At 48.0% G+C, this 70849-nt stretch overlaps 2 protein-coding genes across 2 annotated transcripts; both read left to right on the top strand.

Annotated features, from left to right (window-relative positions):
* Nucleotides 1-5152: 5152 nt before the first annotated feature.
* LOC131895344 (sentrin-specific protease 2-like) lies at nucleotides 5153-7065 on the top strand. The gene has a single exon (XM_059245784.1). The coding sequence runs from the start codon at nucleotides 5153-5155 to the stop codon at nucleotides 6782-6784; it is 1632 nt and encodes a 543-aa protein (XP_059101767.1). The 3' UTR covers nucleotides 6785-7065.
* Nucleotides 7066-25247: 18182 nt separating this feature from the next.
* Nucleotides 25248-65327, top strand: Gns (glucosamine (N-acetyl)-6-sulfatase). Its single transcript, XM_059245741.1, has 14 exons — nucleotides 25248-25448; nucleotides 31199-31258; nucleotides 35527-35733; nucleotides 37637-37702; nucleotides 38304-38402; nucleotides 39608-39775; nucleotides 42126-42208; nucleotides 43108-43226; nucleotides 45976-46079; nucleotides 52905-53006; nucleotides 58172-58279; nucleotides 58943-59053; nucleotides 60228-60388; nucleotides 63079-65327. Exons 1-14 carry the CDS (start codon nucleotides 25263-25265, stop codon nucleotides 63158-63160), a joined length of 1656 nt encoding a protein of 551 aa, XP_059101724.1. The 5' UTR covers nucleotides 25248-25262; the 3' UTR covers nucleotides 63161-65327.
* The last annotated feature ends 5522 nt before the right edge of the window (nucleotides 65328-70849 follow it).

The following is a 70849-nucleotide window of genomic DNA, read 5'->3' as shown; positions in this document are numbered from 1 at the left end:
CTATACTTAAAAGGAGCCCACACATCACTCTCCAGGTCTTTACCATCTTGCCTTTGTGTGGGATGGCAGGCCCCAGCATGCTGAATAATAAAGGCTCTTGTTGATTGCATATGTGGAATGTGGTCTTGTGGGACTTCGTCAGGACCCTAACACAAGCCAGAGGGGTCGAACTAGCAAGCAGCATTCCTCTGTGGTCTCTGCCTCAGTCCCTGCCTCCAGGTTCCTGCTTTGAGCTCCTGCCCTGGATTTTCTTGATGATAAAACATACTGTGTAAGATGAAATAAACCCTTTCCTCTCCAGGTTTCTTTCGATCAGTGTTTTATCACAGCATTATAAGAGCTAACTAGCACAGTGCTCATTGACAACTACCTAAACGAGACTCTCAACATTTTGATAATTTTTTTTAAACAGGTGCAGATACACACCTGAGAAATGATGAAAGCTATGTATTTGGAATTGATACTCTGTAGCTAGAGTTTTCCTGCCTGGCCCACAGTCAGGGCAAATCTCTCTCACCTGCCAGTCCCACAGCCACTCAGACCCAACCAAGTAAACACAGAGACTTATATTGGTTACAAACTGTATGGCCGTGGCAGGCTTCTTGCTAACTGTTCTTACAGCTTAAATTAATCCATTTCCATTCATCTATACCTTGCCACATGGCTCATGGCTTACCGGCATCTTCACATGAGGCTTGTCATGGTGGCGGCTGGCAGTGTCTCTCTCACCCAGCTTCCTGTTCTCTCAATACTCTCTAATATCAGGCAGTGAGCATTTTATTGTTGTCCTTCAAGAATTCCTCCTTGGCCAAGTCAGAAGAGAAACACAAAACAACATTGCTAACCAGTTAGTCCTCATGGGAACTCAATTTTGCCCTTTAATTTTGCTGTTTAAAAATCAGTCATGTGCTCAGAACACCATACAGTCTGGATTTTCAATTCAGTTACTAAGCATGAGGAAGATTCTTATTTCTCAATCTAAAGAGATGGGATGGAGGGTGACAAGGGTGTTTTAATGCTTTTGAAAGCCATCAAATCTTACACAGACTTCAAGACATACAAGACAGGTCTCTTCTTTACATAACGGGAATTTCAGTCAGGGCCTCACACACCCTAAGACTAGAGGAAGCCATAGTGGAGTACAGAGAACTGGCAGGAAAGGACTCACAACCTCCCCTCTGCACACTCCAGAACCCCAAGAACCCTAAGGTGACAGGCCAACAGCTCCCACTGAGGCCTCCCATACACAGCAGTACATGGAGCCTTCTGAAGCCAGAGAGATCTGAGAACATCATCTTTCAACTCAACACAGCTATCCCAGCAAGTCACTCTATAAATCTGGACTGCTCTCTGTCTTGGCCAGAGAAGTTTCTCTCTGCGGCAGGCAGCATCATGTAGGGACTCATAAATGGTCAAAGTGCTGAAAATAAGTGACCACAAGCCCTCAGTCCTAAATGGGACATCTATGTCACACCACACATGCACACACACACACACACACACACACACACACACACACACACACACACACAGTCACACCCTGCCAAGGCTCAGGAAATATCACAGAAGAGGGAAGGAAAGAATGCAAAAGCCAGAGAATTCGGAGATGAGGAGGAGTGTGGTAGAATATTAATTTAAGATGTGTTACATTTGTTTATGCTGTGGAACATTTGTTTAATGATGGCAGGATGTATTGCATTCCTTTATGTTGCATTTGTTTAACTCTGCAAAGCTGTGTTACTGTGCCTGTCTAAAACACCTGATGGTCTAATGAAGAGAAGAACAGCTAATAGTAAGGCAGGAGAAAGGATGGGAGGGGCTGGCAGGTAGAGAGAATAAAAAGAAATTTGGGAGGATAGAACAAGGAGAGGAGGATGCCAGGGGCCAGCCACCCAGTCACACAGCCAGCCACAGAGTAAGCATGAAAGTAAGATATCCAGAAGTAAGAAAAGGAAAAAGCCCAGAGGAAAAAGGTAGCCGGAATAATTTAAAATTAAGAAAAGCTGGCAAGAAACAAGCCAAGCTAAGGCCGGGCATTTATAATTAAGAATAAGCCTCCATGTGTGATTTATTTGGGAGCTGGGTAGTGGACCCCCCAAAACCAAAAACAACAAACAATAGAGGATCGCTGTGAAATACTGCCTTTCAGACACAGCAATTGCACTCATGAACCCACAGCTGAGGTAGTTCCCAGCAGTTAGCACCAACTATACTTAGTGGGGAGAGATGGCATGAGAGCAGGAGAGGGAGAGAGGAGGGTGGACATGAAAGAAGTGGTGAGTTGGGAGGGAGAGAAAAGAGATGTTGGGGGAAGCAGATAAATCAAGATACACTATAAATACGAAATTGTCAATGAATAAATAAAAATTCTAAAAATGTATACATCTGTTTAGTTGATTTTTTTCCCCCCGGAGCTGAGGACTGAACCCAGGGCCTTGCGCTTGCTAGGCAAATGCTCTACCACTGAGCTAAATCCCCAACCCCTTTTGTTTATTTATTGGTTTTTTGAGACAGGGTTTCTCTGTGTAGTTTTGTTGCCTGTCCTGGATCTCACTCTGTAGACCAGGCTGGCCTCGAAGATCTCTGGCCTCAGAGATCTGCCTGCCTCTGCCTCCCGAGTGCTGGGAGGTCACGATTTTATTTTGTTCTCGGGAAGGCATTTTCCTCCTAAACAGGCTCATCCCGGCCTTTCCTAGACCAGCCCACATTTCCTTCCTCACAGTCCCTGCCTCCTCCTTCCATCTGTCTGTCTGTCCTCACTCCAGCATGTCCTTCTGTGATCTGCTGTAACTGCTCAAATGACCCCACTAAACTGCACACAACACACGGGGAGAATGAAAACCACACATGTGTCCTCTGTGGGTTTGTTACTCATACATTCAGCCAACCTTTGGGCAGTTTTGCAATTAACTGGAAAACACAAGAAATGGATGCAAAACCCATCAGCTTTCCTGAAGGCCAACTTCTACATCCTCTTCCCTAAAGTATATATTTATTGAAAAAAATTCATACAATATATATTTTTGCTTTGTTTGTGGTTTCTGAGACAGGGTGTTTCTATGTAGCCCCAGCTGTCCTGGAACCATGTAGATAAAGATGGCTTTGTACTCAGAGATCCTTCTGCCTCTGCCGCCCACATGCTAGGATCAAAGGTATGCCACTGTGCCCAGCCTTACTTCTTAAATTTTTATTGAGTCTACTTCTGTCTGTCTCGTGTGTATGTGTGTGTGTGTGTGTGTGTGTGTGTGTATGTGTGTGTGTGTGTGTATGTGTGTGTATGTGTGTATGTGTGTGTATGTGTGTGTATGTGTGTGTGTGTGTATGTGTGTGTATGTGTGTGTGTATGTGTGTGTATGTGTGTGTGTATGTGTGGCGCGCGCGCACACACACACACACACACACACGCACACACACACACATGCGTACTCGTACTCAGCCAACGAGATGTCAAAAACAACTTTGGGAGTTAGTTTTTTCTTTCTACTGTTGGATTCCAGGTTAAGCTCAGGAATTACCCATCAAGCTTGGTAGTAAGCTCCTTTATCTGCTGAGCAATTGAGCTAGGCAATACTTCTAACACGTTTGGACTAGTCTTCACAGAGACAGAGTGACCTTAATGTAGCCGAGGCCGAGAGTCTCATGCCCCTGCCTTATGAGTATTATAGTACAGGCCTGAACCATCACACCAGCTTTATATTTTTAATAATGTCCTTCGATTTAATTCTCTGATTGTCTAAGGATTGGATACAGGGTTTCTTTTGTTACCAGGATGTCAAAGAAATGATGTATCTTTTCCAGTGCATCCAATCCATGGTGATATTTATTCTCTTACTGGCTGATCTTTGGTAAGTCACAATCAGCCAGGTTTGCCACTGTCCAATTCTATTGTTTTCCTTCATGATTAGTAAGCATGTAATGAGGAACTACTTTGCAGTTATACAAATCTCCTCGTTCTTATCAGTATCTTCTACCGGCTGGAGAAGCACTGGAGAGCACTCCAGGGAAGGATGATTATATTTATTTGGTCTCCTGTAATTGCCCATGTCAGACAATAAGGCTCACCCCTAAGAGTAAATGTCACAGTCAAGGTGAGCTCGGTTATCATACTGAGACAACCAACAACCCCCTCGGATCTCAGCGGCTCAACACAGCAGAAGTTTATCTCCTTAGTTTTCATTAACAGTTTTGAGCTCACTCAGGGTGTGAACTGAGGTTCCTGGTGACCCAGTGTTCATAACCTGAGGGACTCAGGGACTGAGATGAATTCGGCACTGGCTAACCTCTGCCTGGAAAGGCCTCCTATCACTTGTACTACACCTTCTTCAACAAAATGAACCACATAGGTGGGTCATCTAAAGGAGTCGAGGAAGATTCCTAGCCCGTGTTGGCCAGAGAGGAGCGGGAATGTATATGTAAATAGTTCCGGGGACTCCAATCCCGTCTCCGGGATTTCAGTTCTCAGCCAAACAAAGTACACTAAATAGGACCATTCTTCCCTATATTTTTCTCTCCCTTGTGAAGATGAGGGTATAACCTCTTCACCTCTTGAGTTCCAATTTGGTCTTGAGATCGCTTTGGCCATTGGAACCCCGGGCAGGACTGCGAGAAGGGGGCCGCTCTGTAGAGAATGCTTACAGACCCTGAACATGGACAGTGGTGGGCGGAGCCTCGGCCCACAACCGAACGAACGAGCGAACGTTGACTCTTCATCTGTCAAATCGCATCACACCAGAAAAAGAACCAACCTCGGAGACCCGGAGCTGAGACAACCCCCGGGGAAGGCATCAGTCTGGGGCTCGCCCTCTTGACTATCCTGCCAAGGCCTGCTGTCCTAAGTGGGCTGGCTAGTTCATCGAGTGCAATTTTCAAGGTTTCCGGGTTGTGCTCCCCACCCCCACCCCCACTCCCACCCGAGGCCCTCCGCAGGAAAGAGCCTGAACTCTTCGGAGTTTTCCCACAGTGGGAACTGGTGAACCGTCACCTTAAAGACGGCCTTAGATTGACTGAGTCACCAAGTGAAAAGTACCTTTGATACTGTCGCCTCCATCTGACTTCCCATTCCGACTGACCCCCCCCCAACACTAAAGGCGACCTCCTCTGATAAAGAGGAAATCTGAGCTCTTCACCCGGTGCTTTCTGACCTTGGACCAACATGTCCAGTGTGGACACGACATCTCCGAGTGGACTAAGTGATCCTTCAGCCATCAAGAGGACAACAACCCGAGGGCACCCACCGAGACTCCGGCGGACCTGCGCTTGCTCTTGGAAATCAGAAGGCTGCAGCACAGCACACAGCAGACACCTGAGCAAAGGCAATGCACGTCGTCCCTGTGGATGGCAACCTCGCCAGCACCATGACATGATGAGCCCCGAACACCCCCGGAAAGGGCAAAAGAGGAAACGCCAGGAAGAGTGCGGAACCAATGAGCAGACTCAAGAGCCAGCTGAGCCTAGGAGGAGGGTGAAACAGGAACAGGGTGAAATTGAGCTTGGGTGTGAAGAACCCGGCAAGGGTCAGATACGGAAACCCCAGGAAGAGGATCGATCACAGCTAAAGCCCCGAGAGTGCGCCAAAGGCTCTCAGGAAGAGGCCGTGACTGAGGTGAAGTCTGTGGATGGTGGGAAGGGTCGCAATCGTTCCCACTGCAGCACAGAGGAAGGTGTTCAGGAACACCACAAGTACCGAAGGCTGTTGGAACACCTTCAACCCGGTGATCATGTGAGCTCTGACCCTCACAGTGCTCACACGAGCCCTGTGGACACATGGAAGATCAAAGACTGTGCAGAGGGACAGATTCACAGATCTGAACCAACTCACTCTGAGCCAGAGCAATCTGCCTGTGCTCTCGCGAGAGAAGATCAGTCACCAGTGAACAGTGAGAAGAAGTCTTCAGAGGAGAAAATTTCTAATACAGAGGAGATAGTTGGAACAAACCTCAACAATGACATCAGGGGACACCACCCCCAGCCCAACTTTCTGGGAGGAGCCCAGGTCCAAATCTTCATAGACAGTGTCAGCAACGACATTCTCACCAACAAAATACCAATACCTGAGGCCAAGGGAAAGGCTCTTGCAGATCAAGAGATGGGCAGAGGACTGGACCATGGCCCCGATGTCACAGCAGACATGGAAAAGGAAATCAGGAGTGCATTAGGCCCAGGGCCAGAAGATGAGGTCTTGAGTTGTGCCTTCAAACTGCGAATTACTCGAGGAGACATGCAGACACTAAAGGAGACCCAGTGGCTCAATGATGAAGTCATCAATTTTTACATGAATCTTCTCATGGAGAGAAACCAAAATGAAGGATACCCATCAGTTCACGCATTCAATACCTTCTTCTACACTAAATTCAAGTGTGGGGGCTACAGGTCAGTCAAAAGATGGACCCAGGCAGTAAACCTCTTCACAAAGGAACTTATTCTGGTGCCGATTCACCTGGATGTGCACTGGAGCCTTGTGGTAGTAGACCTAAGAAAGAAGCATATTGTCTACCTGGATTCGATGGGACAGAAAAGACCAGATGTCCTCCAGATGATTTTCCAGTATCTGCAGGATGAGAGCAAAGCCCGAAGGAATATTGATCTGAACCCTTTGGAGTGGAGGCAATACAGCATGCCAGCAGAGCAGATTCCTCAGCAGCGGAATGGGAGCGATTGTGGGATGTTTACCTGTAAATACGCAGATTATATTTCCAGAGGCCAACCCCTCACCTTCTCTCAGCAGCACATGCCTCTGTTCAGGAAGAAGATGGTGTGGGAAATCCTGCATAAGCGCTTACTGTAGCGGCACCCCCTGGCTGCTGAGGCTGCTCTGCAGTCTCTCGGGATCCATGGTCTACAGAGCTACAGCCAATGGCCTCTGCAGAAGTGCTAGAGAAAGGTGTCCTGGTCATTCATTTCAAGTCATTTTCTTTTCTGGGATTAAGGAGATCTGCCTTCTTCATGGAAGTTGACTGAAATAACTATAATGTTGAATGTTCATCTTGTATCCCAAGTCTCCTTGAATATAAACCTCAGCCTTGTAAGGGCTGGACTGGACTAGTTATTTTAAAATTCTCTTCAATTGACCGGGGGCGTTGGTGGCGCACGCCTTTAATCCCAGCACTTGGGAGGCAGAGCCAGGCGGATCTCTGTGAGTTCGAGGCCAGCCTGGTCTACAAAGTGAGTTCCAGGAAAGGCGCAAAGCTACACAGAGAAACCCTGTCTCGAAGAAAAAAAAAAAAAAAGAAAAGAAAAAGAAAAAAAATTCTCTTCAATTTAAAGCTATTCTTAATTGGTATATATATATATATATATATTCATTCAGCTGAAATAATGTTTTACTCCTTAAGATTAATATTCCCCCATTCCCACTGTGGAAATAAGCATTTTGTATTAGTGTTGATACTGCCAATTATAAAATAATTTTACATAATATTTTTTATTTAACTTTTCTGTTTATTGTTAGTCTTATAGCTGTGTTTTTGCAAATTTTTATTTAATATAAAATTTAAAGTTAAAGTTGTTCAGAACAAACACATTGCAAGGTCTGGTGCCTAGTGTTGCCTTTTTTTGGGCGGGCGGGACACAGGGTTTCTCTATGTATCCCTGGCTGTTCTGGAACTCTGTGTAGACCCAGCTGGCCTTGGACTCACAGAGATCTGCCTATCTGTGCCTCCAGAGTGCTGGGATTAAAGTTGTGTGCCACCATGCCCAGCTCTTAGTGTTGCTTTCATGGTGTAATAAGAGATGGTCTGAGAACCTGGAAAGCAGACGCCAGGGTATGGTCTGTCTGCCAGCGTAAGTCACTCATACTTATCCCTGCATGTCTGTAGTCAAAAGTTTTCTCCGGTCCCACCAGGAACCTCAGTCCCACAGCCGCTTATAAAATAATCACTCAGAGGCTTACTATTATTTACAAACTGTATGGTCTATGGCAGGCGTCTTGCTAGCTAGCTCTTATATCTTAAGTTAAACCCATTTCTATTAATTCATTTTTTACCACATGTTCTATGGCATTACCAGTCTGCTGGCATGTTGCTCCTTGGGTATCAGGCTGGTGTCCCGCCTTTCTCTTTCCTGGCTCTCTCCCTGGATTTCCCACCTGCCTCTAAGCTACCTTGCCGTAAGCCAGAGCATCTTATTTATTAACCAACGGGAACAACATACATTCACAGAGTACAGAAAGATATCCCCCAGCACATGTCAGTAATTGTTCTTTTGTTCTGAGCCTCCACAGTGAAAATAAAAAACCTCAGTGAGGACCTGCTCTTCTACCCTGCACTGTGGAAGAGAAAGGTACTTGGAGCTTTGAGCAGAGCCTGGCTGAACCCTGCAGAGTTGTGGCAATGTACACAGCCTGGAGGTAATGGGATAGGAGGAATATTTGTCATTGGGAACCACTGTCCATGATTATAAATGGGATCAGGTCTACTGAAAGCAAAACAAAACTAAACAAAAAAAAAAAAAAAGGAGATTGAAACTGAAAAAAGGAAATGATTCATTTATATTTTTCCCCAGGATTAGAGAGAAAATGCTTCAGTTCTATCTCCTTTTCTATATATGTAGCAGTTTGACCATGTATAGAAAAAACGAGAAGGTTGGGAAATGGCTCAGCTGGCAGAGCATTTGCTATGCAAGTATGAGGAACTGAGTGTATCCAGAACCCCATTAGGATAAACAGTGGAGTAGCTTGTGATTGTAATCTCAAGAATGGAGAGGTGGAGACAGGGGGATTCCTGGTCAGCTTGATCTAATCCCCAAGTTCAAGGTTAGTAAGAGACCCCTATCTCAAAAATAAAGAAAAGGGTATCATGACGAGGATGGACATCTTAGGTTGATTTTAGGTTGATCTCTGGACCTACATGAATAGGCATACATACTCTACACACACATGCACCCCACACACACAGGTACATACACACACCATCTAAAATAAAGCTCATACTATGCAAAGGAGACAAAAAGCCCATTCTATGAGACACAGAAGCCCTGATCCTTTTGTGATCATGTGACCTCTCTACCAGCCTCCTTCTCTTGGAAGTATATCTTTTCCTAATTAAATATATAAATATAGATATTTTCCTGTCCTGGGCTCTTCTGAAGCTGTCTCTCATCAATTTCCTGTTTTGGAAAAGGAAGAAGTTGGAACCCTTTCAGAGTGTCCTTAGAACCCTGATATCATCCAATATCAGCCATGTCTGGGTATCTTCAAGAGCTAACTGTGTGATTTTCTTGAAAAAGCACTACAAACTGTGAAATTCCAAGAGCGATTAACTCCTAGACTCTGAAGTCAGCTGACTATAACTGGGTCTTTGCCACAGTAAGTCCCTAGACAGGAATGTGTTCAATGAGTACTTTAGTGAAACTTCAGAAGTTTGTCACACAGGCTATGGGAAAAACTCTGCATTTGTTTACACATTTTGCCGAAGAAGTCCTTTTAGCAATAATTTGGGACACAACAGGAACCTGGCGGGTGTGCTAATGGCTCCTTCTATTGAAAACCTATGGGACAGAAGTGGCTGGAGGTGGCAGGTTCTTTAAGTTTAGACTTGAAGAGAATAGACAACCATTTCTGAGGTTGTCTCAAATACAACTCTACAAAATTGTCCTCTGCTTATCACACACATATCATGGTACCTGTTTACACTCACACACACACATGCATACATGTACCATAGTAATAATAAATTATCTTTTAAAGAACAAGTACTTCTGGGAACTTACTTAGTTGATAGAGTTCTTGTCAATGCATAAAACCCTGGTCTCTATTCCCCAACACCACATTAACCCAGCATGGTGGTACAACCTGGAAATCCAAGGAAATAGAGGCAGGTGAATCCAAAGTTCAAAGCCAGCCTCACTCAGCTACACAGCAAATTAAGGCACATCCTGGGTGACAAGAAAGTCTGCCTCAAACAAAAGAAGGGTAGGCTAATACCCACAGGATTGCCATGGTAATATCCCCAAAAATTGACAATGTGATGTTTATTTCTGGATTCTGTAGTTAGTTAGAGTTTTCCTGCCTGGCCCACGGTCAGGACAAATCTCTCTCACCTGCCAGTCCCACAGCCACTCAGACCCAACCAAGTAAACACAGAGACTTAAATTGCTTACAAACTGTATGGCCGTGGCAGGCTTCTTGCTAACTGTTCTTATATCTTAAATTAATTCATTTCTATAAATCTATACCTTGCCACATGGCTCGTGGCTTACTGGCATCTTCACATGCTGCTTGTCATGGTGGCGGCTGGCAGTATCTCCCTCCTCAGCCTTCCTGTTCTTTCAATTCTCCTCTCTGTTAGTCCCACCTATACTTCCTGCCTGGCCACTGGCCAATCAGTGTTTTATTTATTGACCAATCAGAGCATTTGACATACAGACCATCCCACAGCAGGATTCCTCATTCAGTCTGATTTACCTACCTGTTTATACAAGTACCACAAGTGAGTTCATTCTTTTAATTGTAAGCATTAGTGGTTGAACTTTGTTATATATTAAGGTTGTTTTGATTATTTCTAGTCTAAATTAATACATAGATTTTAGGATTGACTTATTTTCTGCTAAAAGGCCGTTTTAGATTTTTATAAAGAATACTTCAAATCCCTAAATCAATCCAAAGTAATAGAGCCAGACAACCATGGACTGAAGATATTGAAGCCATGAGATAAAATAAACAACAGCTCTCTTTGAATTGTTCTCCCAAGTGTACAGGTCATAGCTACAAAAAGCTAATGTAAACAATTCCTCAGGTGTAATCAGACATTTTCCATGTCCCGACCACTGGTCCCAAATAATCAACTCAGAGGATGAATATGAATTATAAATGCTTGGCCAATAGCTCAGGCTCGTTATGAACTAGCTCTTACATTTTAAGTTAATCCATATTTCTATTTAGCTTTGCCACATGGTAGTACCTTTATTAGCATGGTACATTCATCTCCTACTCCCCTCTGCGTCTGGCTGGTGACTCCTGATTCTGCCCTTCCCATCATCCTTAGTTTGGTCACCCTGCCCATACTTCCTGACTGGCTAATGGCCAATCCGCACTTTATTAAACCAAAATTCGAGTGACAAATCTTTATAGTGTACAAGGGGATTATCTCACAGCACTTGGGCTTTTATTCCCCCTGTGTTGTTTTAATAGCAAACTTAGAGGAACTACATGGACAACAGGAAGGAGACATTTAAAGACCCATGTGCTTGCATGCAGGACATCTCACGAGGTCATAGTCACAGGATGGCAGCCACTGTGCAGTGAACATGCTATAGTCAGGAATGAAGCTGCAGCTGTGGGTCGGGCTAGTGCCCAGTGTGCATGATGCCTTGGGTTTGATCTTCAGCATTGCAAGAACACTAACTTCTCCCCACACAAAAAAAGCCTACAAATGTCACTTGGTGGACATCAATACCCAACTCGTTTCAAAAAAATCTAAGCCAGGCATGGTAACAATGCTTTTAGTCCCAACACCCAAAACAGGCAGGCGGATCTCTGAATTTCAAGGCCAGCCTGACTATATAGCAAGTTTCTGGATAGCCACGGCTACACAGTGAGACCCTCTCTCAAAACAAAATGAATAAATCTAAATAGGACCAGCAAGATGGCTCAGCAGGTAAAAGACCTTGCAAGAAAAAGAAAAAAAAAATGCTTGGGCTATCTCCCAAAACAAACCAGTGAGCATGTGTGCTTACTTAAAAGTTGTGGCGGGAAACTGGAGAGATGGATCAGTGGTTAAGAGCACTGGCTGTTCTTCCAGAGGATCTCAGTTCCAGTTCCAGCATCCACATGGCAGCTCACAACTGTAACTCCAATCCCAGGGGAGCTAATGCCTTCTTCTGGCCTCCTCAGGCACCAGGCACGCGCAGGTGGAAAACAGACACACAGGCAAGCAAAACACCCAGACACACAACATAAAAATAAATCTTTAAAAAAAAGAGTTGTAGATGAAGAGAATCTTGGAGACACTGAAACAAATTCATCCAAACACTCAGTAGACATCCTCGCACTCTCACCAGTAATTACACATTCCAGGTGGCAAACACAGAAGAGGAATTACAGTCTAGTGCTATGGTTCTCAACCTGTGGGGCTCAACCCTCTTAGGAGTCCTGTTGTTTTTAACAAAAATCTCAGTTGTTTAATTTTGCCAGTAAAGACTCAGGAGCCATTGCTGGGGTGAAAGCCTGCTAGCTCAGAGTGAGTCAGAGAAAGCACCCAGTTGACCTTCCTCCTCAGCTGTCGTCACTGAAGCCTCTCCTACACCTGGTCTTACACCAGCTCCTCAAACTGAATGTCCCTCCTTTCTACTTCCTGAGCATCTCTATCCATCCTCCTGACACCCTCTTACTCTCTATGGTTTTTTTTCTTAATGATCCTACGTTCACTTCCTGTCAACTAGTTGCTTGCTCTGCCTCTTGACCTGTGGTTAACTACTTAATCCTGTTTACAATACTCAAGAGGAAGCTCTTGGATTAAAGGTGTGTGCTATGGCTGAGCCACACCACAACCAGGAACAGGGTTTTCCAATAAATAATGCAATCTGAGAGTTCACAGTGTGGTCAGCTATCTTGCAACAGGGTTGCATATCAGATGTCCTGCATATCAGATATTTATGTTATGATTTATAACAGTAGCAAAATTACAGTCATGAAGTAGCAATAAAAATAATCTTATGGCTGGGGGTCAGCACACCATGAGGAACTGTATTAAAGGGTGGCAGCATTAGGAAGGTGGAGAACCTCTGCTCTAGTGTGAGAGGCAAACAAGGGTTCAAATCCATTCTGCATCATGTTTATTCAAATAATTTACACCAAAAGAAATCTCTATCATTCCTCAACCAAACTCTTGATTTTTTTTTTTTTTGAAATTCATTACAGAGAGTTCCAGCTGGGTGGGACATTCTTCTAGAAGGTGATGCTGGTCAACAGCAGCATCTCAGAACCACCGTGGTGGATGAGTCCACTTAGCCGACAGTGGATCTCAGGAAACGCAGAGGAGGGACAGGAAAGAAAAAGTAACTCCTGTAAGAGCCTGAAAGGACCAAGCAGACATCATGACAGGCTGCTCAGTCTTCTCTCAGAAATCAGACCCCAATTTCAGTTCCCTGAGACTTGAGCAAGCAGTTTCTAGGAGGGCCATGAACAAAAGACATAGTCCTTGTGGTAGCTCCCTTTCTGCACATACTCTGACAGTTCAAGGTTCAGTCAATTGCTTACTGTCTGGGACTCCTCACCAACTTAGAGCTACGTGCATGAGTCAAGGACAGAGCCTGGGCTGCTGAGTCAGCCCCTACAGTCAAGTACATGCCAGGCCAGCCAGCCTCCATGGCAGCTCAAGGACAGAGCCTGGGATGTGTCCAGGCCTGCCTAAAAATGGTAAGTGTAACCCCCAACTAACCATAGCCAATTAAAAGTTATTAGCATGATTGCCGCTCGCATAAACCAATCCCGAGTCTGTTCCTATTTAGTCTGAAGACCCCTCCCAACCCCCTTTGCTTTAAAAACCCTGCCCTATTGCTACTCAGGGTCTCTCTCCTGCTCTGCTGCTGCGTCAGACAGACGGAGAGTCCCAAGTTAACTCGTAATAGTAAAAAGACTCTTTGCTTTTCCATCAGATTCGGTCTCTTGGTGGTCTTTGGGGGACTCTGAGTACAACAAGTCAAGAACTTGGTACTTTGAATATAATCAGAAATAAAACAATACAAAATGTACCCCCAAATAACAGCAACAAAATACGTGACTAGTGGATCATGCCCATGGAAGGACAACCTACTTGAAAGGAAAAACAGACAACCTAAACACCTGAGAGACCCAGCATCAAAGTGCTGGATTATCTCAGTTTCTCAGAGCTATTTCATAGAGCACCTCTATGACACTGGGCTCACCACCCTATCAGCCTCCTATGCTATCTTAAAATTTTTTTCCATTAACAATTTTTGTATCTATTCATGGGATACTTTTCATAATAACCAGGGCTAATGCTAAAGCACATGGAGATGGACTACACACACTTCAAGCATTTTACATGAATTAGTAACCTCCATATAATAAAAAGAAGCTGTTAGTTCCCAACTGCCAGCTGCATGCACTGAAGAATTTTGTCCACAGTTCCAGGGCTCCCAATGGCCAAACCCATTAGAGAGTCCCACCGTCTGGAATCCAGAACCTATACGTTAAACCACAGTACTCCATGGTTTGTGTTGTTTTGAGCTTTGGTTTGTAGTCCTGAGCATCAGACCCAGGGCCTTCCACCTGCTAAGAAAACACTCCTAGCACTGAGCTACATATCCAGCCCTAACAATAAGTTTAAACTATTGAATATTAAACATCTGAACAGTTTGTCCTGGGCCTTTCAGTTGTTTCAAATTTCTTGCCATTAAAAATAATGCTTTCCACATGCCTTTAATCCCAGCACTTGGGAGGCAGAGGCAGGCGGATCTCTGTGAGTTCGAGGCCAGCCTGGGCTACAGAGTAAGTTCCAAGAAAGGCGCAGAGCTATACAGAGAAACTCTGTCTTGAAAAATCAATAATAATAATAATAATGCTTTCAAGCCAGGTATAGTGGTATGCACCATTAATCCCAGCATTCCAGCAGCAGAGGCAGGTGGATCTCTGAGTTTGAAGCCAGCCTAGTCTACAGAGAAAGTTCTGGGCCAGCCAGGGCTACATTGAGAAACTGTCTCAAACAAACAAGAAGTTTAGTATAGTAGAAAAGATGATTTGCCACAAACAACTGTAATTAGATGGCTACAAGTTGAGGGTAAGGTTCACTAGTACATAGTCACCAGGAAGGCTGCAGACATCTGAAGAAATGGTTGTGTTCAACAACAGACCAAATTCAATGTCCCTTGGGGTCAGATATCCTCAGATCCACCTGTCCCCACACCCACTGAGTTTCCCCATTGGTTTTCAATCTTGACATCACCTGCTTCAAAGCTCCAAGTCAAGCTTATCTAAATATCAAGAATATCTTATCTAAAGAGAGCAGGCAAGAATGATAAAGGTATGGGTGTATACAAAGAGTAGCTGCTGTTCAGTCTTTACGAAGAAGGGAAGCCTTCCACTTAAAAAGCATATTACTGCAGTGAAGTCCGTCCGTCACAGAAGACCCACAGCATGGCCCCACTCACGGAAGTACTATCTAAAGCAATCAGACCTGCACATGTGCAGTATATAAGTTCTGTAAGTGTGGGTACGCCATAACATTTCCACAGGAGACCAAGAAAGGGTGGTATGAGGAGACAGAGGCTGGAATGCAGGCAAAAGGACATGGCTTGTCAAAGAGGAGATGACACTAATTGCTTCTCTAATTTCAGCTGTCACAGTGCATAAATATTCATAAAAGATGATTGATATTGGAAGTGTAAACTCTAACTGAAGCTCTGTGTCTGCACAATGGCATTCTAATAGTACAGAAGGTCACTGAGATGTACAGAGTTGGGGATCAAGCCATGTGACATTTTTATTTGTGAGATCATTACCATCAAGTGATTTTTTTTTTAGATTAAAAAATAAAACAAATAGACAAACTTTAAGCAGCAGCCAACAGGAAGGTGGTTGCCAAGGGCTGGGAGGAGGAGGGAGCGAGAGTCAGTGTTCGGTGAGTGTGAGTTCCAGTTATACAAGATGAACAAGCCTGGAGACAGCACATTGTACCACAGTGAACAATGGGCACTGGACGCTTACAGTTTGATAAGAGGACAGATGTCCTGCTAAATGTCCTCACCACACACTAGAGTGATGAGAACTCTCAGAGAGGATGAAGTTTATCATCTTGATAATGGTTTCAGTGTTGTAAATATGCACATATGTCCAAAAACATCAAATCGTGCACATTAAATATTCCCAGGGTTTTCTGTGTATCTATTTTTACCTATTTCTCTATTTCTGTATATCTATATTTACCTCAGTAAAGCTGTAATATATACACACATTGCATATATATGTGTCCAAATGAAAATTATGTGGTCCATTAAGGAAAAAAACATGTACGTCAAACTTGCCAAGTGATAGATGAAAATGAAGATTCTCAGAAGCCTGTATCGAGAAATTGATTTAGCTGCTTTTCATACTCAAACTCTGATACAACTTCCCCCCTTCTTAATTTTTTTAAAGCTGTATTTGCTATGAGTTCTTTAACCATGGTAATGTTTCTGATAGATTTTTATTAGGCCAATATTCTCACCAAAACTGCTACTATCCAAAGGAGTCAAGAACATAGGTGTTCTTTCACAAAAAATATCCTTCATTAGCTTACTCTGAGAAAAAAGCATTTTCAGGATTTAGTGTTTCGCTTTCATTAGCTTTAACTCCTGATATTAGCAGCTGTGATATTTAACATTGATTTCTTATAAGGAACTTTCAGGTGAAGCAACTCCATTTTTTAAGACAGCTAGATTTTCTGAAGTGTTTCCCATCTATAAAGTAGCCATTTCTTTTTGAATGCCTGTTTCCTTGTCTCCTTATTAGATTTGCAAAGTAATCACTCATTGCAGGCTGTTTGGTCAAGGCAAAGAACTTTTAAATTTCACATAAGTTTCTTCATATCTAAGACAACGTTCAGTGTATAAACTGCTTTCCCTTGTTTTAAGGATTTTAAAGTGGCTTGTTTGCTCTTATAGGTAGCTTTTTGTCTGATCTGAGTTCTCAAGAGGTAAGATTAAGCTTTCTAGCATTGCTTTGAAAAGAAACTTCTGAGCTGAAAAGTTTTTGGACAGTATCGCCATCTTTAGCTGAAAAACTGCATTTCCCAGAATGCATTTCTCTTATATCAGCCCTTCCTTGCAAGCTAGCTTTCAGACTTCATTTCCCATAATTCTTTTCGGGGTCTAAAAGTCAACTTCGGGCTCTCCCTTACCGGCTCACTTATGAAGTTTTTGCCCTGGAGGTTCGAACCAAGTTTTTTTGCTTTTGCAGCGGGAGATTTGAACAAGCATTTTACGTTTTTTAGTTATGGGACATTGGGAGATTTCTGTTCTCTCCTCAGCTGGCTTCAACAGGTGTCTCTGCTTTATTGGACACCTGCCCGGATCAGAACTGCACCTGCCTGGTTAGTGTGCATTGAGGTGGGCAATTTCTGATAGCAACTTCTCTCGGGGCTTGTGTTTTTCCTTAGCCAGTCAGTGAAAAACAAAAGCATTTACAGCAGAGCTTTTCCATAGCTCCTTCAGAGAGATTTTCTCCCACTGATCTTTATCTCATTTTGCTTGTTCCTTCCCCCCAGATGCAGAGCGCTTCAGATATCTCAGGCTGTGGCTCTGCTTCTCTGCTAGCTGCCTTTGGAGGTAGCAGCTTCCCTCCCCTCCCCCAATCTGCCTCAAATTCTAGCAGCTTTCCTTAGATCTTTGCATTTTCTGGGGAGGAATATGTCCCTTCTCAGCTTCTTCAGAGAATCTTTCTCCCAGACAGTCCCAAACTTGGTCTCCGTTTATTCCTTCTGCCCCAGAAACAGTTTCTGGCACTAAAGTGACAACTTTTCTGTTACTGAAGGTAGGGGCTTTTTGTCTGTTTCTGTTTTAGGGGTCTGTGAGGTTTGTGTTCATACATCAAGCTTAGCGAGGGAGGTTTTTGCCATCTCTAAGCTCGAATCAGGCCTTCACTTGGCCCAATTCCCCAGTGGATTGATTTCGTTTGTCCTTGCTCTCAGAACTTACCGCCTGAGGCAGTCAACCCCTTAGGGCTACACTCCATCTCACTGGGAGTCAGTTGAATCAAAGCTTTTCTCATAAAGATGCTTTCTCCGATAGAAAAGAACTTTACTCCTGGATAGTTCTCCATTCTGCCCTGGCTAGGCTTTTTCCCCAGACAGCGTTCTGACGCCGCAGAACAACTACAGATACAGTTTGGCTTTACTGCTTTCCCCAGAAAGGTCTCTTTCTCTGCTAGGAAAGCTTTTCTCAGATTTCTTTTTGCAGCTGCGGACACTGCGTAATCCCACCTAACAACTCAGGACTTTCAGGAAAGCGGACAACTGTGCCGTTCTGGCCAGCTTTAGCTTTGTTCATTAGTAAACTTGCCCTGGGTCCTGTACCTTCCTGCTTCCGCTCTGTGCTCCAGGAAGTTCACAACTGCAGGAACCCTAGTATCCCCAGAATGCACTCAAACTCAGACGCTGGCCAGTTGCTTCTCCGTTGTTGGTTAGAAGCTAGCATACAATGCTAACAGTTTGCATTGCTTCAGGGAATCTTTGCGTTAGGGCGATTAGGAGCACCTTTTCATTCTGAAATGTTCACTCAGAAACAAAACCTCAGCTCAGCTGTAACTGAAAAGCTTGGCTTTTTTGCTTTTTCCTAGGTAAACAGTTTCCTGCCCTTTTGGGCTCTCTGTGGCTCTTCACCAGAACTCTCCCAAACGTTTTTCCCTCAGGGCACTCTGACCCGCTGCCTTTTACTGGCTTGAAGAGACAGAACTTAGGAGAGAGGTTTTTAGAAACTCCATCCTGCCTCCTGCATTGCAGGGAGGATTTTTCTGGCTTGAAAGAAAGACAGAACTTAGAGACATTTTTGCTATCTTAAGAGGTTTACTGTTTTCCCTTAGAGCTAATCATAGGTAATTCCCATACTAATATCTTCAGGTGATTCTAATTTTTGTCCTTCTGAGAGAAAGTTAAAGGCTTTAGTTTTTAAGTTTTTTAAGAAAGCTTTTAGTTTGAGAGAGATTAAGGCTTTTTAGAGAGATTTCCCCCCCAAAAAAAAAATTTTCCAAGAAATACTTTTAAAGATTTTTTTTTTTTCCCCAAGAGAGACCAACTTTTCCCAAACTTCTGAACTTTAAACTTTGGCTTCTTACACCCTCATTTTTGCCTCAGGGAGAAAACACTTTCTCCTGCGGCTTGGACTTAGCATTTCAGCTGTCCCCAGGTCAAAAGCTTCCATAGGAAACTTTCTTCCCCATAAGCTCAGAGAAGAGCTTTTCTACTATGCATAAAGCTCAAAGATTTTTTCCCCCCAGTTTGCCTTCATAGCCCCCAAAGTTACAAAATTGAAGAGTTTTTCTGTCTAATTGCCTTATTTTTTCTACACCATCTTACACAAAGTTTTTCCCACACTATATTTTATACTTATTTTTCACAGAAATTGAAAAAGAAAATGTCTGATATTTTTGCGCTGCAGCATCGGACATCCTTCCACTGTTTTTTCCTTTTCTCTCGAGGATAAAACCCCCTGCCTCTTACTATTCATATTTCATATTCTATTACAACACCAGACATGTCCCTTTCTTTCCACTGGCAGGGCCTAACTCACACTTTAGCCAATAACTCTGTAATAAAACTATTATTTTCCTTTGTCTTTATTCCCTGTTCATTTGTCTTTAGTTCCCACCACCCCCTTTTTTCTTCTTTTTCTTTAATCCCTGTTCATGGCGCCATTCTGCAGGGCGTTTACCCAACCACCCCACAGTTCCCCAGAGTTCTCTTGAGTGCAAGCAGCAGGAAATATCAGAAAGATTTAGGTTGTGGAGAAAAACAGAAAAATAAAGGATAGCCTCGAGAGGGCCTGGAACCTGACTGTCTCTGCCCCAGGGTATTTATAGAGACGCCAAGGGGTGGAGCAAAAGACCTCCTCCCCCCAGCACAGCCAAGTGCAGACCATCTCAGACACCTGCACTCAGGCCGGTGGTCCTAATCATCCTCTATTCGGACCTGCCGGGTAAAGCCATGAGGAACCCGAAAACATGCTCCCACAGGCACCAAAACTACACAGAGAAACCCTGTCTCGAAAAACCATTTTAAAAAAAAAAAAAAAAAAAAAAAAAAAAAAAAAAAAAAGGCCTACAAAATGCTCTTCTCAGCTACAGTAACAGTTACATCCTTCAGAAGACAGATCCTTCTCAAAGTTCAAAAATTTAGCATTTTCCAGAGCAACTGACATCACTTTTAATTATGTCAACAACTGAAGATGAACTTGATGAAAGATATGGTGACCCTATCAAAAAAAACGAACTTGCAGAAAAATCGTATAGTCAATCAAATACCATATTAATAAAATCTTATTATTGATTTTCTATATAACGCCAAAAATGTCTTTTGTATCTCTTCCAATGACATTATTAATCACATACCTCTGTAATGTCTATTGTTTTTGAAGACTTATTTTTAAAAAAATATATGAGTATGGGTATGTGCCCGTAAGTGAAGGTGCCCATGGAGGCCAGAGGTATTGGATCCCCTGGCGCTGGAGTTACAGGTGGTTGTGAGCCACCCCATGTGGGCGCTGGGAACCAAACTTAGGTCCTCTGTAAAAGAGTGGGAGCTCTTAAATGCTGAGCCATGTCTCAATCCCTGTTACATTTTGTGTGCAATGAGATATTTTTAAAAAAACAAGCTTCATAGGGTTTATTCTTCCTTTTGCAATAGGATTTCAGGCCGGCTTTCCACTTGCAACCCTGTCTCAACACCTCCTGAGCTCTGGGACTACAAGCTTTATGTCTTAGTACATTTAGCAACGTTTTTTTCCTGCTTTTTGCAAACTGGGCCCTACAATGTTGCTTCCCATTGGCCTTCAGATTATGTAGCCATCCTCGCCTGGTACCATGCACTTTCCTTCTCTCGACCTCCCTCAGAGCTGACAGTCTTTGTGGTGCTCAATACACAGCTACAGCTGTATACTTAGGTGTATAATATTTTGAGGCTATGACTTAAAGAATGCTACCAGACACCATGAGTCTCTACTGTAAGAAACACAAGATATAGCAATTTTTTCCATCTGAAGATATATCCTGGCACTTTGGGACTCTGAAGTTTGGTGATGGGTTAATCCCTATATCTCATGGAGGACCTGAGTTCCCAGCACCCACATAGGGTAGCTCACAACCACCTGTGACTCCAGCTCCAGGAGAGCCAACGCCTCTGGCTTCCATGGGCACCTACGATGTCTCCATCTCCCACACCCTGGAGCATATGACATCATCAAGGTTTCCAGCGTGCTAGCCATTTCTTGTTTAGCGTGGGTGATCATCCTCATTAAATGTAATCGGCAGATCAATGTTCTGTAAGACGCACAAAAGTCTACATCTGGTTAGACCACGTTGTGACACACAGTGGCACACTGTTACACGTGGGATCATTTATATCACCTTGAAACCAAGCTGTAAATATATTTTGCTATGAATTTCTCACAAGCAGGGACTACTTCGAATCTGTTGTTTTCTGATTGAGTTAGAAAAGAATTTGTATTTCCTCCAGCAGAGATGCTACTTTGCTGCAGTTACCTAACCGTTGGCTGAGATCCTGAGAGACCATAATCATCTCCATGGTCCTTTCTGCTGGGGCCAGACTGCCTCCTCCAGTGGAGCTGTGCTGGGGGATGCCACAGCTTGTCGGTTTCATTAATCTTCCCAAAGAGGGGGCTGGAGAGATGGCTCAGAGGTTAAGAGCACTGACTGCTCTTCTGGAGGACCTGGGTTCAATTCCCAGCACCCACATGGCAGCTCCCAACTGTCTGTAACTCCAGTTCCAGGGACCTGACACCCATGGCAAAACACTAATGCATATTAAATAAAAATATTTTTAAAAAAAGAAGAAAGAAAAGGGAAAAAAAGAAACATTTTAGCTAGTGAGGCGGGGTGGTGGTGCACATCTTTAATCCCCCTTTAATCCCAGCACTCAGGACTCAGAGGCAGGCGGAGTTCTGTGAGTTCAAGGCCAGCCTGGTCTACAGAACGAGATCTAGGACAGGCTCCAAAACTACACAGAGAAACCACGTCTGGTAAAAACAAACAAACAAACAAAAATCTTTCCAAAGAAACAGGTTTTGATCCTTCTATCTTTCCTTGATTTTTCTCTACTTCTTATTTCATTAATTTCTGTCATTAACCTTCTAAGTGATTTTTACCATTTGCAGTTATGTGCATATATCTCTGTGTGAGGATGCACATGTGTGCGTGGGTACCTGAAGAGGCCAGGAGATGATGCCAGAATCCCTGGAGCTGGAGTTACAGGCAGATTGTGAGCCCAACTTAGGAGGTGCTGGGAACCGAACCCAGGTCCTCTGCAAGAGCAGTTAGTGTCCTTAACCACTCGGCCATCCTCTCTGCAGCCTGACATCTTACTTTGAAGCAAACTGAGCTTGAAGACATACTTTATGTTTTTGAACCTGCATCCCTGAAAGCATATGTGGATAACCCAGCTGAACCTCACGGAGACAGTACTGTGTGGTGGTATTGTGTTTTCCAAAATATTGTGCACCCTAATAAACTTATCTGGGGTCAGAGACAGAACAGCCACTAGATACAAAGGCTAGAAAATGGTGGCACTCACGCCTTTAATCCTAGCATTCCAGAGGTAGAAATCCCTCTGGATGTCTGTGATTTCAAGGCCACATGGTCAGGCAGGCATGGTGACACACGCCTTTAATCCCAAGAAGTGAGCCTTTAATCCCAGGGAGCAATGGCAAAAACAGAAAGATACATAAGGCGTGGAGACCAGAAACTAGAAGCTTTTAGCTGGTTAAGCTTTCAGGCTTTGAGCAGCACAGTTCAGCTGAGATTCATTCTGGATGAGGATTCAGAAGCTTCCAGTCTGAGGAAACAGGATCAGCTGAGGAACTGGCGAGGTGAGGAAGCTGTGGTTTGTTCTGGTTTTCTAATCTTCCAGTGTTCACCCCAATAACTGGCCTCAGGTTTGATTTTATTAATAAGAACTTTTAAGATTCCTGCTACAGTGCTGCATGGAGGTTGACATGAAAAATAAAAAAATAATAAAAATAAAGAAAGAAAACTTCTCCAGTGGTCTCGTCTGAGCAGCACTGGCCACAGAGAGTGTTTTTCATCACGGCTGACCCTGTAATGGCTGGAAACTCTGGCAGGAGTTAAATCTGCATGCTCAAAGCCATGCTGCTAAAGCAGAGGGCTAGGCATCGCAGGGGCCAGGGGGACTCACCTGCTGGTTTTCCTGGAGTCCTTTGTGATCGGTAAGCATGTTTCTTCTGCTGCTTCTACCCCTTTGTCCTTCAACACTTTTTACTATGATGCATCTATTAATGGATCCTTAATTAGTTAATTCATTTGCCAGGCTGGCTTCAGACTAGCATAGTAGCTGAAAATGACCTTAAACTTCAGGCCCTCCTACCCCCCACCTCCTAAGTGCTGGGGCTACAGGGGGACGGCCTGTGTGTGACACCAGTTTATACCATCCTGGGATTGAACATGGAGCTGAGGATGTGCTCGGAGACATTGATTTCTTCTTCTTCCTTCTGTACTGCCTGCCATTGACACCACGGTGCTGAACAGCAGGGTGAGAGTGAACACCCTTGTCTCAGCATGGAAGCTAACATATAGCCTTTTACAGTGAAGTAGGCGGTTAGGTAGAAGTTTTTTTTAGACTCTTTTTTCCCCCTTTAGCCCAGGTTAGCCTCGAATGTGTGATCCTCTTACCCCAGCTTCCCAAGAGCTAGAATTACAGGTATTTGCCACCATGCCTGAGGGGAAAATGTCTCTGATTATTCTGCATGGGGTTGAGCTTCTAGAATCTTATTTTCTCCAAATTTAGACATTTTAAACTTTCCTAACTCCCATTTTATGAGTGGTGGACTACATCGTTGTCTCTCTCTCTCTCTTTTTTTTTTTTTAAGATTTATTTATTATGTATACAGTGTTCTGCCTGCATGTATGCCTACGCTCCAGAAGATCTCATTACAACAGATGGTTGTGAGCCACCATGTGGGTGCTGGGAATTGAACTCAGGACCTCTGGAAGAACAGCCAGTGCTCTTAACCTCTGAGCCATCTCCCCAGCCTCCTGTTGTGTCTCATAGATCACAGAGATCTTGTACATTCTTATTGTCATCTCTGCTTCATTCTGGACATTTTCTATTGCTATGTTTTCAAGTTCACTTTCCTCCCATTATTTAATCTGTTAATTCAGACCGTGAGTTATTTTGGGTATCGTGCTAGTAAGTTACATTTTAAAAACAAAATCCCCTTGTTTTCATTAGGTTCATATGTTCCTGTAAACAACAAACCAAAAACTTGAACAGTTATACTAGGTGCTCAGGGCCCTCGCCTACTGCCCTTTCCATCTCTGCCACTTGTCTCCAAGGTAACCGTTTCCTCCTGGTTGTGAGTCACGTGCTTGTGCTTGGTCTGCTTTGAGACCTCTGTAGTAAGTTTTACTGAATGTAAAACATCATAAATTTCCTATGATTACCTAGTTTTTATAGTCTTAAGATTTTGGGGTTCTGGAAGGTAAGTGAGGTCTTCGGATTTCCCCAGGAACTGGGCAAGCATAGTAACATACACGCAGGCAAACACTCATACACATAAATCTTATATATATATATATATATATAATATCATATATATATGATATTAAGTCCAACACATAACCAAATGACAGAGTACTTTCTGTCCTGCAGGAAACAAATACTCATGTGGTATATTGCACACTCATCTCCCAGAAAGCCCTAACAGCAATTTAACTTTTCAGCCAACTGGAAGTACTTATCTGAGGCCTTATTCAACAAAGCAAGAGATTTGTTGCAATTGACCGTGCACATTCTAGGCTTCCAGGAAGGCTTGCAGAAAGAAACTCACCCAAGAGGCCTGGCCAGAATGACTCAGCAAGCAAAACACCTCCAGCCAAGCCTGTGGACCTGAGTTCGATCCCCTGGCCTCACTCAATAGAAGGAAAGCCCTAACTCCAGCAAGTTGTTCTCTGACCTACACCTACACACACACAGACCGCGGAATATATTGATGAGCGCACAAAACACACAAAAATAAATGCCTGTTAAAATGTAATTAACTTTCAAAACCTCCACCAAGAACTATTCCGCGTCAAGTTGTTAAGATATCCCTACACTGAAACTACATGCCGCCTGAGCCAAGTGAATTAACAACAGCTAAGCCCAATGAGAACTTCATCACGAAAGGCGGAGCTGTCCATTGACCCCAGGAAGGAGCCCGGACTTTGGCCACCAGCTGATCTGTGCACACAGCAGCAGATGCCTTTCTTCTCTCCGGGGGGGGGGGGGGTCTGGGGAGCCGACAGCCCCCCCCCCCGATTCCATCCCCCAAATCCTCTGTCGTCCCTCCTCCTGCACCAGGAACAGCCCTGATCAGGGGCGCTCGGCGGGGCAGCGGCGTAGCTCGGTCCAGCTCCCCTGCACCGGGGCTCTCCAGACCCCGCCCCCGGTCGCCCGTCACGTGACGGCGCGCCCCGCCCCCTGCCCCCGGCTCACGTGATCTCGCCTAGGGAGGGAGAGAGAAAGCTTGACCCGGCGGGCGGGCCGGCCTTGCTCGCACTCGGTACCTGTCGGGAGCTCTCGGTCCCCCCGCGGAGCGCCGCGGCCATGCGGCTGGTGTGCGCAGCCTGGCCCGGGCCGGGCGGCTCGCCCGCGCTGCTGCCGCTGCTGCTGCTGCTGCTGCCGCCGCCGCTGCTGCTGCTGAGCTCCTGCCCGGGGCTCGTCGGGGCGGCTCGCAGGCCCAACGTGCTGCTGCTGCTCACCGACGACCAAGACGCGGAGCTCGGCGGCATGGTAACGCCTCTCCACGCCCCCCGCAATTCCCGGACCCCCCCACCTTTGCTAGCCGCTTTGGCCGTGGGTGGGTGTGAGCGCGCGGTCACTCCGGGGGTCCCCCTCGGTGAGCATGGACGGGCCCGAAGGACTCGGGGTTCCTCTCCTGGGCTCACCCCCGCTGAGGCACGCGCCGTGCGCACGGTGTCTGTCTAGTCTGGACCTCCCTGCTGCAGCGTCCACCCGGGGCAAACCTGTGGAGGAGGCCGGGGAGGGAGGGATTAGGGGGATCCGAGGCCACGTCAGCCCCCTTCACGAAGGACCCGGGACGTCGGCATCTGTGCTTCTAGGATGGCTCTAAGTGAGGAGGGGAGCCGAAGGGGTGTGTAGGCAGTGGGGCTGTGGAGAGGGTGTGCTTTGCTTAAGAAGCATTAAGGGAAAAAAAAAAAAAATCAGCTTAATTGAACACCTGGCCGGGGCACCCCTGTCAGGGCTCCACTTTCTAATGGGTGTTGTCACAAGACTTCACTTCCTTCCCAGAGTCAACTTCTGCTCTTTCGAGGTTGAGGTTCTGGAATTTAACCTTTGGGAGCATGCATCCACACCAACACACACACACACACACACACACACACACACACCCGCCAGAGTCACATCTTCACTTTCCCGGTTCTGGAATTTAACCTTTGGGAGCATCCACACCAACACATACACACACACACACACACACACCCGCCGGAGTCACATCTTCACTTTCGAGGTTCTGGAATTTAACCTTTGGGAGCATCCACACCAACACACACACACACACACACACACACACACACACACACACACACACGCCCCAGCCTGTCCAGCAAGGGCTTGCCCAAGGCACTGAAGCAGGAGGCGGATTAAGACGAAACCTCCACTGGTCTTCCGTCCTGGGTCAGCATTGCTCTCATTTAAAAAAAGAAAAAGTGTTTCCCTCGCCTTCCAGTTCTCCTTTTCTCCCAGCTGACAGCTGAAGCTGTGAAACCTCTCCAAGCAGCCGGGTCCTGCCTTTTCCTGTGTGGTAATACCCTAGCTCAATGCCCTTCAAGTGGCTGGTCCCAGCCGGTCAGTGAGTTGTGAAATCCGTTTAGGGAGTGACTGCCAGCATTTTTGGCTTTCCGTGTGTTCCGCGGGATATTGGTAGCAGAGCCATGTGTTTCTGGGCCGTGGAGGAGTGTATGTGTGCTTTGTGATCAGTGGAGTGTCCTTCCTTGACGGTGTTTCAGGTGTTTTCACGTCCTGTCCCACAGCCTCCTTTCCTCGACGTAGGTCCTGTGCCTTGTTGCTTTTGCATGCTAAGCCAGTGCGCTCCCTCTGAGCTAACCCCCACTCCTGTACCAAAAGTCGTGACTTAATTTCCCTCTTAGGTTTAGGATTTACTGTCACTCTACTTCCCAGACCTTTCTTCTCTTTATTTCCTTTTTTTTTTTTTTTTTTTTTTTTTTGAGACAGGGTCTCACTATGTAGCCCTGGCTAGCCTTGAACTCACAGAGATCCGTCTTCTGTCTCCCAAGTGCTGGGATTTCAAAGGTTTTAAAAAAAAAAAAGCTGCCTCGACCAGTGAGTAAATTACTCAACAGGTCATGCCCTAATACCACTGTTGAAAAGCAAATCCACTGGTTAGGTGTTCTCGGTTCGGCGACTTTCACTCGGCACAGCTGTTGGCTGTGTATGGTCGAGGTATTATTTGCCTCTATAACTTTTTTTTTTCTTTCTCTTTGCTTCTTTATACCGGCAGGTTCTGTGTTTGGGAGGGGTGGGGAGTGTATGTACACATGCCACAGTGGCCCGAATGTGGTGGAGGTTATAGGAAAACTTCTCTACTTCCCCGAGTGGGTCCTGGAAATGGAACTCAAGTCCTGAGGCTTGGCAGCAAATTTCTTTGTACTCCACACAAGTCGTCTCGCTAGCCCCAGGTTCGTTCTTAAAAATAAGTATTTATACTGGCCTGAGAAACAGAACAAATGGAGGGGAACAAGTTAAGCTCAAAGCTTCCAGTGCTTAGACTGTCAGCAACCTGAGTTCGGCTCCCTGAATCCCACAAGCGCCAGATCACCGGCCCCCACGCTAAATAGGTGCATGGTGTTTGTTTTCAAGCTGCGGCCCCTTCCAGAGTCGTGACACCAATTGCCAGACAGGATGACAAGGTGGGAGCCGAGGCGGTAATGATGTTCGAGACCCTCCTTGGTGCCAGGCAGAGTGTGAGGTGTCTTACGGCTGTGTTTCTAACATCACCGAAGCTCTGGGGACAACAGTTGTATTTGCTTTGCTAGAACACTGTGGTAACTCTGTCTTGCCTCATGTCGCCTGGAATACCCACACCCACATAGGTACTTTGTACTGTGATCTGACTCTGCAGTGGCATCCTGGAGTGTTGTCAGTGGTGGTGTGTCAGTGGGGGGAGTGTCACCCGTAATCCTTTCTTTATAAAGCTTTATGTGAAGTGTTTTTACCACAGGGAGGAATTGTGTTTCGGATTGCTGTAATAGTTGGCACAGTAAGCCGTTGGGACCCCACACTCGCACACCTGGCTCACAAGCAGCACACCCACGAGGGCTCAGATCAAAGGTTGATATCACAAGGTTTTCGTTTATTGCCAATTTTTTTTTTCCTTTTTTCAAGGCAGTCCATGTCCTAGTTAAGGATACTATTGCTGTGATGAAACACCACAACCAAAAGAAACTCGGGGAGGAAAGCGTTTATTTGGCTTACATATCCACAGTTGCAGTCCATCAAGGAAAGCTAGGGTAGGAACTCAAGCAGGGTAGGTAGGATCCTGGAGGAGAACGTTGATGCAGAGGCCATGGAGGGGTGCTGCTTACTGGCTTGCTCCCTCTGGCTTGCTCAGCCTGCTTTCTTACAGAACCCAGGACCACCAGCCCAGGGATGGTACCACCCACCATGGACCCCCCACTCCCCATCAATCACTAATGAAGAAAATGTCCCACAGGCTTGGCTACAGCTGCTCTTATAGAGGTGTTTTCTTAATTGAAGTTCCCGCCTCTCAGATGACTTTAGCGTGTGTCAAGTTGACATGTAACTATCCAGCATAGTCCAGGATGACTCGTTAGCTATGTAGCTGAAGATGTACTTGAACTCCTGATCCTCCTGCTTCTACCTCCCAAGAGCTGGGATTACAGGCACACACCATGCTTTTTTAAAAATATATATGGGTGCTTTGCCCATGTGTATGCATGTACAGCCATGTGTGAGTGCCTGGTACCTGCAGAGGCCAGAAGAGGGTGTCAGTTGTGCTGGGACAGGAGTTAGAGATGGTTGTGAGCTGCCATGTAGGTGCTGGGAATCGAACCTGGGTCCTTTGGAAGAGCAGCCCGTGCTCTTAACCACTGAACCATCTCTCCAGCCCCTGTCAGTTATGATTAATTCCATCTTCTCTGTAGTCATATCATCGCCCACATTTAACATCTCACACTGTTTGTCCCCCATGTCATCTGTGGGACTCGGCTTTTATTAGTTTTCCCAGGGTATGGTGTTCACAAAAGCACGGGTTGTCTTTTACATCATTTACTCTAGGGAAAGGGGGCGCTTGGTCAGGAGCCACGCGGAAATGTAGGGAAAGAGTAAATATGACGTGCGTTGCCTAAAGCAGCATGACTTCCATGGTTCAAAGGAAAGTCAGCCATTGAATTATCAGAGTCATCGGAACGTTAGGCACACTGACACGCAGGATCAGGAAAGTCCAGGACGCCTTTGGTGTTCGTGAAAGGGAGTTTGCTTAGGATGATAAGGAAAGTTACACACTGGCTCCCGAGAGTCAGAGTGGCTGTTTCTTAATACCATCACATGGTTTCCACCTGACCAGCCTCTGTCACTTTGGATTAACACGGACACGTATTTTCAGTATAGTACGACCTCTTGCTTGGGACTTGTTCAGCCACAGCAAAGATGATTAATGTAAACTTCTGATTGGAAATTCCTGAGAAGCCCTGTGCTGCGTCACCTTGCCACGCCACTCCTCTTGTCTATCTCTTGAGCTGTTTCCACACTGGCTCCTTCTTGTCTCCATTGGGCTATTTGCCTGGCTCAGCCTGACCTTAGCCAGGGCTGTGGGGCCCTCAGCAAGGTTCCCGCCTTTAAGGGCCTTCCTGGTTGCTCGTCTGACATCCGTCCATTAGGACCAGCTCCATTCTCTTGGTGGTACCTGCCACTGCCCGAGGTTGTTCAGGTCCTAACACAGTATGGGGGTCAGGACAAGACCTTGCTTTCTCCCGGCCTTTGCCTAGATCAGTGTGTGGTACCATTTGATGACTAGATTTCCTCTCAGTTCCAGGTCTTCCTCTAGGTCAGTAGTTCTCAACCTTCCTGACGCTGCGACCCTTTACTACAGTTCCTCGTGGTGTGGGGACCCGCAACCACAAAATGATTTTTGTTGCTACTTCATAACTGTAATATTGCTACTGCTATGAACCGTAATGTCAATATCAGATGCAGGATTCTGATATGTGACCCCCAAAGGGGTCACGACCCACAGGTTGAGATCTACTTCTGGCGTCGTCAAAGCTGACTTTAACGAGTTGAAATTGTGCTTTGGAGACTCCAGGCAGCTTGGGCTTAGGTTATGAATTGTTGAAAGTGAGTCTTTTGTTAGCCTGGGTTTGTATTTGGAGGCTCAGTCTTTACAGAATTACTGTGCCAGCTGTACTAAGATTGTATATAGTCTGTTCTTGGGGTTCACAGGTATTCGGAATCACATGGACCTTCTCAAAAGCCTCCTCATCTGTGGTAGTTTTGGCTGTCTAGGAAGTGAACAAACAGTGCACCTTTATTGATAGTTAAATAACTGCCTTCATACTTATGTCCTCTGGGATGCAGTTAACTTTTCCCTGTACTTTAAAAATCGGAGGTTTTGAACAAAAGATGAAAAACAGGAATATAAACAGTAATGGATCTGGATATGTAGCTCAGTGGGAGTGCTCGCCTGGGTGCACAAGGCCCTGGGTTCAATCCCTAACCCTGAAGTAATAGTGTTTGTGATTGACAGGGTTGACAGGGTCGTGGGCGGCCATGTAGTTCAGGTGTGACTGGGGGGGGGTGTAGTCAGTAGAATCCTCACTGGGTCGGGTTCCGACATTGGGTGTGGAAGATTGGAAGCAGTCTGTGAGCCTTGACACCTTGTCTGGTTTCCAGCATTTCAACATTTCATCTGAGTGTTGCCGTACTTCCCCAGTACTGATCGCAAGCTCCCTGTCAAGTCATTTCGGACCTCGGGGTAATTGGCAATAATACGAGAGCACTGTGATTTTATTACCTGCAGTCAGCGTGGATGGAACAGTGCTGGGAGCTGAGAACTTTCACTTCCTGCTTGCACAGGGTTCACCTGACTGTAACCAGACCTGTTTGGTTCATCTACAGAATCCTTGTTCTGTTTGCTTTGTGTCAGAGCTGGCCATTTGGAAATAAATGTTTAAGATAAAGCAAAAGGGCTGGAGAGATGCCTGAACGGTTGAGAGCACTTGTTGCTCTTGCAGAGCACTGGATTTGGTTCCCAGCACCCACACAGCCACTAAGAACTGTCTCTGTGTCCATATCCAGAGGATCCAATACCCTCCTCTGGCCTCTGCAGGCCCTGCATTGAGTGCACATGGTGCCCAGACATACGCAAGCAGGCAGAACATCCACACACATTAAATAAATCTAAGGTGTAACGAAACGCAAGCGTTGGTTTGTATATTTTATTTTATCAGACATTGTTTAACAAGGAATTGTTTACTTTGTAGACACCGCTGAAGAAAACCAAGGCCCTCATTGGAGAGAAGGGGATGACTTTCTCTAGTGCCGTAAGTTTAGAAGCCAATGTGACGTTGTTAGATTTTATATCACGTTCTGGGAAGAAACACTCATGCTGGGATTCTAGTGTGTACATGTGTGGAAGGAGTTTTGCTTTTGTTTTTCAGTGAGAGTTTTGTTAATTCTTTTCATTGAAATGACAAATTAATTGCTGGTTTGTTTTGGGAGAAGTGGGTTGTTTGTTGTTTATTTTGAGATAGGGTCTCACTATGTAGCTCTGGCTGTCCTGGAACTCACCATGTAGACCAAGCTGGTCTTGAACTCACAGAGATCCGCTTGCCCCTGCCTCTCAAATGCTGGGATTAAAGGCGTGCGCTAATACACCGAACTAACTGCTGGTATTCTAGTCTGTTTACATAACTAGGGAGTTTTCTTGAGATCCTTGCTTTTTGAGGGTTGAAACTAGATTGTATAAACCAAAAACATTTATGCTGTGTAAATGATTACAGAGTAAAAGTTCCATGAGCTCTGTTAGCTCATGTAATGGTACTGAAAACGCACCTACAACATGTATGGAGTCAGAGACCCAACATAAATCTAACTGTTCATATTCAAGAACCTTACAGAAAACTCAGTAAGTGATGGGATGGTGGCTTTGTACCAAGAAATCCCCTGAACAGTAGCACAGTGTTGTGCTTGGGCTTAAGCACAGACTCTGCAGCCAGATTGCCCTACTTTTGAATATTTATTTTTTTACTCATTTGCCTGTGTTTTGGTTTTTGGTTTCCCCATTTAAATGAAGTCAGTACTGTCCACCTCACGGTTATCGTGGCTGTATGAATCGGCACATGCGAGGCGTGTGTCAGTACAGGCTCCCGTAAGTTCTACATGATTTGGGTGTGTGTCCACAGAAGGAGTGATTGGAGAGAGGAAAAGCAGATGTCTGTCACTGCAGGTGTGTGACAGCGCCCTTACTAAAAATGAGTATTTCCCACAAGTAGCAAGTATTATGCTGAAGATGAAGGCCTCGGTGTAATTAGGGGTAAGACAAGGCTTTGATAGTGATCTCTTAAGGTTCTGGACCGTCATTAATATAAGTCTTCAGAAGCGGATGAAACTATGGGAAAATGACACATTACTTCCACTCTTTTGATTTGATTTTATTTTTTTAAACCTGGAAAACTCAGTTCATATAACACCTTAAAAATGAACCCAGGGTGGTGGTGCATGACTTTAATCCCAGCGCTCAGGAGGCAGAGACTGGCAGATCTCTGTGAGTGTGAGTTCCAGGCCAGCCCAGGTAACATAGTAAGATTTTCTTCAGGGGGAAAAATATTGAACAAAAAAATTCCATTCCTGCCGGGCGGTGGTGGTGAACGCCTTTAATCCCAGCACTCGGGAGGCAGAGGCAGGCGGATCTCTGTGAGTTCGAGGCCAGCCTGGGCTACCAAGTGAGTCCCAGGAAAGGCGCAAAGCTACACAGAGAAACCCTGTCTCGAAAAACCAAAAAAAAAAAAAAAAAAAAAAAATCCATTCCTAATAATAGCTGCAGAAAATTCACATCAGGAATAACAGGTAGTAGCCAGAAATGGTTAAGATTTATACAGACAGCCCAGACCCAGTGGTACAGACCTTTAATCCCAGCACTCAGGAAGCAAGGGTAGGCAGATCTTTGTGTGTTTGAGGCCAGCCTGGTGTACATAGTTCCAGGACAGCCAGAACTACATAGTCAGACCCTGTCTTTAAAAAAACAAAAACCAACAACAACAACAAAAACAAAACAAAACAAAAAATAGAAAATGGTACAAGTAAAGTTATAATACATTTTGGAAAAAAATGTTTGATATGTTGTTAGGTACATCATTTTCTATGTGAAGACATTATTTTAAAATATATTTCTAATTAAAAGTCTTAATACTTTTTTTCAAAATCCAAATAAATGATTTTAATTATTATCTAGAATGATGATTAGGTAAGGACAGTCAAGACTGTGTTTTTGTTGGGGGTGGGGGCTTGATACCAGGGCTTTAGGTGTGGTATACACATGCTCAGCCACAGAATTATGCACCCAGGCCCAAGGTTGGTTGGTTTCTGTCCGTACCAGAGATCAAACCCATAAAGGCGATGTTTTTAAAGAAAGGACCTAACCCAGTACTAAAATGAAGTAGGGAAATTCAGTAACAATGCCATACTGACCATAAAAGGTCAAAATAAATAGTCAATAAAAGGGAAGTGTTCCAGTTTCTCTTCTGCTGCTGTGGTAGAATACGCTGACCAAAAGCAGCTTCGGGCTAGAAAGGTCTTACGTGACATTTGCTTCTGGTCACAGTTCATAATTGAGGCAAGTGAAGGAACTCAGCAGGAGCTTAAAACAGGAACCATCGAGGAAGACCACGTGCTGGCCTTGCTGGCTGCTTTGCAAGCCCATGCTAAACTGGCTCTCATTTGTTTTGTTTTTCAGGGTTTCTCTTTGTAGCTCTGGTTGTCCTAGAACTCACTCTGTAGACCAGGCTGGTCCTGAACTCAGAGATCCACCCTCCTCTGCCTCCTGAGTACTGGGATTAAAGGTGTGCGCCACCGTGACCAGGTTTTCTAGCTTTCTTATACAACCCGGTACCAACTGCCCAGGGAATGGTGTCACCCACAGTGGGTTGGAGCCTCCTGTATCCATTAACAATCAAAACAGTCTCTGATCTGGACATCTCGGCTGAAGCTGCCTTCTGGGGTGACGCTAGGCTGGGTCAAGTGGCAGTTCAAAGCTAACAAGGACAGGAAAAAGGACGGTCAGTGTAGACATGACCGAAGGCAGGGCCAGAGAGAGGGTCCGCACTTAAAGCTGCTCGCTGCACTGAAACGGAGGTCCATCAGCCATGTAGCGAGCCGGTGGCCCCACCGTGAGGGACCCGACACTCTCTCCTGGCTTCCGTGTGTGCACCCACACACAAATGACAACACTCGTGAACACACATACACAGGCGTACACATACATAGCTAAAATCTTGGGGCTGGAGAGATGGCTCAGCGGTTAAGAGCACCGACTGCTCTTCCAGAGGACCCAGGTTCAATTCCCAGCAACCACATGGCAGCTCCCAACTGTCTGTAACTCCAGTTCCAGAGGATCCAACACCCTCACACAGACATACATGCAAGCAAAACTCCAATGCATATAAAATAAAAATAAAAATAAAAAATAACTAAAATCTTTTTAAGGCAAAAACTTGAAAAAAATTACAAACCTATCTGATTTAAAAAAAAAAAAAAAAAAAAGGCTGGGCAGTGGTGTCGCACGCCTTTAATCCCAGCACTCGCGAGGCAGAGCCAGGTGGATCTCTGTGAGTTCGAGGCCAGCCTGGGCTACAGAGTGAGTTCCAGGACAGGCGCAAAGCTACACAGAGAAACCCTGTCTTGAAAAAAGAAAAAAAAAAAAAAAAAAAAAAAAACAAGGCAAAGTGGGTGTTCATGTGGAGACAGTCCCCCTCCCGAGTGTTTTCAGATGCCAGTCAGAACTGGAGGGGTAGCTCAGCGGGAGAGCATAGGCTTAGCATGTGCTAGGTGCGGACTTTTATGTCCTAGCACCGAAGGGGGAAAGTAGGTTAAATCCAACTTGAAAGGCAGAAAAACAACAGCAAAAACAAATGAAGTACTTAGAGGGGTCTATAGTGCTGGCATGGATTTCAGAGGATCGGTTTTTATGTTTGCATATAAAAATAATGGCTTTAATGATGGCGCGCTCGTGTGTGTGTGTGTGTGTGTGTGTGTGTGTGTGTGTGTGTGGTTATACTTTAGCTTTTGTGTTCCTTCCCCATCTTCTACTTCCCTCTTGTCCCCTCCCCTCCCCCCTGCAGTCCTTCCTCCTGCTTTCATGTAACCTGTATCCCATATACCACCCCCACCTTGACCCCCACCTTCTCCACCCCTCTCACGGTCCCCTTGTTTCAGGGCGCAGCTCATTCACTGTTGTTTCTTTTCTTTTCTTTTCTTTTTTTTTTTTTTTTGAGACAGGGTTTCTCTGTGTAGTTTTGCGCCTTTCCTGGATCTCGCTCTGTAGACCAGGTTGGCCTCGAACTCACAGAGATCCGCCTGCCTCTGCCTCCCGAGTGCTGGGATTAAAGGCGTGCGCCACCACCACTGCCCGGCTGTTGTTTCTTTTTAATCGACTCCGCTGTTTGTGATGAATGACTTTCAGGCTGCCCTGGGGTGTGCCCTGTGTAAAGGAGGGGCTCTGCTCCGTGAGAGACTGGAATGGAAGTGAAAGTGTGGGGTGCTGTCCTTTTCGCTCTCAGTGACTGGCGACTCTCTCCTCCTCCGTCCCCCGCAGTACGTGCCCAGCGCGCTCTGCTGCCCCAGCAGAGCCAGCATCCTGACGGGAAAGTACCCGCACAATCACCACGTGGTGAACAACACTCTGGAAGGCAACTGTAGCAGCAGGTCCTGGCAGAAGATCCAAGAGCCGAGCACCTTCCCCGCCATCCTGAGGTCGGCGTGCGGCTATCAGACCTTCTTTGCTGGGAAGTATCTAAATGAGGTGTGTGGGATGATCTTTGCCTCTCCTGGGACGGCATTTAAAATGTGACTTGATCGGTTTCCTGATGATTGTTTTCCTCACTGGTATCGAGTCATGCTATTAAAGGGTTTGGGCTCGATGCAGCTTTTTGCTGATCTGCCCCTTAACTGGACAAACACATGTGCTTGGGTTCTGTAGTTAGTTTCCTTCTACACGGCTCCCAGGGACATTTCTTTACAGTTTGTCCTGAGCGCTGTCCCATCTGCCCCCCCCCCCCCCCCCCCCCCCACACACACACACACACACGCTCCGCTGCGTTCACCCAGGGTCCTAGTCATGTGGCTGTCACGGTCAGTAGCTTCGTGTCCATTTCCTCTTTTTCAGCATCAAGTGGGGAACTTTTGCTCCCAGACTTCACTCAGGTTTCCTAATCATTTCTGAATTAGCACAAGTCAATGTACAAATCCCTTTTTGACCTTCGGGCTGAGAACAGAGTTAAAAGTGGGACTTGGCCAGGCAGTGGTGGCCCACGAATTTAATCCCGGCACTCGGGAGGCAGAGGCAGGTGGATCTCTGTGAGTTCGAGGCCAGCCTGTTCTACAGAGCGAGATCCAGGACAGGCACCAAAACAACACAGAGAAACCCTGTCTTGGGAAAAAGAAAAAAAGGGAGGGAGAGAGAGACAGAGACACAGAGACACAGAGACACACACACACTCACTGGACTGGGGGAAACTGTGATAGAAGGCCAGCACCCTGTGGGCATGAGACTGGAAACATGGCCGGGTGGTTGATGAGCTGGCCTCGTGGGCCTGGACAGGTTGTTACCTCACTGTGGCCAGCCACCTCAAGGTTCATAGCCCAAAGTCCAGCCCCTTGACCTCAGTTTTCTTAGATCTGTGCTTAAAGGAAATGATGTATTGGAAGAGTTTGGGTTCTCTCTGGTGATGGCTAAACTGGGTGCAAGGTGAAGAGTCGATGGGCATTTTCTCACATCCTTTTCCTGTGATGGCCAGAGGTCTTTCTATCTGGTCTGAATTTTCAGTGCCCCTTCCTCCCTGTCGTTGAGGGGATCTGTCCCCTGTGGGCTTGAAGGAAGACGAGTCAGTTTGAAAGATTACTGAGAATTAGAAAGATGCTCTGTTGTGGGGTTGGGACAGTTCAATGGTCATAAGGAAACTTAGGTGCTTTGCACATTGACGGGCATTTGATGGGTATGTAATGACGGGAACCTTTCAGGACAGAGACTGTTTTCAGAGATTGCATCCTCTAAGTGGGCAGTACTAAACTCTATTTAGATAGGGAGCGTGTACTTATAAGTGTAAGTAGTCGCTTATAATCATTTTACCAGGTAAACTGGGATTCAAAAATAGATTTCATCAGGTCAACTGAAGTAATCGTCCATCGTCTGGTTCTCTTGGCTGTTACCAGCCAAGTGTCATTAGGCTCTTCAATCGTAGCTCAGCACTCGGCCCATGAGTAGGTCCCGGGTAGCAGCCAGATGGTGAATGTTGGGTTTTGTGGGCCACATATGTCATAAAACTATTGCCCAGAGCTGTCATGGCAGAGATGCAGCCGTGGACTCATGAGTGTGTATGCCGGGCCGTGTTCAAATACAACATCTGCATTGCAGTCTGAAGCTTGTGTAACTCACAGTTTCCTTTTGACTGACTGTGCGTCTCCATGACCGACTGGCACACCGAACAGCTGGCAGGCCAGGTTTAGCAGTGACCGTCCTTACTGACCCTGCTGAAGAAATGGTGTGGGCTAGAGAGCTCTTTATTCCTTCACTGCCTTGTGTGTTTGGGGAAATCCTTCTCCTGTTAGGTTTCGGGCCCGGTCAAAAGGTGTTCTCCGTCACCTGTTTCTTCTTTCTGGGCTGGCCATGTCTAAGGTTCTAACACCCTGCTCGGCTGTCTTTTCAGTACGGAGCCCCAGACGCAGGTGGACTGGAGCACGTCCCTCTGGGCTGGAGTTACTGGTATGCCTTGGTAAGTGACTATTAAAGTCAATGACAACTAGTCACAGCCCGAGACGCAGAATATGTATACTCCGGCTTAGCCCTGATGCCGACCTAAGTCTCGCTTTATGGAAATTATTTGTCTCCTTAATGAAGGTCTGTTGACTGTGAGTCACTTCATTCCAAGGGTTTTTCCAACCATTAGTGGCCTGAGCCCTGTAATTTACTGGTCTTCCTGACCCACAGCTGGCTTTTCAAACAGCACAGATTAATGGAACTCTGTAGTCTATGCTAATGTCCTCAGACCCAGTTCCCTGTTGACAGGGCAGTGTCCCTCTCCTGTTTACCACTCTTTAAACATCACAGGGTTAGCCGGGCGGTGGTGGCGCACGCCTTTAATCCCAGCACTTGGGAGGCAGAGCCAGGCGGATCTCTGTGAGTTCGAGGCCAGCCTGGGCTACCAAGTGAGTCCCAGGAAAGGCGCAAAGCTACACAGAGAAACCCTGTCTCGAAAAACAAAAACAAAAACAAAAACAAAAAAAAAAAAAAAATCACAGGGTAGCAGCAGGAGCTCAGCCTTTGGGTTTGTGTGGTGTTGACTCGTCACAGATCTCACTTCCTCTTCCCTGTAGGAGAAGAACTCTAAGTACTATAACTACACCCTCTCTATCAACGGGAGGGCTCGGAAGCATGGGGAGAACTACAGTGTGGACTACCTGACGGATGTTCTGGTGAGTGCTGAGACTCAGCAGCTCAGGCGACTGAGCGCCGTCTACACGGCGTCTGAACATAATTGGTATCAGGAAACAGAAATGCATAATGACTTGGTCTATCTGCCAAAAAATATTTCCAGCTGATCAAAAACCTCCAGAGGTGTTTTTCTCCTTACACAAGCCAGCCTCGAGTCTAGTGGTCTCATAATCCAGCAGTAAACGCCCCCCTCTGCGACGTTGGGGCTGCCTCAGAGAGACTCCTCAGATGGTCCTTCAAGGCCTCTGGGCGAGGCTGTGTGCATGTAAATTACTGGAGTCAGGTGGAACCCTCCTGTCCTGACGTGTTTTTAATGGAAACGGTCCACAGAGTATTTCTTTGCCGAACATTCTAGCACATAGTCCAGTCCAGCGGTTGTTCCCTGATAAGTGAGCCAAGCCAGTTCCTCGGAGGGCACCCTGTTCGTGGCCAGAAATCCCACACGTGCCGTGGGGGTGTGGTTATGTGCACGCACTCTTTAGTTACTCCGTTGGGTGCTGAGGGGTTAGACAAGAAAGGGAAAGGGTGACCTGGGTAACCTGAGTGGAGACCTGAAGGGGGTCAGGTCAGAGTGATGAGTGCAGACCAGGGAGGAGGCAGTGGGAGTGAGCCTTGAAAACAAACCACAGGAAGCTGTAGGGCTTGAGGTGGGAAAGAATTCGACAGACACCCTCTGGAGTTAGTGTTGAGGAGAAGAGAGACCATGAATGGGCTGGAATGAAAAGATCCAAGAGTGTGGGATCAAGTCTGTCCTTCGCCACGTTGGTCCGGGGTGGGGGGAGGGGACATGGCTCAATAGGCTTGGCAGCAAGGCCCTCTACCTGCTGAACCATCTCACTGGCCCTCTTAACATCTTTTAAGGCATCCAATACCGATAGTCTAAGCTTCGTTATTATAAGGTAATGCTAAAATGGACGATTTGCTATGTCCACTGTTTGGTGAGCAGAACAACCTCCGGGTCTTGTGAAGTTAAGGTCTCGGTTGCTTTCCTTGGTAGACTTCTCAAGGTTGTAAGCATTGTCGGAACCGCCAAATGTGTTATTCCAGCCATGTGCTGCACATGACCGTGACGTGAAATACGTTAGAGATTAGTAGCCACTCTGCCCCTGCGTGCTCTCTCTGTCTCCCTGTTGGCTACGCCATTGCTGGGCGGGGGTAGGGGATGACAACTCTGTGTGTGTGTCAGGCCAACCTCTCCCTGGACTTCCTGGACTACAAGTCCAACTCGGAGCCATTCTTCATGATGATATCCACTCCAGCGCCCCACTCACCGTGGACAGCCGCACCTCAGTACCAGAAGGCTTTCCAGAACGTCTTCGCACCAAGAAGCAAGAACTTCAACATCCACGGCACGGTAGGTCCCTCTAATCGTGGGGCAGGCCACACTCGCTGTGTCCAGCCGGCAGGGTCTCCTGAGAGCTCCGGAAGGGACTATTGCACTTGTCCCTGGGACAGTGTTTTCACAGATAAAGTTCCCACCACACATCCAGTGAGCAGCTAGAAGACATCCCCAGGAGTGTAAAGACACTGCCATCCCGATTGATCGTAGGCATGCCTCCTGCCTCCTCTGTGCTGGTAGTAGCTAAGACGTGTCTCTAGGGAGTCTGCATGTGCAGCAGCCTGGGTGGTTCTCCCTGGCCCAAGGCATGAGAAAAAGGTGCACGGGGCAGTGGGGGGTGGGGGGGGGATGGAAACGTGAGGAGATGGCGGGCTGCGTGACTAAACCACAACCCGAGCAGTTACCTCATCGCGTAACGGCGCCTGTCTCTCAAGTTTTCCCTAATAAGTTACTTCCTTCCCTACTCTCCTACCCAAGGTACCGAATGCCCCAGACTCCTGGGACAAATCCCGTCAAGCCATCCCTGAAACTTCAAGTCCAAATACGAAGGGTCTTTCTCCCTCACAGAAGTCCCGTTTTTAGCAACAGAAACAGTCCCAAACACTGTTCTCTCCCTCTGGTCGCTGTCTCCCAAACCGTGTTCCTCAGTTTGTATTGTGAGACACAGTCTCTGTAGACCAGGCTGGCCTCGAACTCAGTGACCTCATGCTTCTGCCTCCTAAGTGCTGGGATTAAAGGTGTGTGCCGCCATACTGTCTCCTCAAAGTATTCTTACAAAGTGTCCCTTGGCTGAGGGTGTAAGCAGGTTCCCACCGCCTGAGTCTCACCTACAGAATGGGTCCTGAAGTCAGGCCCAGGAGTTTCTGTCTGTGAAATGATCGAGATGCTTACCCTCCTGTTCTTCTCCCTAAAGGGGAGGTCCCCAGCGAGCCTTCGATTCCTGTAATGATTAAAATATAGAGAAGCCTCTGGGCCATATTCCCCACCACACCACAGGCATGCGCTTGTTAAATTAGGTTGAAAAGCTGATTTAAACTAGTGGACTAATCTCAATTTTGTGTTCCAAAAGAGTTACTAGAGCTGGGCAACGGTGGCGGATCTTTGTGAGTTCGAGGCCAGCCTGGTCTACAGAGTGAGATCCAGGAAAGGCACAAAACTACACAGAGAAACCCCTGTCTCGAAAAACAAAACAAAAAACAACAACAAAAAAAAAAGGTTACTAGAAGTTACTGGGAGCAGCAGTAATATTGAAAACCTTAGCTAAGTCACTGCCACAGAACTTCTCAGTCACATGTGATCTAATGTGAACCTCCAACAGGAGAACTTAAGATAGCGTTTCTAAAACCTATTAACCAAAGAACAGTTTGAGGAGTGTAGTTTGGAAAGGATTTGCCTTGTGAGTACATGAAGAATTAATGGGATATGGGGATACTTTTGTTACTTAAAATGTGCCTTTTATGTAAATAAAAAAAAAGGCCCGTCCAGAATTGAACTTGAAGGGGGGTTTGTTATTTTTTAAGATTGCATTTTTATTTTTAAATGTTTACATATGTTTCTGTGTCTCTGGTGTGGGCTTATGCTGTGGGTGCAGTGCCCAAGGAGGCCAGAAGAGGGCTCAAATCCCCTAGAACTGGAGTTACAGGCCGTTGTGAGCTGCCCTGTAGAGACTTCTGAGAACCATGATTGCATGCTCTGCTAGTGCGGTATATACAGTGTGCACAGAAGTTGAAGTTTGAGACCCATGTGGCAGGATCTTTCCCGGGGATGTCAGTCTCTGGGGTTGACAGATCCGTGGAAAGCTGGGGCGTACAGGCGGAACTTGGAGAGGTAAATTAGTACTGGCCCGTTTGTAGCCACAGTTGACATAGGATCAGAGTTACCATCTGAACCTTGCTTTCGCTAGTGGCTTCCCTGTAGCGCTCACTAGAGTCTCTAATCACCACTGCTAACAAGAGTGTCAGGGTGTTTACCAGTGGGAGGCTGGTACAGTAATGGAGTCCGTCTGTCCATCTGCAGAGCTGATGTCTGTAGGAGCATGGGAAGAAGAGGCAGTCTGATGTGGCTTCAACAGCTTCCAGAGCAGCGGTTCCCAACCTTCCTAACACTGTGACTTTAACACAGCTCCTCATGCTGTGCTGACCCCCAAACATAACATTATTTTCATTGCTAATTCATAACTGTAGTTTTGTTACTGTTATGAATCATAATGTAATACCTGATATGTGACCCCCCCAGGGGATCATGACCCACGGGTTGAGAACCACTGATCTACATAGTTGGCTAAAATGAAAATGATCCTGTCTTATCTTCTCTACTATGAGACGGTGGCAACTCGGTGCTAACACTGGTGTCTTGTGACTTTCAGAACAAGCACTGGCTCATTAGGCAGGCCAAGACTCCAATGACGAACTCTTCAATCCAGTTCCTAGATGACGCTTTCAGAAGGAGGTAAACACCACTGCTCCGTTCTCGGTGTGGATTGAGGATGGGAGGGATCTACTCTGTTGTCCTTGAGCAAACATGGAGGCAGGCATGTGGGAGGTGCTGTGGGAACTGCCACTCGACAGGCGGGCAGGCAGGCAGTCCTTGTTCAAGTGCATGAGGTATTCTCTGGACCCCAAGACGGATTAAAACATCTGTTTTTAAGACTTGTAAAGAAATGACAAACTCAAACTATTTACTTGAAAGTTTTTCCCCCAAGCTTAAAGAAAAGGTTACATAGAAATCAGCCCAAATATTGAGCAAAGTGATTACCTTTGATGTTTGGAATTTGCAAGACGTGCTAGCTCAGTTTTTAAAAACCCACTACTTTCTCTTAGAGTGTATTAAATTTGGATCAGAAGTCAGTAAACATTTTATGTAGGACCAGATAATAATAGCAAATGTTGTAAACTTGCAGGCCATGTATCCCAGCACAAAGGCAGCTTTAGGCAATATGAAAATATTGCTATGTGTCAATAAAACTTTATAAAAACAGACAATAGACAAGCTTTGGCCTCTTGCCTATGGGCTGATGCCTAGTGTTTGGACCAGTAAACAGTAGTGTAGCACAGACTGGTTTGAACCAATCTGTAGTAATGTATACTAAATTAACAACTGTCCTTTCTGATTAACTCCATTCTTATATGGTAAGAAATGAAGTTAGCTCATTATTAAAAGCCTGATTTATGTCTTTGGAAACAGATTTGAAATGAAGTAATTGTTGTGTTCTGGAATGTTCTAATCTATGTTTGCAATGTCGGAGTCTGGGGGACAGAGTTGAGCATTTGGTTTTGCTTCTATGGGATGAGGGTTCCTGTGCAGCCATCCCCCTTGAAGTCCTGTCTCTACCCCGTGTTGGTACCCAGGTGGCAGACTCTGCTCTCGGTTGACGACCTTGTGGAGAAGCTGGTAAAGAGATTAGACGTCACTGGTGAGCTGGACAACACGTACATCTTCTATACCTCAGACAACGGCTACCATACAGGTGAGCGGCAGAGTCAGCACTGTCGCCGTGAGAGCACATCCCCTTTGTCACCCATGTGGTAGGAGTGCTTGCCAGGCTGAGGCCTTCTCCATGAGAAGCACTTCCACCTCAGGAAGAAGCCGGTTTCCTGATCCGCTGTCTCAGATGCTGAGTGACCTGGTCTCAGACAGGAGCAGAGAATGCATTTACCGTGTTAGAGACAAGCCATGGGAAAGCGAGAGGATGAGCTCGCTGCTGGATAAGTGGAACTTAGGGAATGTGTTGTTGTAGATGACACACGGAAAGTCACCCTGTAAGCACAGCTTTATTACTAAATCATGTAATTTGGGGAGTATTTCCGGCTTTTGAAAACTGCAGTCTGAGTGAGCTCCGTACCCTTGACCTGCACCCTTCTAACTTGGACCCCTATAGCTAAAGACAAGTGTTTTCTTTTCTCTGTGTGTATATATAGATTTCCTCTTGAGTTAACATGAGGCTTGCTTTCATTTGTGCAGATTGACTCAGCATTTAATATATTATTGTGGGCATTTTTTTTTTTTTTTTTTTTTTTTTTGGTTTTTTCAAGACAGGGTTTCTCTGTGTAGCTTTGCGCCTTTCCTGGAACTCACTTGGTAGTCCATGCTGGCCTCGAACTCACAGAGATCCGCCTGGCTCTGCCTCCCGAGTGCTGGGATTAAAGGCGTGCGCCACCACCGCCCAGCCTATTGTGGGCATTCTTTAGCAGGCAGAGTAGAAGCTAGAGTGGCTGGGTGTGATGGTGTGTGCCTACTGTATTACTACGGAGAAGGCTGAGGCAGGAGGATTGCTGGAGCCCAGGAGCTGGAGCCAGTGCGGTCAGCACAGACCCTGCCTCTCTGTAGTGGGGGCACTAATTAGAAACACCTCCCTGTCTTCCTGCTCAGATTTCAGCGGCAGATGGCCAGCCCATGCAGTCTTCCCGCCTTCCTCCTGGTTTTCTCTGTAGGCGTGTGAGGGGCAGGGTATTGGCAGTGCTGACATCAGACTGAGCCCTTGCACACGCTAGTGGGCATTTTACCGCTGAGCTCCATCCCCAGCCCTTGGGTTTTTTGATCACTTCATCTCGCAAGTTTGCCTTAACCTCATGATCGCCCGCCTTGGCCTCGAGTGCTGGGATTATTAGGGTGTACCTTGGCCTCGAGTGCTGGGATTATGGTGTACCTTGGCCTCGAGTGCTGGGATTATGGTGTACTTTGGCCTCGAGTGCTGGGATTATGGTGTACCTTGGCCTCGAGTGCTGGGATTATGGTGTACCTTGGCCTCGAGTGCTGGGATTATGGTGTACCTTGGCCTCGAGTGCTGGGATTATTAGGGTGTACCTTGGCCTCGAGTGCTGGGATTATGGTGTACCTTGGCCTCGAGTGCTGGGATTATGGTGTACCTTGGCCTCGAGTGCTGGGATTATTAGGGTGTACCTTGGCCTCGAGTGCTGGGATTATGGTGTACCTTGGCCTCGAGTGCTGGGATTATGGTGTACCTTGGCCTCGAGTGCTGGGATTATGGTGTACCTTGGCCTCGAGTGCTGGGATTATGGTGTACCTTGGCCTCGAGTGCTGGGATTATGGTGTACCTTGGCCTCGAGTGCTGGGATTATGGTGTACCTTGGCAGCGGCTGTTTCCCTAAAGGGTTCGAAGCAACTCCCAGGCACGCGTGAATCCACAAATGGTTCCACGTGAATCTAATTTATCAAGCAGACAAGTCTACATGTGACCTTGAATTTTGAGTTCCTCCAAGCCTCAGTTGCTACTTTCTGAGGAAACATTGGTCCTGTAGAGCTTCTTATTCTGGATTTGGCTAATGACTGTCTGGTGAGGCCTTGCTTGTTCATCTCCACTCAGTATCTCCTGCAGATGGGTACTGAGGTCTGGAGACCTGACCAGGTCAGTGTCTGCAGACCAGAAGCGGCCCCAGCGATGCTGTGGTTTATCTCTCATCGAGTGTGTGAGCCACCGTGTCCGGCTGCCCACTCCGGGGACACCAGTGTGGACTGATGGCCAGGTGGTCTAAGCTGGTCCCTTCCTCTGAACCTGTCATTGACGTTCCCTCTGAAAGCTGTCGCTGAAACTTTTCCTCAAACTGAACTTTGCTAGACGTTGACGCTGACGTCCTGGTTCTGTCCTCGTGGTGTGTCTGTGGGAATTCCTCAGGAAGGCCTTACCTCCTCCCTGGCCTTGTCCGCAGTACATCAGGGGAACTGAGTATGTTTTTCTCTATGTGGCAGTGTTTGGAGTGACATCATTCACCTGGGTCAGGTCACAAGTGCATTAGTGTTTACACATGTGTCTCTCATTCCTTCCAAGACATTCTCTGCTGAGTTTGTCCTGTTTAGAACAGACCTTCTTAGTTACTTATCTGGAGAAGGTAAACTCATTGTTTTTCTTGTCTTGTCTTGTGAAAAGAAACCCAGGCGAGTTTCAACTTCTATTATAAAACCAGAATTAAGGGGCTGGAGAGATGGCTCAGTGGTTTAGTAGAGGACCCGAGTTCAGTTCCCAGCACCCATGTCAGGTGATCTGTAACTCCAGCTCTGGGAGGTCCATCATCTCCTTCTAGCCTCCAAGGGCATGCACACATGTGGCATACATTCACACAGATACATGCGTAAACACACACACAACACATAAATAAAATATAAATCTTAAAGCATCCTTTTAGTTTTTCAGCGGCTGAAATGGTGTATGTGCCGCACCCCCGTCCTGGCTCTGCGTGACTCTGTGCGTTTTGTTTCAGGGCAGTTCTCTTTGCCAATAGACAAAAGACAGCTGTACGAGTTTGACATCAAAGTGCCACTGTTGGTTCGAGGGCCTGGCATCAGACCGAACCAGACAAGCAAGGTAGGTGCCGGGCCGCGGCTGACCCTGTGGACGGGTGGCGCTTGCCCTGAGAAGGCGGTTTTTCCTCCCGGAGAGGAGGGCTGGTCCGTGGTGTACACTCCTCTGCCTCTGTGAACCTTGGAGAGAGTGGCGTTTCCCTCCCCCAGCTGTCCACTGCCACGAGTGTGTCACACCAGCATGCATGTGTCACACCAGCATCCGCAGCCTTGGTTCACTTCAAGATTGACTTCTGGCACTAGTGAGTCTCGGGAATCACCATCTCAAATTGTGTGGGGTTTTTTCTTTGCAGTTTTCGTGTGTGTGTGTGTGTACATGCACATGTATATGCAAACATGTGGAGGCCCAAGGTTGATATCAGTAATCATCCTTGATAATCTTCCACCATATTCATTGAGGCAGGATGTCAGTCAGACTCAGACCCCACTGATAAAGCTAGCTTTGCTACCCAGCATGCTCTGGAAATCCCGTCTCCACCTTCCAAGGTTGGAATTAAGATCAGGCTGCATGCCCACCTTGGCTTCTGGAGATGTGAATTCTGGGTCCTCACACTTGCATGCCAAGCACCAAGTGCTGACTGTGAGCCCAGTCCTAACCTCTGAAATTATGAAGGAAGACCATGGCGTGCGCTTGGGCAACCTCCAGAAGGGTTTGGATTGACCTGTGGTGTGAACAGACACTGCTCTTCATTCCCCTTTCAGCTTAGGCGGTGGAGACCTGGTGTAGGGCCCTCGTGTCCCACAGCAGAACTACCCAGGCTGTGCATGTGAGAATCCCCGGGTGTCTTGTTAAAATGCAGGGTCTAGCCACGCACCCCCAGGTGGTAGCTGCTGCTGACTGACCTCATTTGAGTATAGTGTGAGGCTGTGGAATATTTGACTTTCCCTAGGGGTTGTGAACAAGTGTCCATTCACCCCCAACAGGGCACTGAGAGCAAACCTGGGAGAAGCTGATGAATCAGTGCATTTACTGGGGTTCCTTAGGGAGGCTCAGGAGCCTCATCGCGGGAATGTCCATCCCAGACAGCTCCAGCAAAGAGAGTCTCCTCCATTCCACCGACTGTTGCCGCTTGTTTATATAAACCTTAAGAGGAGGGAGGGGCTTGTGAATCTGGTCACTTCCTGAACTTCCAGAATCTTACTTCCCACTCTCATGAGTCCACACACAGGAGAGCCCGTTCAGGGTTTCCTCTTACTCACTGACGCGTTTCCACTCTGCCCCTCCTGGCCTGTTGTGCACAGCACATCCTTTTTTTTTTTCTTTTTTTTGGTTTTGGAGACAGGGTTTCTCTCTGTAGTTTTGTGCCTTTGCTGGAACTCGCTCTGTATCCCAGGCTGGCCTCGAACTCACAGAGATCCGCCTGGCTCTGCCTCCCGAGTGCTGGGATTAAAGGTGTGTGCCACCGCCACCTGGCATGTGCAGCATATTCTGTGGCTCCCATTGGTCTAGTGTCTTGGCCAACCGTCACTTTGTTCCTAGAGGCAGTGGCCGGCCCCCTTGATCCTGAACACTTCTCTCTGGTGGTCAGGAGATGACAGCCGTCTCTCTTTCCGATTCTATGTTGTCCCCTAAGTGCTGGGACCAGAGAACATGAACAAACACATAAAGCTAAAGTTGTAAGGTGGGTTTCCAGAGGACCCGCACTTCCGGGTATGTGGGAGGTCCAGGCTGTGTCTGGGGGTGGTGGGCGCCGATGCTCACCTCGCCTCCGACCTCACCCACTTCCTGTTACCGTGCTCATGGCGCAGCACTTTTAAATTGCTCCCAGGAAGGTAAAGCGGCCTTCCTGGCCATCATTTGTGTTACATTTGCTCTATTGAGACCTGTGTCCCACCACAAGTTCCGGCACTTTGTGCCCAGGTCACTCCTTTCAAAGCGGGCAAGCTGGGCAGGCCAGCGACCTTCAGTGTGCCTTCCTGAGGGTGGCCTTGGAGCTGAGGGCGGGGTGCACATCAGCAGGACGTGTACTTCTGAGAATCGGGAGCCTACGGCTGCGTATTCTGTGGGAAAGAAACCGAGTGGAGCAGAGTGAAAAGTGTCTGTCAGCCGCGGCAGGAGGAATGACCAGTCCTTTTCATCAGCCTCCTCTGCACATATTAAGATCTGAAACCTCGCCTCCTCTAATCGTTTAAACGGTGTCTAGTTCCTCAGAGCTGTATCATGTCGACAGGTGGTGGTCTGAGTTGTGTGAATGAACTCACTCAGCCCTCGGAGCCCAGGAGGTCATGTCCTGTCATCCCCATCCTGTCAGCGAAGAAACAGGGATCAAGGGAATTGTCTGTCTGTCTCACATAATTTAAAAAGCAGAGCCCTGCTTGGAATCCAGACAGTCTGGCTCAGAGTCCACGTACTCTGGCGATGGGTGTTTATTTGGTACTTTTTTATGTTGGCATTGCCCACCTGCAGTCCTGGGCAGAACAAGAAGCAGCCAGGGAGGATCAATTTGTAAATCCTTTGTCTGAGAAGCCAGGAAAGTTTAGCTCCAGCAGGCGAGGTTGAGGAGGCTGGAGTCACACGGTCTGTGGACCCAGCACTCGGAGCCGGACAATGAGCAAGCAAAGATGTTAGAGCAAGCAAGCAGGGGGAAGGCAGCATTGGTACCGGACCGCTTCCCCTCCCAAGGGAACCGATCCCCTCCGGGCTTTGGCGTGAGGCTGCTGCTTCTGACTGAAGTGCCCACCTCCCCAGCCTGCTTGTCCTCACAGACTCTGGAGTGGGGTTCCCCTAGGAAGTGTCTTCACATTCTCCCCTGCCTGGCACCCATACCTCTCTAAACCTTCGTCCTGCTCTCAGCTGGTTTCACATCCTGTTGAGTTTACTTCCTGTTACTATCTGGTACCCTAAAGAGAGGAAAGATGTAAGCCTGTAATTCCCCACCCTCCATGTGCACTGGGGTTCACCCACACTGGTAAGGTGGACTTCGTAAGTAGAGTCAGGGCTCACGCCTTGTGTCTGTTCTCACAGTGGGGGTGTCGGCACACTTGCTGGGCTGACAGGTGTAGTAGGAGAGGTGTGAAATGCCTGGGGACCGAGGCTGCTCTGGCAGAGAGTGCCAGTTGTTCCCAGCACCGACAGGAAGGCTTATACACTCCGTAACTCAGTGCTGGGGATCTGGTGACACCAGGGGTGGCCCCAGCACACACATGTACATATGTGTGTGCAGGCATGTATGTGGGGCACTCAGACACAGGAGATCTAAAGTCTTTTTTAAAAAGAATGTCAGGGAACATTACTGTGTGTTGGCAATCACCATCTGGAGCCGGAGGCTCCGACCCGTGGCCTGAGCTACCTGTCGCTGCTCAGAAGGGGGATTGATTGCGTCTGTGGATGCAAAGGTTGGCTGCTTTTCTCCTCTGGCTAGACGTTAGTCTAGGTCCAGATTTTGAGTTGCAGTTCTTCAGAGGGGTTTTAGAACAGGGACAATTTCAGAGCAGGTCTGGCCCAGGGAGAGATGATGTGACCGGAAGTCAGGAGGCCAACCCTTAGCTCTCAGACTCTGACAGAGAAAGCCTTGCTCTTCCTGGTGCTCAGATCGGGACAGTGTTGCATCTCCAGTCTGTGTGTGTGTTTGCGTGCGTGCGTACGCGTGAGTGTGTGCACATAGACCAGAACAGGGTGTCAGATCCCCTAGAACAGTGCTTCTCAACCTGGGGTCGCATAGCAGATACCCTGCATATCAGATATTTTTATTACAATTCATAACAGCAGCAAAATTACAGGTCCTGCGTTAGGAAGCTTGAGAACCACTGAGCTAGAGTAGGGGCAGGTGTAGGCACCCAGTGTGGGTGCTGGGAACTGAACTCAGGTTCCCTGGGAGAGCGGCAAGTGCTCTCAGCCGTGGAGCCAGCTCTGGAGCCCCCTCCCCTGTACTCCCTGTAACTGGGTAGACACCCTGGGCTTCTTCCTGGGCAGAAGGGCTAAGGGCAGAGCCACTTTCCTGTGGTGGTGATGGTGGTGATGGTGGTGATGGTGGTGGCGGTGGCGGCGGTGTAGTGTCAGAGCCTAAGTGTCTGGAAAGCTGACTGTGTTCTGAGAGCACGCCGCCCTGTTTTCAGGATGTTGCGGGGTTGTGTTTCTTTCACAGCTGATGTTAGGCTTCTGTGAGACCAAGGGTGGACTCAGCGCTCTCTTGAATTTTCTGCTCATCATGATCTGTGTCCGTGAAAGGTCTCTAGGCTCCTCAGACAGTATGTGCACATTTTGTAACCATCTGCTTCATAGGCAAAAATCCTGTCCCACTTAGAGAAGACACAGTAGTTCCATGTCTGTGGGGAGAAAGTACCCTGGGGACACATGTGTGTTTGTGGAACTTACGCCACCACACCTTAGTGATTTGTGCTGGAGTAGACAGGCCTTGCCACTGAGCAAAGTCCATTAGAAAGGGCAACCATCATGCAGCTCTGGAATTGGAAGTGAGTTTTGGTGAACCTGGCCGTCACATTTTCATCCTGGGTTTCTGATGCTTTAATATTTAGAGTTTATCCAGTGGGACGGCTCCTGCTCTCGCCCCTGGACTCTGAGGGCTCGTCTTTCCCCTCCTATGCTGATCTCTTCATAGTTCTATCCAGACTTGCCAACTGTCAGCCAGGCTGCTCAGTTCACCCGGGGTCTGGGAAGAAGGAAACTGACCCGGATTTGTGGGCCTTGCTGCTCTCTGGAGACAGCTCCGGTGAGCTTTCCAGTGGCATATGCGTTGCTGCTCCCTGAAGTGCCTCGTGGAACAGTAATCCATGACAGCTGCCGAGACACACTAATGGATCCAGGGCCAGGTTGTGTGTCACCGGCTCTCCCAGCTACTAGGAAATCTGAGCCCCGATGAACAATGCCGTGAAGATGCTCTTGCTTTTCATACGGGCCCTTCTGGTTTGGTTTTAAATTTAAAATGACAGTTAATTGATTTTTTTTTTTTAAATCTCCCTCTTTGGCTGCCTAAAAAGTTTTCTCCATAGTGTCAAAGACTTTCTATATTGTGTGTGTGTGTGCGCGCACACTGGAGTGTGCGCACAGGCCAGAGGACAGCCTCAAGTGGTGTTCCTTGGGAGCTGCTCGCCTCGGTGCTTCGTTCTGAGACAGGTTCTCTCTGTGTATCCTCGGCTGTCCTAGAACGCACTCTGTAGACCAGCCTGGTCTCTGTCCCCCAGAGACCCGCCTGCCGCAGCCTTCCAAGTGCTGGGATTAAAGACATGTGCCACCACCGCCCGGCTTCTCAGCTTGTTTTTTGAGAAGAGGTCTCTCTGACCCGAAGCTCACTTGCCCTGTAGGCTGAGCTGCACATAAGCATGAGGACCTGGGTTTGTTCTCAGAATCCACACGGAAAAGCCTGTAATCCAGCACAGGGGCGGCAGGAGGCAGGAGCCCGGAGCCTCTCTAAGGCTTGCTGGCTTGGCAACCCAGCCAGTCAGTAAGCCCCAGGCAATGAGAAACTGTCTTGGAAGAGCCACACACACCTGAGGTTCTGGCTTCCACACACACGAAATACAATTTTAAATTCTTGACATTAAAACTGACCCAGCCCCCACTGTGTTTAGATGGAACCATGCTGGTTTAGGTCCTTAGAGGAACTGTATACAGAAGGAATCCAGTCTTCTAAACCAAGAAAATAAGGCAAGGTGAAAATGTAAGACACTGTTCTGGTTTCTAGAATGCTTGTTTTAATTTTTTTGTATATGTGTTTATTTATTGTATGTATATGTGTATTGTGTGCATGCATGTGTCATGGTACACAATTCAGGGGACAGCTTGGGGAAGGGGGTTGATTCTCTCCTTCCATCGTGTGGGACCCAGGATTGAATTTAGGGCATAAGCTTGGTGACCTCTGCCCTCTGAGCCGTCAGTCACATGGGCCCTAGAATGTTTCCATTAAAACAGGTGTTTTGTGCTCGTTAAAGTAATTTGCAGATCAATTAGAGTAAGTATTCTGCAGCCTTCATGGCCTATTGCAAGACCAGGCAAGTGGTACACACCTGTGATCCCAGCATTGAGGAGGCCAAAGATGAGAATCACAAGTTTGAGACTAGTCTGGGCTACCTGGCATACCCTGTCTAAAGTAAATTGAGGAGGGGCGGTAGTATTGTCACTTTGAAAGCTATAAAATGAGCTCATCTTTCTTGGTATTGGCAAACATCCAAACTTTGAGGCTTTAATAAAATGTGGGTGGGGGACAGCCTAGTCTATGTAAGTGAGTTCCAGAACAGCCAGGGCTGCTAGGAAAACCGTGTCTAAAAAAAAGAAAAAAGGAGAGTGTTAGTGGGGCTAGAGCAATGGCTCAGCAGTTAAGAACAACTGTTGCTCTTGCAGAGGACCCGGGTTCAGCACCCACACCCCACACCGGTGGCTCATAACTCCAGTTCCAGGGGATCTGATGCCCTCTTCTGGCCTGTGTGGGTGCATTTACATCTATGCAGGCAAAACACTCATACACATAAAATAAGAATATATAAATCTTTTAAAAAAAAAAGTAAGGAATGCATGTGAGGTCAAATTTAGTAAAGGAAGGTGAACGTCAAGTTGGAAAATAATTGGTTTGCAGCAGTGGTCAGCAGTGCCCCCATGGTTCATGATGGAGAAATGGCAGACGTTTTTTCAGATGGTCTGATAGTGACCGTGTGGTCAGATGCGTGCGTGCGTAACTTCCGCATGCATTTGTGGACACCTGACAAGCCTGTGTCTTCAGCTGTAGTTGAGTGTCTGGAACTGGGAGGAGGGGACGGGTTATCAGAAAGTGATGGTGATGGTGCTGTTTGTTTCTGGTGGGTCGTTCAGGGTCTATGAGCTGGAAAAGGAAGGTGGGATCAGTTGTGCTCCAGACTCTTTTCCTCACTCGTACAGATGCTGGTCTCGAATATTGACTTGGGCCCCACGATCCTGGACCTTGCTGGCTATGACCTGAATAAGACACAGATGGATGGGGTGTCCTTACTGCCCATTCTGGTGAGTATAAAGCCACAAAAAACCAGGGCCAGAACTCTGAAATAAACCCCAGGTAGACAAAGAAAAGTTGAAGTTACTAACTCTCAAAGGAGGGGATTTGTCTCGTGCCTTGTGGTGGAAAGGAGTTTCCTAAATGAGAGGACTGACTGGACCACTTGTCACCTCCAGCCTTCTGTATTCTTTCCCCTCACCTCCCAGAACAAACCAAAGGTGACCCACGGGTTGAAAAAAACACTTGCAACTTACATACAAGAGGACAGTTGAAAGCATGGGAGGTCTTAGGGAGAGAGAGGTTGACACCCAGGTAGAAATAAGCCAGAGAGTAGTGAGTTAACCACCTGTGGAGGACGGAGGAATGGCCCAGGTCAGTGTGGAAGGGTCACCTCAGTGATGTCATCAAAGAGATGCTGAAGTAAAGGAGGCCTGTGTCGCCTGCAGAGTGGCAAGGACTGAAGATGAATGCCCAGTGTTGCACAAGTCTGAGAGTAGAAACGTGCTTGCACACTCTTCATGAGGCACAGTCAAATAACTGGCCTGAGTGTAATTAGAAAGATTGCATTATTAGCAGGCTGCTGCTGCGGCTCATGGCAGAGCATTTACATAGCATACAAAGGCCTTGGGTTCTTTCTGAAAGGGGGGTGGGTAGAGGAGGAGGAAGGAGAAAGATGAGGAGAGATCAGTATTACCCACACTGATGCTGCGTCTCCTCGTGGTCCCCACGCTAATTAGCTGTGTTACCTTAAGTCTTGCTTTGAGCTTTAACCACACACACACACACACACACACACACACACACACACACACACACACACGATTCTTCAGTGGATCTGTCTGGGCTTTTTTAAAATTCTGTCTTTGCAAGATGGATCCATACTGTTCTGGGCTACCTGATACTCTATTACCTGAATACATCATACCCAGCTGTCCATCTCTTCCCGGGTAGTGTCTGTGCTGGTCTGGCTGTCGTGGTAGCACCACCGCCCTCGCCCTCCCAGACACACTGTCCATCCCTTCTCTCCTGGCTGCTTTCACTCAGCTTGTCTCTGGAATCCTCCCCATTGCAGCCTGTATCTGTCCTTCGTTCCTTCCAGCGTGCTGAGTACCACCCTTCCCTCCCCTCCAAGGAGACCTGGCACTCTGTATTCATCACCCGGGTGTGCAGGCCTAACCCTGTTGTGAACATTCGTGTGAGTCTCTGTGTGCCCAGTGTCCCTGTGGTGACTATAACTCTAGCTTTTCAAAGACCCCCGACTGTTTACCGTGTCATGTATTTCCATCAGCCTTGTGCAAGGGTTTGAATTTTCCCGCACCTTCAACACTTGATCCTTTGTGTTGTGTGATCATAGCAGGTGTGGAAGCGTCTCCCCGTGGTCCTCCTCAGCAGTTCTGTAGTCACGATAGGCTCCTTGCCGTGTGCTTACTGGTGAACACATCATTGTTGACGAGTCGTCTGTTCAGGGCCTTCCCCCACTTTCAGTTGCGCTGTGGGTGAGAGAATCTGCTCTGTCTTCTCCCCTGTGAAGCATCTGTGGCCGCCCCTGCTGCTCTGCCTGCGGCTCCCCTTTCCTCTGCTATATGGCAGGAAAAAGCAGGAGTTGGCCGCTCGTTTTGGTAGTCAGTGTTCTTTGGTGTGCATGAGGAGCACACATCCATGGGTGTAGACGTGTATGCCGAGGTCAGTTTTCAGGGGTTGGTCCCCACCTCCTCCTTGTTTGAGATGGTCTTGGTGCTGCTGGGGAAGCCAGGCTGGCCGGCCCACGAGCTTTAGGAGGGCCGCCTGTCTCCAGCTCCCATCTTCCCATGGAGAAGGGGGGGATTGTAGATGTCTGTGCTGCTCTGCAGGCTCTGGGGATCCGAACTCAGACTGTCAGGTGTGTGTGGTACGTGCTCTCCCCACCGACACGCCTCCCCAGCCCTCTTCGTGTCTGATTTATGAAAACACCTCGACATTCCAAGTTGGAGATCTCTTCCTTGATTTTCTTCCATGGGTCTCACAGTTCTGTCTCTTGTGTGTCTGGGAAGATTTTCCTGTGGTTTTGGCCAGGAATCATATTTTTTCTCTGTAGGTACCCAGGTGTCCCTCTGGCCCACTGGCCCTTGCTTGCTGTACGTCTTTGCCTTCAGACTGGTAACCAAGTCTGTCTCTGTGGGTCTCCCTCTCTCCACATTCTGTGTTCCATAGAAACCTGAGAATCGGCTTTGGGCTGGGAACGCCTGGGATCTGTGGATCAGTTAGGGAAACTGATCTCTTTTAACTTCACATAAGTCAGGGCCAGGCTAAAAGTCACTGGGTTGTACAGAAGGAACCTCTGCACATTTCTGAAAGCGCCACCTCACACTTTGTTCCCTGTTAGCTCTGTTTTTGAGGTTGTTATTAAGAAACACATATTAGGCCAGTTAGATGGTCACATGTGGCTTTTTAAGTGAACTACAGTACAATGCAGAGTCATTAGTTCCTTGATTGCATTAGCTTCGTCCTGTGGGCAGACCAGCAGCTCACACACCACAGCCTCAGGACCAGATCTAAGCCAGCCCTGGCTTTGAGAGTGAAGGCCGATTGGAGTAGAGTCCCACTCACCCTGAGATGAGTAGATGTCACAGATCACATAGGTGTAGGACATAAATATATACACATAGGCCTTTTCAGAAAAAAAAAAAAAAAAAAGGCGTTATTTCATTGACATAGATGCTGGGTGGACATGGCAGCCCACCTCTGACTCCAGCACCAAGAGACTGACAGGATCCCGAGACCTTGCACCATCAAACTTGCCTGCTCGTCTGTCTCCAGCTTTGCCACCTTGATGGCATGCGGCGGCTTCTCTCAGTCACTTAAGTGACTTCACGTCTACACGTCCAGTAGAGAGATCAGGGGTCATGGAATCACCGCAGTAGGAGTTTGAATGGAGAGGAATCCAGATGACGGTCTTTGGGGACGCATTAGGGACTTTCTCTTGCCTCCTGGCTGGTGTATAATCCTTCATCCGCCTCTGCATTTCATCACATGTAAACTTCTTTCCCAGATGTTGGCTTGACCCGTCCAGCAGGTCAGGTTATTCGAGGGTCTTGAGGAGGGAACCACCTGAAAGCCAATGGGGGCGAGAGAAGAAGGAGACCAGGCGCATAAAGAAAGACAGAGTCAGTCTGAGTCGCGTCAAGGTCTCGTTTATTGGCAGGGTGTTGCAGCTTATAAGCAGGATTTCAGGCAGGGAGGGGGAGCAGGGAGAGTGGAAAAATTTTCTTGAGAAGAAGTCAGGTTGGTCCGAGGGTAGGGTGTTTCTTTGGTCCCAGGCTTCTGCAGCTGGCCGATTACAGTTTATGCCAAGTGGTTTATCTAAACGTAAATTTGGTGGTTAGGCCAAGGACGCCCTGTTTTTGCAAGACTCCACTAAGCAGAAAAACTTAAGACATAACAGTCCTGGGTCAAACAGTCCTGGGTCAGTCTCCAACATTGGCTGCTGCCTCTTCATGTTTCCTGGGAATCTCTGCACATTGACAGGGATGTCTGGGGAGTTTCTTTGCTCTTTTCTGCAGTTCTGCACAAAGGTGGCATAAGTAGACATCTTTTCTTCTTGTTCCCTGGTCTGTGCTGCCTAGGGCATGACTCCCCAGCTGAATACTAGCTGCCTCAAGCACCCCAGGAATGTCTAATGGGATGTTAATTCATGCCGAGTCTCAACTTGGTCCCCGTTATAATCACTTGGGGAAACAAGATACTATAGTGCTGGGTCCCCCTCCCCTGAGAGATGCTGATTTAATTGGCATGGGCAATTTTTCAGGTTCCTTCAAGTCTCTGCAGGTACTCTTCCTCTCTAGACACTTGATCCCCAAGTGTGGGACTCTGAGGTCTACCCACGTATGACTTACAGCTCTCCCCAACTCTAGCAGTTGTGAGCAAGGACGAGGTGGCCCTTCTGCGGTCTCCAGTGACTCAGAATCTGAAGCCTAGACCGGCACAGTTTTGTTCAAGTTTTAGTGTGTAGCCGTGAGTTAAATAATCCCCACTGCTGACTCTCCTTTCTTGGCATTCACGGCCTGTGTTAGCTAACACCCATCCCCCACTAGGTCTCCCAGGTGCGGTGTTCTTGAGAGGCATGGATCTCAGCTGACATCGGGGATGCCCGTGGGCTCTCCACCTGCATTGAAAGCTGAGGGTTTGCATTATAATCGATGCTGATGTTAGAACCACACCAACCAAGGACGGATCTAGAGATGAACAGGAAGAGGCCGAAGGCAGACCAGATCAGAAGGACCCTTGGGTCCTGCTCATGGTTTCCTAGATATGAACGTCCCCTCTGCTGCTTGCCTAGCATGTGTGAGACCCTGCCTCGGTCACTAGCACCAGGAACAATATTCCGAGGGCTTGAGATGGTGTCAGGCACTCTGCCACCCAGCTGCTGAGGAAGACATTAGGCTGACCTCTCAAGTGCAGCCTTGCTCCGTCCCTTCCTCAGAACCATCTCCTGCCTGTTACTCTTCAGAGACGGGTCTCTCTGTTGCCCAGTGACCAGGGCTCAGTCATCCCTCGTGCCTCAGCCTCCCCAGTCACTGGTACTGCAGGCTTGGGGCCTCCTGACATTCAGGCCCTGGCTGTCTACCCTCCCCTGTTCCTGCTTCCTCCTCTTGGAAGCTGGGGTTCGTGACCCACCTGGATCCATGTTCTCTGCCATCCTGAGTTCATCTGCTCTTGATCTCAAACTTGCTCCTGTTCTTTTCCAGTGTTCGCCTGCGTGGCTCAAGTGTTTGCGTTTCCAATGCTGCCGCCTCTCTCCGCACAGCTAACGTGCAGCGCAGTAAACGTGGTGTGTGGGTTGTGCTTTCAGGGTGTACACCCTGCACGGCCCGTCTCTCTCTCTCTCTCTCTCTCAGGCCTGCCCAGGGTAGGCACTGTTTGCACTGACCTTGACTAGAACCATGCACCGCTGTCCGTTCCTGTTCAGGTGCTGCTTCCTTCCCGCCGGCACGCTTCATATACTGCCCTGTAAAGGGATATAAGACATTCTAAGCATCTGGCCATCACTTTGAAGACCAAAGCCCAGAAATGACATCAGTGGCTCTCATACGCATGCGCAGAGTGAGCTGTCCAGAGGCCCCTCGGGCAGCAGAGTGAGAACTGATCCTCACCTTCAGTCCGCACCTCACAGAACCCACCTTTGCTCTTTTTCTAGAAAGGAGCCAGTAACGTAACCTGGAGGTCAGACGTCCTGGTGGAATATCAAGGAGAAGGCCGGAACGTCACTGACCCGACCTGTCCTTCCCTGAGTCCTGGAGTGTCTGTGAGTAGCAGCTTTCTCACCCCGAGGCAGGTGCCGGATTAGCTGCCCCAGGCTCCCGAAAGGTGCTGCCAGCATCAGGCTCCGTCCCCCCTCCCCCCTCCACACACACCTTACCCTCTCTCCGCCTGGTACCGTTTGGCTAGGCGCACTGCCAGAGGAACTGATGGAGAGACGGGGTTCGCCCCTATGTGCCATCACAGGGGCCTCACACTGGCGGCACCCAGGCAGGTCACGCAGATGGTGACAGCCACATTGACCTGGCCCCGGGAACACTGAAGTGTTCTGAGTAAAGGACCCAGCCCGGCGTGGGGGCACAGACCCTTAGTCCTCGGTCTGGAAGGCAGAGACAAGTGGACCTCTGCGTTCCAGGCCAGCAGGGACTACAGAGTGAGCCCCTGGGTGGTTTGGTTTTGTTGTGTTTTTCTAAAATGTGTGTGTAAAACACAACACAGCCAACTGTAGGCTAGCAGAGCCTGTGGGAACCTGGAGTTTGGTTCTTCGTAGTGCTGGGATCTTGGGGCCCTCTCTGTGCTTTTCTTCTTACCCCAGGATGGCAGCTCCAGACCGTCCTTCAGAGAGTCCCCCTCCCCGGCGACTGGCTTCAGCCAGCCTTTTGTTACTATGGCAGAGCAGTCCTCATTTAACTTGTGAACTCTTCCGCAGCAATGTTTCCCAGACTGCGTGTGTGAGGACGCTTACAACAATACCTATGCCTGTGTGCGGACGCTCTCGTCCCTCTGGAACCTACAGTACTGCGAGTTTGATGACCAGGAGGTAAGGGGCTTGGGCCTGGTCGCCTCCCCCACCCCACCGTGTCTGTTGCTTGGGCTTGGTGGCGCAAGATCGATTCTAGAGCACTACCCAGGAAGGTGAGTGTCTTCTCTACACTTCCCTGACATCTCACACAGTTCACGAAACAGTCTCCTCATTCTCTGATTTTTCTCCCTGGAGTCTTCTCTGCTCACCTCCTCCACATCCCGCACAGCTGACTTTCAGAATGGCACATGCCTGGTCTGTGGGCTTCCCGGGTTGTAAAGTGAGGCACCTCAGCATCCCAACAGGCTGGCCAGCATCTGACTTGACAAAGAAGCTCCCTTTGCTCACACAACAGAGGCCAGACAGGCTGGAAGGGCCATCCTTGGGAGAAGGGGGGGCCCGGGCCACACTGATACTTGTGGACACCAGGGCCATGAAGTCACATGCTGGTGCTCAGCATGCGCTCACCAGCCCTGTCCGGCCCCTCCTCTTACCGTCTGAAGTAAACGCTCACCTATGTTCTTCGGAAATAGACTCTCCCTTCCTTACAGCTCGGCAGCACATTGAGGAGGAAGCGAGCTTCGCTGCAGCCGAGCTGCCCTTCCCCACGTCTGTCTGTCTGTCTGTCTGATAACACTGAGTGGTGGTCTGAGGGCAGCGGTTTGAGGCCGTCAGAGGTAGCACTTACCTCCCACGTCCTGGCTTCCGTTGGACTCCATCTGGAAAACAGGATGCAGATGAGAGGAAGAACTGAAGCCAGGCAGGAACTACCCCAGACTACTCTCTCAGATAGGAAGTGGTTCACGGGCCAGAGTCAGAGCCGACCTCGCCTCCGTCCTCACTTGAATCCCGGCCTCTGAGGCCCAGACGGCTTCTTCCCCACTGACCAGCTGCAGTGCTGTTTGGTCCTGAGGCCGGGCCATCGAGGGCCAGCTCCTGTTCACCCTCTAGAGGGTCCTAAGTTACTCTCTTGAAGACAGCAGTGGACGGTGGCCCCAGCTCAGCACGGGGCTCTGTGTCCAATGCAAGTGAACCCCGACACAGACAGTGTGTGAAGCCTTAGACCACGTGATGAATGGGCCTTGGTTTCTCGTCTGTTTCTTCCCTTTCCGTTCAGAAATAATTGCCGTAGGAATATTTTCTCAACATAACCTTTGCTCTTTTCCTTTCCTCCGTCCTCCTCTGCCTCTAGGTGTTCGTAGAAGTCTATAATATAACTGCAGATCCAGACCAGATCACCAACATTGCTAAAAGTATAGACCCAGAGCTTTTGGGAAAGATGAATTACCGCCTGATGATGCTCCAGTCCTGTTCGGGGCCAACCTGCCGCACTCCAGGAGTCTTTGACCCTGGGTAAGTGGCTGTCTTCAGTCACTCTGCTATTGTCTGTAGAGGTCACACTCTTGTGGAAGAGAGGGAGGCCATTGGCTGCTGAGGGAGGCCTGGAGCTGTGTGTTCTGCTGCTTTTCAAGGGAATGCCGTGTTCTTGCTGTGTCAGCGTGTTGTGCTGGGAAAGTAAACCGCTTGGCACTTGGCTCTCTGCCAGTGGCTGCTGAGTCCGCAAGCGCAGCCCTGCTCTCCTGTCCCCAGAGTTCTCCTTGGTCACACTGGTCAGCTCCGGCCCGGTACTGCCCTGGTCCTAATGCTTCCGAGAGCATACCGCTTCATTTCTTTTTTTTGTTTGTTTGTTTTTTTTTTTTTTTTTGTTTTTCGAGACAGGGTTTCTCTGTGTAGCTTTGCGCCTTTTCCTGGAACTCACTTGGTAGCCCAGGCCGGCCTCGAACTCACAGAGATCCGCCTGGCTCTGCCTCCCGAGTGCTGGGATTAAAGGCGTGCGCCACCACCGCCCGGCCCGCTTCATTTCTTAGGAATCCAGAGTCCTAAACATGGATGAAAACGGATAGGAACTCAGACGCTGAATAGAAAGAACCCTACTGCAGTGTGTTAAGTGTGAATGGCACTTCTCACCTGTAAGGCCACATGTGCCTCGCACTCTGGAACTGCTTACACAGTACGGGGTCTACAGGACACTGGCTGCCACTGCCCGTGCATTCATGCTGCACCAGCAAGAAGCATGCCACTATTTTATGCTTGAAAATTAGGAAGATGAAATCAGCATGTCACTGGGAAAAGATTATTTCAGCTCTCAAAGCGATGTGGGGGTGAGGAAAGTGAGGTGTCCAGTTGACTGACGGACGGTCAGGTATAACTTAGCCTTCTTCATAGTGGATTGATCTGTTCTCCAAATTAGAGATGAAGGAATATGAATCAGTAGAGAAAAAGGTACACAGATTCCAGACTGCCATACTCACAGTAGAGTGCTCACCTACATTCTCACAGGACCCCCTGGCTCAAGTCCCAGCTTGAAGTTTTTTGTTTTGTTTTCAGAGAGCTCTCTGACTGTCTTAGAAGTTGGGATGTAGACCAGGCCGCCTCTGCCTTCCCGGGTGCTGCTGGGATTAAAGGCACACCACCATCCCTTGCTTAAAAAAAAAAGGAAATAGCTGGGCAACTGTATAGAAAGACAGTGTTTGTCACAGCTTTATCTAGCTGAAGCAAGTGTGAGTGTGGTGAGGCTGGGCAGTCATTTTCCCTGAGCAGTGTTCAACCTCTCTGAAATAGGTCAGTCTCCAAAGCACGGACGGACGTGGACGTCAGCGCCCACATGCTGACTTTGCTCTCATGTTCCAGCCATCCCAGTGACTTAACACTTTGAACCATACAGTCTTGGGCTGGCTCTGGGAACTGAAAGCCAGAGTCTAACTAAACCCTCAAAAGGAGATGGAAGGAGTCTCCAAAATTAGGACATGTGGCCAACAACCCCGGTGACTCTGCTCCTGGAACACAGACCTCCCACCGCGTCTGGCCAGCCAGAGCAGGGTGGCTGCAGGTGCTGGCTTGTTTCTGGGCATCTGGATCAGTGGTCTGCTCTCCAGAGAGCCCTCAGCCCTAACATTTCAAGTCAGGAAGTTAACTAGTATGATTTGCCCAGGGGTCACCTCTGAAGCATGGATTCGTCATGGTCCTGTTCCCCAGCACTGATTAACCCAAAACAGCCTTTATAATTCACCCCGGATGCTTATTTAATGCGGAAGACGCAGGCTTTGTGTGCTCTTGTTGACCTGAGCTATGTAAACACCAGCCGAGTTTGTTTCTAACTCATCATCCAGGTTATTCTTTTCTACCAAACATTTGGTCTTCAGAGTCCTCTGCAGTAGGTCATCAGACTAGATCCTGTAGGGACAGCCGTTGGCACCCAGCCACACACGTTCCTGTCACTGCCGTGGCCGGATGGTCCGGTTGTGCCTCTTCCTGTCCTCCGGCTCTTCACAAAGTGTTGCTGCAGCAGCTGACCCATACGCAGGAGCAAGTGTGAAGTCGTGCAGCGTGTTTCCTTCCGGTCAGCACGTGGAAAGCCCACGTCTGGCCAGTCTGTATTTTTTTTTTTTTGGTTTTTCGAGACAGGGTTTCTCTGTGTAGCTTTGCGCCTCTCCTGGAACTCACTTGGTAGCCCAGGCTGGCCTCGAACTCACAGAGATCCGCCTGTCTCTGCCTCCCGAGTGCTGGGATTAAAGGCGTGTGCCACCACCGCCCGGCGAGTCTGTATTCTTTATAAAGTCCTAGCTGTTCCCTCTGAGGGTTTACATGAAGGCCTTTCTGTTGGATGACCAGAGACATTTGGAGTTGTCTAAATTTATAAGCTAGGTTCAGGCACCCATCTGAGGTCCATGTACCTGAGGACTGTCCCTTAACCCACCTGCCTTTAATCCCAGCACTCGGGCCCGAGGCAGCAGATCTGTGAGTTTGAGGGCAGCCTGGTCTGCGTAGATATTTCCAGGCTAGCCAGGGCTGTGTAGTAATTTCTTTTTTAAAGAACTATTAACGTGTTCTCAGCTCCCAGCCTGCGTGGAAATATTTTCACCTTCAGAAACCACGTTTATAGTCCTGCCTCCTCCAACCAGCTCCTGCCCACTAGAGAGTAGGCCAGGAAGTCTCCATGGCTGGCTAGAGTTCATGTGACATCCTTCTCTTCCTTCTCTCAGGTACAGGTTTGACCTGCGTCTCATGTTCAGCAATCACGGCGGCAGCGTCAGAACAAGAAGATTCTCAAAGCATCCTCTGTAGTGACGGTGCCCAGCCTCTGCAGTTGGATCCTCGCACACCCCTTTCTCATGAAGTGGTTGGTAGTAGGAGCCCATGCCTGGAAGAGCTCTCGCCTGGCTGTTTAGAGTCCTGTTGGAAAAATCACCCGGTCAGCTGACTTCCAGTACTGTGAATCCACCCCTGTGTCAGAAGTGGCTGATCCTGTCTCTTCCTCAGATGACAACCAACACTCCTGAGGTCTTCGTCCTCTCCATGTCCCTTCATCTTGGGTGGGCGCAGTGTGTGATGATCTCCCACATGGTCAAGTCTAAATCCGTAAAACTGTTCAGGTCAATGGCAGTACTTGAGGGCAGAAAGAAAAGGCCTTTTGGTCTGTAGCTCAGCCCCACATCAAAAGTCCTGTATAGCATTTCCGCCCCTCACTGTCAAAAACACACACAGCCCTGAAAAGAACTGTTTGTGGAGATGTAGAGAAAAGATGCTTCTAACTTCCATCACAGTGTGGTAAACATGCAGCTTGTCACCCAAGCTCTGTCCTATTTTGCTGGGATCCTGGGCTGTGCTGATGCAGCAGCAGGCTGTGGGGGGTCAAGGTGAATCCCCGGGAGCTCTGGAAGTCATCGGCTCTTCAGTGGCCCCAGCGGCCGTGAGTGCTGGGAGGCACTGGGGAGAGGCATGCCGGGGGGAGGGCTGCACAGAAGTGCCTGTCGGGAGGGACCTCAAGTGTGGCTGCTGCCACTTGAGATGACAGTCACTGTCAAGGTGACTGGCTGCAGTTAGCTGCCATTCTCATTTAAAAGGTGATAGTGTCTCCCGGTTGGTGTGAAGGACCAGCAACTTCATCCCCCCCCTCCCCCTCCCTGTCACGAAAGCTCTTGAGTTTCCAGTCGGTATTCCCCTGCCCAGGGTTCCTCGCTGCCCAGAACGACATCGTCCTGTCCCTTCACTGAAAGACCAAGTCCACTCTGACATTTCCCGGAAGGGCCGCGTGCTGTTAGGACAGCAGAGGAGGAGGGAGAGCCGGGTTAACCTGTTCAGCTTAGGCACTGAGTGACCCGAGCTTCACACGGCCTCTGTCCGGCTTTAAACACTGCAACCCACGGCTAGACGCCACTTGGGGATGCCAGAGGCCATGTTGGGGTAATAGCCATGGAGTTGATTCCTTTACCTCATGTGACCCCAGCAACTGCGGTGACACTGAGAATCTGGCCATGGAGGGAAAACGTTTTTAAGTTACAGAACTGAATATGGGTACTGGCTCCATTCACTCGCCTGGGATTCTAAACACCATCAGTCTACACTAGTGAAAGTTGACCATAGCTGTCCCCAAATAAAAAGTAACCAGCTCTTACCAGGCCGTGGACTGTGATGTCATATTCTTCAGTTTTGTGGCTGGCTCCTGAAAGTAAGCAAAGCCAGAATTGACCGGTCAGCTGCCACGAGGGTTTCTACCTCGCTGTCCGTACAGTCAGGGGACGCAGTCGGGTGGTGGGACAGTTATGGTGCCATTCCTGCCAACACCGGAGTGGACCTCAGTTTATCCTGACAGAGTGCAGCGTGCACGGCTTCCCACCTACAAGGGACGCACGGCAAGAGCCCTGCAATCTGTACTCATGTGAATTTTGATGTCTCCTTTGAAGGCTGGGGCCGTGTCCGCTGGTGCTTTTCAAAATAGAGAACCATAAAACCAAAATGGAATGCAGGGACTTTGCCTTAGAAGATTTCCTGTTTCAGAACTGTCCCTCAGACACAATTTCAAAGTCGGGTACATGTTTAGAGTGTCTTTGGGCTTAACAAAAGGTACTGTTGCAACACCTTTGGAATTGTCAGCGCTAGGGTTTTTGTACGAAATAGTAAGGGTAGCTGTGGAAGTTACACCTTAACCTGTGAGAAACATTCAGAAGTACCTGCAGACAACGTTTTTTCTTTAATGAAAGGTGGTGGGCCAGACTCCTCAAGAGAAAGCACAGGGGGTACCCAGCCGAACAGCACTGGGGTCACTGGTACGCTGCCGTTCTTCAGCTCGCCAGCACCTTCTGCTCAATGGACTGAATTCCCTTCTCAGTATCACTTGTTCAAGACGTTCCTCTGCCCCGGCGCTCTGTCATCTCACTCACGTAGAAAGTGCCCTTCAAAGGACCCTGTTCACTGCTGCACTTTTCAATGATTAAAACTTATTTCTGTTCTAGTGGGAATGTGTCCTTTGTTTGAGTCCACAAGTAGTCCTCACAGGGCGTGAGGAGGTGGCTGCTTCCTGGGGTTTTGTGGGGCTGGGGACCAGACTCAGGGCTGACATATATCAGGTCAGATGACCTTTACGCTACTGTGTGAAGATCATCACCGACCTAGCAGTGAAAATGGACCATTTCTGGGCTGGAGAGATGGCTCAGAGGTTAAGAGCACTGACTACTCTTCCAGAGGTCCTGAGTTCAATTCCCAGCTACCACATGGTAGCTCACAACCATCTGTAATGAGATCTGGTGCCCTTTTTCTGGACTGCAGGCATACATACAGGCAGAACACTGTATACATAATACATATTAAAAAGAAAGAAAATGGGTCATTTCCTCATCTATGGTCTCCACCTGGAAAGCTCTCACATACCAGTCCCTCCTAATCATCCGGGGCCTGGATAGCTCAGTGGCTAAGAACAGTTGCAGAGGACCCCAGGTTCAGTTCCCAGCACCCACGTGGTAGCCAACAGCCATCTGTAACTCCAGCCCAGGGGGTCAAATGATTCTTCTCAACTCCACAGCCTTCGGCATGCACACAAATACATGTAAAATAGTTCTTCAAAGAAAAAACATCCCGATAAATCATTTTCAGCTTCTTGGCCAGCTTTTAAGTAAACAGACAAACTCACCTTTGAAGATGCATTGTGATAGCCCAGGTGTTGGAGCCATTTCCCTAAAAGAAAAATCACATCTTGCAGGAGTCAACAGACTTTCTTAAAGGGATAAATACCAAACATTCTAGGCCTACAGGAGACCTAGTCTTTGCCGCAACTACCCTGCTGTTGAAACATTAAAAATAACTCAAAAGGGGCCCCCTGGCGGTGGGACCAGAATCCATCCCTGGTGCGTGGGCGGGCTTTTTGGAACCCACTACCTATTCTGGGACACCTCATGCAGCCTTGAGGCAGGGGGAAGGGCTTAGACTTGCCTCTACTGGATGTGCCTCCCCCATGGGAGGCCTTGCCTTCTTGGGGGGGGCAGTGGAGGGTGGTTTGGGAAGGGGAGGCTGGCGGGGGTAGGAGGAGGGAAGAGGGGGATCTTTGATTGGTGTGTAAAATGAATGAAAAATTTTTCTTAATAAAAAAATAGCCCAAGAGCTGGGACCACAGCTCAGTGGATAGATGCTTACCTCACACGCACAAAGCCCTGGGATCGTCCCCATTAGCAAGTAAACTGGGTGGGGCAAGGCATCTTCAGCTACAGAGTGAGATTCAATCCTGGTAAATAACTGTGTGAGGCTCTGTTCCAACTTAGAAAAACAAACTGGCCACAAATTACCAGCCCCAGACATAGTGGGTTACTTCATAGACCAAGGAGATGTTAGCTGTTGAAGCCTTGACAGGTTGCTGTCTGGGAAAGATCACTTCGGGGCTGCAGAGATGGCTGACAGCCTATGCTGCTCTTGCAGAGGACCCAGGTTTGGTTCCCAGCCACCCAATGTGGGTGGCTCACAACCACCTGTAACTCAAGCCTCAGGAGAGCCAACACCTTCTGGCTTCCATCGGCACTACACACATGCACAAACCCACACATATATACACTTAATTGAAAATGAAAATCTTTAAAAAAAAAAATTGAGTGTACCACAATGTCAAGATCACCCCTATGAATCACAAGCCTGTCAGCCACCCCCTCACCCCTGCTCCCACCCACATAGGGGTCAGGCAAGTCCCACACTGAGGGGACACACTTGGGTTGTGTTGCAGGTGAGGAGCGCTAAGCTGAGCAGCCTACTGGTTTATAGCAAGCCTGCTCTTTGCCCCAGAGGAAGCCATTACCTCATCCATCAACGTTGATCACTTGCCAATGGCCCTGAGACGTGGTGGGCATAAAGTGTTCAGGGGCTTGCGATTGGGATTCCAGAGTTGACACTGGCCCAACAACCCTTAGCTGGATGCAGTCCCTGCCCTGACCACAGCAGAGTCTAGAAGCCAGGGCAGCCATCCACGAATGCTGTGATGTGGCAGGAGAGCTGCTCTTTAACCCTGTGTTTAAGGTGAGGGGTGTGTAAAGGTAAGTAATGAACGCCGTGCTTTTATATATTCTGTACTGTGTGCGTGCATACATGTGCCAAGGGGTGTGTGTGCCCGTCAGAGGACAACTTCTGACAGTTCTTTTCTTCCACCATGTGGTTCTTAGGGATTGAACTAGAGTCCTCAGGCTACACTGGAAGCATCTTTACCTGTTGGACCATATACTTGGCCCAAGCATTAGCCTTTCGACAGAGAAGATACCAAAGTCTTAAAGCGATGAGGAGGGAAAGGTAATATCAGCGGCAATGTTTAGATCAGGCCCTTGAGCGATACCTAGTCCTAAATAGAAACTAAAGGTTCAGTGTGATCACAAACTACCCAGAAAAAAACACAAAAAACGGAAGACATGCAAATCCCACTCTAGGAAACAGGAGACTTAGCTCTATCTCACTGGAATGCCAACAGCGGTCAGCACAGACTCTCCTGGGGGAAGACCTAACATCTCACCTGGTCCCACTGACATGGTACCTGTCCCTTGGAGCCAGATTCCCTGCAGAGGTCTTTGTGCCCCTTCCTTTCTCCCTGCAGTGGGTCTCAAGGGCTGTCCATATGCATGCAATGAAGTCAGATCCATAAACCACAGAATTCATAGGACCCAAGTTTGGAAACCCTGTACTGAACTCTCCTGGAGGCTTTGGGAACGGCTGTAATTAGACTAGGTTAGGAAGTAGGACCAGGTGTGGCAGTACACAGCCCCAATCCCAATACTCAGGATGACTTGGGCCAAGGCCGGTGTTGGCTACATAGCAAGACCCTTTGCAACAACCACCAAAGTTCTGGAGAGATGGCCTTTAATCTCAGCACTCGGGAGGCAAGGGCAGGCTGACCTCTGTGAGTTTGAGGTCAACCTGGTCTACAAAGCAAGTCCTAGAATAGCCAGGGCTACCCAGAGAAACCCTGTCTCGAAAATACAAAACCTCATAGGCCAGGAGTGGGAATGTCCACCTTTAGTCTGTCTGTCCCTGTCTCAAAACCACAATAAGAGTCACTGGACAGACTTCCCCCTTCAGCTTCATCTATCAAAGCTCACAAAGCTAGTTAGTAAAATATAGATTTTTAAAAATCAGAGTTTCAAAGATTAAAGTTGAGAATGATGGGGCCACACCTGTAACCCCAACACCTGTGAGCCTGAGATGATTGCTGTAGGTTCTAGGTTAGGCTGGGCGGCATAGTGATTCTAGGCCATAGCAAAACTTTGTCTCAAAAAAAAAAAAAAAAAAGATGGAGCTTTAAGTCCATCTCCCCCCCTCCCCTTTTTTTGGCCAGGGGTGGAGGTGGGGGTTTGGGTTAGAATAGGGGTGGGGTTGGAGCAGTGTTGAATAGTTCTGACTTGACACAAGCTCGAGCCATTTGGGGAAAAGGAACCTCAATTGAGAAGGTTTCCCCCACTAGACTGAACTGTGGGTGAGCCTGTGGTACATTCTTGATAGATGTGTGAGAGCCCAGGTCACTACAGGTGCTACCACCCCTGTACCGGTAGTCCTGGGTGTATAAAAATGCCAGTGGTGTCAACCCTAGACGGGTGGTCCCGAATGGTTAAGAAAGCAGGCTGAGCAAGCCACGAGGAGCAAGCCAGTGAGCAGCACCCGAAGGCCTCTGCATCAGCTCCTGCCCACAGGTTCCTGCCTGGAGTTGTTGCCCCGACTTCCCAGGAGGATGGACTACAAGCTGTAAGGTGAAATAACCCTTTCCTCCCCAAGCTGCTTTTGGGCCTGGTGTTCATCACAGCAACAGAGATCCTAACAAAGACAGGGGTGTTACTAGAATTGAACCCTAAAACATCCTAAGCCTGCTCTACCGCTGAGCTATAGCCCCTGCCCCAAATCCATTTTTCTGTTGAACTCCACTCTTTCTGTGGTCTGTAGGGTGTGGCCCACCTTTTTGCCAAAGCTTATTTAATTACAGGTATCGGGACAGAGCAGAGCTGGCCAGTGGGAAAGATTCAACGTGTCTCCAAAGGGGACAAAAATACATCGTCCGGGTACAGTGAGCCACACCTGTAATCCCAGCATTAGGACTTAACCAGCGTGTGATCCTTCCTCCTCAGTTCTTATCTCCCAGGAGGCAGGAGGATTGCAAGTTCAAAACCGAACAGCTAAAACATTCTGCAGCAGCCTGAGATGCATTACGAGACCTTGTCTCAGGAAACCAAGGGCTGCCGATGTTGCTCGGTGGTAGCGTGGCCCACTGTGCACCAAACCCTAGGTTTAATCCCCAGCACCACCTCCACCAAGTTTATGTCGATGACATACCCAAGAATATAAATGAACACCAGCCCCCACCTATTGTTACTAAAAAGAGTCCATGTGTCTCTCTGGGACGGATGCTAAATGTACTCAGCACATGTTGGAAAGTATTTTAATGGGCTTCCCTGGCTGGCAGCTCATCAGTCAACCCAAATCTCTAGTGTGTTTCTGTACAGCTTAGACTGTCAGGCACCTGTTAGCACTCCCCTACCCCCACCCCCAACCCCACCCCACCCTGGCCTCCTCTGAGCACTGGGAAAGCAGCTCAGACACATGTTGATTCTATCCTGCTTATGCTCCTAAGACGTCAGCGGCTTTGTGTCCTTGCCTCCCACCTCCCCATCAGCAGCATCTCCCACGCTATGTCTTCAGTCAGTGTGACACTAGGGATCTGGAATGAGTGACAATGGCTTAATGAGAGTCACTTCTCAAGGCAGCCAGCCAATCACCGCCTTCTGTACTGTCCCAAGATGCTTCCACAAAGAAAGAAGCCCACGGTGCCACGGTGAGTCCTCCACACAAAACGAGAAGGGAGAAGCTCCAGGTCCACGATGCTGGCCCCCTTTATCCGCCCAGCAGTGCCCAAAAAGCCCTGCCCAGAGCTCAGCCCCGGACACACGCTGCAGCAGGACAGACAGCAAGCTGCAACTGGGTGTGCCTGGAGAGCGGGGACCCTTACGTCTTGAGAGCTATGGAGACAGGACCTCGCTGTGTGGCCCAGGCTAGCCTTGAAGCCACACAGCTTCTGCCTCCGCTTCAGGAGTGCTAGGATGACAGATGTAAGCCTCCATGCCCTGCTTAGGGAGGGGGTGGGAGTTTACGGGCATGGAAACACTGGCAAGAAACAAAGGTCAAAGCCTCCAACTCTGGCCTATGGTCTGGATCACTCTTTATCATCCTGATATGACAGCCCAGTGGTGCTGTGGAACAATCTTTGTACACTGTGAATATGTGTTACTCTCATTGGTTAATGAAGAGCTCACTGACCTATAGCTGGAGAGGAGAGATTAGGTGGGAGAGCTGGACTAGGAGAATTCTGGAAAGAAGAAGGGCAGAGTCAGAAGAGTTGCCAGCCAGATGTAGAGGAGCAGGACATGTACAAAATGAGGTAACTAGCCATAAGACATATAGCAACACATAGACTGATAGAAAAGGGTTGAATTAAGTTTTAAGAGCTAGTTAGTAATAAGCCTGAGC

The sequence above is a fragment of the Peromyscus eremicus genome, chromosome 18 (assembly GCF_949786415.1).
Source record: "Peromyscus eremicus chromosome 18, PerEre_H2_v1, whole genome shotgun sequence".
NCBI classification, from domain to species: Eukaryota; Metazoa; Chordata; class Mammalia; order Rodentia; family Cricetidae; genus Peromyscus; species Peromyscus eremicus.
This window is presented reverse-complemented; position numbering and strand designations above follow the sequence as displayed.

Coding starts and splice junctions, on each gene's coding strand:
- LOC131895344 (XM_059245784.1), top strand. CDS start 5,153: ATGTCCAGTGTGGACACGACATCTCCGAGTGGACTAAGTGATCCTTCA.
- Gns (XM_059245741.1), top strand. CDS start 25,263: ATGCGGCTGGTGTGCGCAGCCTGGCCCGGGCCGGGCGGCTCGCCCGCG. Junction 35,734..37,636: donor CTGGGAAGTATCTAAATGAG/GTGTGTGGGATG, acceptor CTGTCTTTTCAG/TACGGAGCCCCAGACGCAGG. Junction 58,280..58,942: donor CCCTGAGTCCTGGAGTGTCT/GTGAGTAGCAGC, acceptor ACTCTTCCGCAG/CAATGTTTCCCAGACTGCGT.